At 42.7% G+C, this 58,413-nt stretch overlaps 2 protein-coding genes across 4 annotated transcripts; both read right to left on the minus strand.

Moving 5' to 3' along the window:
• Positions 1 to 8,772: 8,772 nt before the first annotated feature.
• ap3m2 (adaptor related protein complex 3 subunit mu 2) lies at positions 8,773 to 14,451 on the minus strand. Its single transcript, XM_068310554.1, has 9 exons — positions 14,351 to 14,451; positions 12,755 to 13,039; positions 12,498 to 12,669; positions 12,182 to 12,319; positions 11,939 to 12,024; positions 11,603 to 11,736; positions 11,258 to 11,465; positions 10,945 to 11,089; positions 8,773 to 10,154 (listed from the first exon to the last, which is right to left on the minus strand). The coding sequence occupies exons 2-9, from the start codon at positions 13,025 to 13,027 to the stop codon at positions 10,054 to 10,056; spliced, it is 1,257 nt and encodes a 418-aa protein (XP_068166655.1). The 5' UTR covers positions 13,028 to 13,039; positions 14,351 to 14,451; the 3' UTR covers positions 8,773 to 10,053.
• A 1,608-nt stretch (positions 14,452 to 16,059) lies between these two features.
• kat6a (K(lysine) acetyltransferase 6A) lies at positions 16,060 to 46,588 on the minus strand. Of its 3 annotated transcripts, none has more exons than XM_068310186.1 (17): positions 46,462 to 46,588; positions 43,685 to 45,184; positions 30,629 to 30,737; positions 28,846 to 28,961; positions 28,502 to 28,583; positions 28,212 to 28,326; positions 27,725 to 28,041; positions 26,972 to 27,084; positions 25,767 to 25,882; positions 25,254 to 25,395; positions 24,380 to 24,541; positions 23,774 to 23,867; positions 23,379 to 23,610; positions 23,044 to 23,236; positions 22,248 to 22,949; positions 21,761 to 22,022; positions 16,060 to 21,671 (listed from the first exon to the last, which is right to left on the minus strand). In XM_068310186.1, exons 2-17 carry the CDS (start codon positions 44,372 to 44,374, stop codon positions 18,277 to 18,279), a joined length of 6,840 nt encoding a protein of 2,279 aa, XP_068166287.1. In that variant the 5' UTR covers positions 44,375 to 45,184; positions 46,462 to 46,588; the 3' UTR covers positions 16,060 to 18,276. The 3 variants fall into 3 exon arrangements, with proteins under 3 accessions (XP_068166287.1, XP_068166285.1, XP_068166286.1); XM_068310184.1 differs by having other exon boundaries at positions 21,761 to 22,025; XM_068310185.1 differs by having other exon boundaries at positions 21,761 to 22,025; positions 46,549 to 46,570.
• Between the last annotated feature and the right edge of the window lie 11,825 nt (positions 46,589 to 58,413).

The raw sequence follows: 58,413 nt of genomic DNA on the forward strand, positions 1-58,413 counted from the left end.
GTGCGTGTCTGTGTGTGTGTGTGTTTGTGTGTGTGGGTGTGTGTGTGTGTGTGTGTGTGTGTGACTTGGGTATTAGACATACAACCATATGAAGGTGTATTATGAACAATTTGCAGGACGTTACACACCTATCTAATAAGTCAGGTGTTTTCAAACTAAATATTAATTATCCTTTTGGCTAAGTTAACCATTACATTGTGTGGCACACAGTTTCTGCACAGACAACTTGGGTCACACATGAGTGACATGAGGCAAGACTTTAAAGGTTAATTTTTACAGGCAAGATTTGCTGGTCTCTTACTTGCAAAGTCCTTTAACACCGTAGCTGCACACAACAGAAGAAATGCGTGTGATAAATGTTTGGTTAACAATAATATTAATAATAAATCTGTATTACTTCAGCATATTTCACCGTGCTCCTAAATTATTGTGAATATATGTCACCAGGAATGATTGTGGGATCAGACCTTTACTGCATGTTCAACTCTACTGTTAGAGATATTTTCCCTGTTGGGTCACAACAGCAAATAAAACTATTTTATCCTCTCTGTTCACGTTATCATTCGTTTCATGCTCGTGTCAGTATCTTGATTGTTTCCATCCTCTCCTCGCACTGACAATCACACTCAAACATAATTTTTTCAGCTAAAAAATGGCAACAATGTGATAATAAATATACTCTATAATTAATATGAATAAATAAAACATGGTGTAACTATGTGTAAGAGGGTTAACTGTGAGGAGCGCTCCATGCTGACACCAACCAGCTCTCTCTCTCCTCTTTTCCTCTATCCTATCTTTTCATTTTCAACATCAATTCCAGGGAAACTCGAACAAGAAATGAGGTTGTAAAATGAATAATAATTATTTTAAATTTTGAGTTGCTGAAATGAAAACCAACAACTACTGTGTATCATCCAAAGAACAAACCAACATGTCTTTAGGCTCGTATTTGAAATGGAATAAATCGACTCCTCTTCAACGTCAAAATACTTTGTGCTTGTCTGCAAAGTCATCTCCACCCATGAGCTCTTCCTTTAGTGAGGACGCGTGATATGCTTCTATGTTTAGGTTTCTTGGATTTCAAAAGTTGATACAGAATGTGTTGAGAAAAGAGTAAAGGAGTTTAAAAAAGTGTTCTGAATTTGCAAATTGAACACAATAATAAGGCCAGAAGTTAGTGATCCCTACAGTTGCTTGATCAATATTATTTTGATTTGAGAAATCCTTGTTTTGAATCAATGTTCACAGAAAATATGAATGGATTAGAAACACGTATTGAGAATATTTAACACAATTTGCATCATTAACTAGTATTTTAGGGTCTTGTGATGGATCTCAACATCTGCCAGGATAGCAGAGTTATAATGATGAATGAACTATTAGAATTCATATGAGAGACTTTTAGTGATGACTGCAATTCATATGACATTGAAGTTTAATTCCAGAAACATTGGAACCTTTTTAACATCTTTTTTATTTCTTGATACTCCAAAGAATTATTAAATACTCAAAATAAAAGTTAAATTCTCTGTGACAAACCTAACCTTTGGAGAAGCATGCAGTGTCCATTTCTTGGTAACACGTTACCATTTTTTACCCATTTCCTCCTCCTCAATTACTGCTGACCATTAGCTGCATCTTCCTGTCCTCCTGTTTGGCTTTTCATCCCATCCCCCCGTTCACGCTACCGATGAACATAGAAACAAAGAGCCACACATGCACGTGCACTTCCATTAACGTGCAAGTGCACACTTTAAAAAACATCCACTCTTTGTCTTTCTTTGCACACCCACACACACACAAATAGAAAATACCTAAGGTTAACCCCCACCCTTATCCAAGGACCTGGAGGTCAAAGGACAAAGCCCAGGCAACTGCAGGAATTCTCCACTGCTGCTGTTCTGAAGCCCTCACTAATTCAGCCATGCAAACACACATGGTGTCCACTAACAGTCTGTTACCACAGCTTTAAGTCACATGTGAAGCATTTGCACAACAGGAACAAGTATGAAGAAAGTTATCCATCTGAACGGTTATAACATTTTTACAACAATTTAATAAAATCTATTTATTATCTGAATTAACTACACCTCAGGTAGTGTAGAAACAAGTTGGTGTACCTCCCTAATTGTTAAACCGGAATTTCAGGTCTCTAAACACATCATCATGAATTAAACATCCACATACTGGAGCTGAGTGGCCTCAGAACTCTGCTACACAGTGTAGGCAGTGCTGACAGAGTGCTAGTATAAATCTATTGTCTAGGTAACTGGTGGAATTGCCTGGGTATTTGCTTGATTCATCAATTTATTCTTTGATTAGTGAATTATCAGAAAAATGGTCGACGAAATTTCAACGTAGTTGTTAACTAATAGTTTGATAAGAGAATCAAAAGCCTATTAAATGTCCAACAGAGACTCAGCAGAAACCTGTTGCCATTTGTTTTGAGTGTTTAATACCTACAGTAGTCACAATTTACCTTGTGACTGTCATTAGACTGGATAAACCCTCTGTCATGTTTTGGATTTTGTAACAATTTCAAACTATCTTTATTCAGTAAAAGAATTGGTCTTTAATCGTGTTTTAAAAGCTTTACATTACTGTGTAAAGCTTGGTCTCCTTGGATCAAAACTTCCATCACCTTTTACTGTAAGAGGTGATGGACGTACAACTATCGAACTTGAGTTTTGGAATCCACTTCCTGTAAAAGTGTGATAGGCCTGGACAAGTGTCAAACATAAAACCCTGCTTGAGAGAAAAAGGTGGTGTGAATGGTGACACCTGTAGCTGTAAAACTTAATTTGTGAGAGTGGATTCATTAAGCAACTTATTTGTCATGAATGCAGAAAGAAAATTAGTGGAGGGACACTCCGTGTTCTCTTGTAGTTGACACTGTCCCTACACAGCTGCCCATCTGGACAAGAAAGAAGCTTCTGGTGACAAAGCCCAGTCCGAGCAGGTGATTTTCTATAGCTTCAAATCCTAACAGATTATAAAATTGATTTCCGCCTGCAGAGATGATCCTCTCTTCAATTTCAAACAATATCTGAAAATAATGGGATATCATGCATGATAGGATTGCAAGACTAGGTGAGGAAAAATATTCCTGTGCTACAAGAAGCAATGAATGCACCGCCTCATGGAGAAGCATCTTTCCAAGATAGAAGTTAGCAAGAAAACACATTGTGGATAACCAAATGTTTGATATGATGTGGTAAGCTATCTTTTACAGAGACCGGAAAGTGAGATTTTAACTTTTGGTTTACAGTCCTTCAACAGTAATATGCCAGTGGGCACCAACCCGAAACCCTAAAATGTAAACTGCTGCTTGGCAGCACCATTAGTTTATCCAGGAAGTGTCTGTCATAGGTCCTGTTGGGAAGGCTTTCATGTAGGGATTGACACTTAACTTGTAAATATCCAACATGTTTAATCATAATGGAGGCCTGGCATCTCTGAGACGCCATTGGAACCAGTAGGATCGGAGGTGAAACTAGATCATCTGGGTCAATCATCAGGACAGACTCAGATTCAGACCAGTTTTTACCCTGTCCTGTCCTATCTGTCATATTCACTTTATTCAGAGCCAGCTTCATTGTCTTTCAGACAGTAATTACAGGTTTCATTAATATAGTTATAAAATACAATATTTTGGACTCCTTGACCCAAATGTTTGCAGTCTTCTTCTTAAGCTCAGAATCATTTGTGTACTAACACTATAGAAGTATTACTTCAAACAATAAATATAACATTATCAGAAATTAGTGAACTTTTCATACCTCCCACTCGTTCTGCCTCTTCTTCAGCTCTTCACATTTGCGCAGCTTACAAATCTGCTTGCCAATCTTGCGATTCAGACAGCTCGGGCAGGTTCCGCAGTTTTCCTTGCGGAGGCAAGGAGTGCAGGCGCCACATTTCTTCCTCCTTTTTTTCTGGAGCTCAAGAGTGGCATCCAGCGAGGAATCAAAGGGAGATAGAGAGAACAGCCCTGCCTGCTCATGCTCAGTCTCAATATATTTGCTCAGAGGGGATGTCTTCTCCAAAGAGTTCTTATTCAAAAAGTGAGATTGAGCCTTCTCGATGTCTGTAGAGAATTTGCAAATGTCCTCTGATAGCTGGCCAGGCCCTGTCCTCTCCCTGGGCATGTTGACAGTGTGGTTATTTTGTCTCTTAAATAGGAGAATTTAAAAAAAACACAGAAAAACACACTCACGATTAAAAAATAGACCTAAAACTCAACACTTCAATACTGTTGGTTGTTGCCAAACAGTGAAGTCCAGATTGGTCTTCTAACTTGAGTCCTCTAGGGACATGTCAATAATTATACTGTGTTCTTGGTCACCCGGGTGGTCTTGTAGAATCTGGGTGATAACTTTCAGAATGGAGTCCATCTTTGCCAGATGCCCTGCGAGGTGTGCTGTGGTCCACCACAATCCAGATGTCGTAGCTGAATCCGGGTGGTCATTGTGTAGTCTGGCCAGTCTAGGCACAGTCAGGAAGAATGCAATGACTGCACAGAGACAGAAAAAGCAAAACATCCTATATGTCAAAGGATACTTTCTTTTAGTATTTCCTGCATACCAAAGATGAGTTATTGATCCAACTGATAACAAATTTAGACTTTATTTTGTAGCCAAAAATAATGTCAAAATGTTTTTGCAAGCTGGGAGTATGTGCAAATTTCTTGTCTGATGGTTGACATGAAAGCTTTGGTGATTCAAGAATAATATTATCTAAGAGCACTGGTGAACCTTACGTAGTATCACACCATGCAATGCTATACAATCCAAATGAGGACAATGTCAACAGTATTTTCCTTTTCACTTCCATTTTGTCATATCAGAAATGATCCAAAACCAATTATAACCACTTAATGTCATCCCTGCATACCATTAAGTTTCCACCACTTAATCTTCTGAGCACATGAAAATAAATGTGCGCCATTCCTGATGTAGCTGGATGCCAAGATGTTCTTTATCTATGTGGAGAAGTGGAAATCTGTCTATCTAATGACCATATATCAAATTCTGGCAGTGCCCAGCAGTTATGGTTGGAAAGAGGGTTTATACATTATAGATATCAAATTCTTGTGCAAGCCTAAAATTATGCTCTATGGGTGTTTTCTAAAATCGCATATCAAGGAATGACAGATTTCTCAGGTAGAAATTATAGGACGTTCCCTGAATTAACCTAGATTCTCCCAGCATGCAACCTGTGCATGCAATCCATCAGACTGTTATAGGTGTCAGTTGCATAGCGCAAGGGTAATGAGGTTGAATATGCAGCAGAGCTGAAATCATTAGTTCATTGTGTTAAATTTATAAATAATCCATTAACCATTATCATCCTGTTAGACGTCACTCCCCAACTCCTGTATTCATGTCAATATTTGGTATAAAGTCTGGATCACATGTGATATTATTAGATGTTTTTGTCTGACACCCCTAAATCATGATTCCGTTACAAACACAGCTGTAAGTGCCGTGAATCCAGTTGGCTCATTGCCAACCAGTCCTACATGAACAGTTTGAGAAGGTACTGAGGTTTAATGGCAGACTCCACGCTGACTGGGAACTTTTCTCCGTGAAAAACGGGGGTTGAGAAGTTGATGCCGGCAACAGTCTTCTTTGTCTTGTGGTCACACGATCCGGTCACCCGTCAATAAGGTGCATTGTGTTGAGAATGTTCAGTGGTGCTTTACTACAGACTGGTTTCTCGGCTGTGTAGAACATGATTTTTAAATGTTAACTGCAATTTAGTGGAGTTTAAAATCAACTTAAATAATTTAGTGGAAAAAAAAAAATAGACAGCTTTAATTTACATGTACATGTATAAAACCTGTGCTAAGACCTCAGTGAGGCATCAAAAATGGTATAACTTTTCAGTAATGCAGTTCTATACATATATTTACCTAGATTACAGTGCAATAATGTTCATAGACTCCATAATCTTCAAGACATTAGAGATGACCAAGTGTTCATGGAAACATCAAAAAATCTAATTACATTTTCACTTTTGGGGCTCTTACCACATGGGGAGCTCTGGTGTAGCTTGTAGTTTGAAGTATTTGGTAATAAAATATTAGTTATAAGCCAGCCCAATGTGTTAGTTCACTCTGCTAATGTTCTCAATAGAAACAGAAAAGTAAACCATTTGTAATCAAGTACACAAAAAATATGGCACTGATAGAAGTTTTGTATTTCCAAAACCACGTGGTTAACACTTAGGCCATTTCAATGCAACAACACGAAGAAAACTAAGCTTAATATATCTATTTTGTGTCAGATCAGCTGCTTATCAATGTATTTATCTATTGATAAACTCTACCGAGGCAACTTTGGCAATGAGAAGCTGAGTCAGGCACTCCCACCTCCGCTCGCCGTTGAATCAGCATAATTGTGGCGGGACGTGAACCGGGGCTGCAGCCAGAGGAGCGGCCGAGTCACCCCCCTGCTGCTTTTGTTACTGTATGTCCACGTGGTTGCCCACGGGGGGCGGGGGGGCAAACCCCCCCCACACGGATCAAACAGACACTAACAGGCTCCTTAGATCTCCGTTAAGATAACAGTGATCACCTGCAGCAGATCACACCCAACATTACAGCACTGTCAGTGACGGGTAATGGCCCGGCGTGACAAAAGACACACTTTCCCCCCGCCTGAATACACATTTAATTTACAACCACGTGACCGTCCAGAACTAAACTGATAGATGTGACTGCTTACGTCATTTAGCAACAAATGACACAAAATCTGTCAATAAATTATATATATTCCAGAAAAGTGTATCAGACATGATATCATGATGGCATCCTACAGATCTCATCATGATATCATCCGCAAACATAACAATCCATCATGCAAATATCAGATATATTGTCGGCTGTATAATAAGGTTTAAATAAAGAAAATCAAACTTTGAAAATATCCAAGAATGATTTTAGCAAGTTTGCAAAAACTGTTGTAATATTCAGAGTAAAAAAGATGGAACCTACCACCCGCTGCGAAATGGTCTCAAAATGACTCGATGGCTCAGACAGACTTCAGACTTCAGAGGCGTTTTGCAAAATGAAGAGAAAATAAAACAAAACTTCTGGAGTTCACAATTACAGCATCCGAAGGCTGAATATATGAATGTAATAACTTTTCAACTTTAAGAAATACTCTTGTACCACAGAGATGAAAAAAAAAAAAAAAGAGAGAGAGAGAATTAGCGCGATGACATAACTCTGACTTCAAGCTGCTTAGCCCACGATGAAGGTGAAACCGAGCCAGAGGTGGAGAGGGGGGTTGTAGATTTTTTTGGAAGGGTTAAAGTTCTCAGTAAATTATGGAGTGGAGTCCTGCCAGCTGGAGTAAGGCGGGGAGAATGACGTCACACGATCATGATGGCGTTTAAATAGTATATTGTCAAATGTTGAGATGATAGAAAGCAGCCCTTTCGATGGTGTAATGTACTTTCAGTAGGTAACTTGAATTTTAAAGTGGGTTATAATTCACCGCATGTGACGTAATAAGTGTGTTTAAAACCAGATGTTGAGACACCTTGAGATGGGAGGAGGCCAAAGCTCTGGAACTGCGTCCCCTCCTGGCCTGATTTGGTCCATGTGTTCAGATCAAGAGACGCAGTTTTATGACCTGCAGTCATCATGGATTTTATTACAACACCGTCCTCAGGTAGAAACACCTTCAGGTACCACGTGACCAAATAGTACATATGCACTGCTTTGTTTAGAACATCAAAACACTGACTGAGACTTAAAGAAAATATTTTAATTCTAATTTGAATAGCCACTCCCAAAGGAAAATTTTACTGCTCAAGGTTTGCTCTTCTATAGATCTATAGATGTCTAACATGTGTCTCGTATGTTTCTACTAAAATTTGCAAGGAGAAATAGGTGAAACTATTAGAAACTGATAATTAGACCTTGTTGAGATCTCCTCTGAAACTTAAAAGGAGACTAATTTGAGATTTATTGCATCTTTTTGCTCCTGAGAGAAAAAAAACACAGGAGAAATAAGCCTTAGTCTCAGTTTGGCATCCTACAGATCTCATAGTTGTCAAGTAGAAGTAAATGAAACATTTTTGAGCTCTCTTTTCAAATTTTATTTTCCACTGGGCCAATCAGAAACATATTTCTTATAAAACAAATTTCAATAATTACTCTATCTTGTCCTAAATACAAAATATAAGTAGTTAAACTCAGTAGAGTGGTGATCTAAGAAAAGATGGAGCAGAAAACGTAATTTAAAGGAACCATCAGAAGATGTAATAATAACACTATTCTATCGCAATTTAATCTGAGGGTTCAGCAAAGTGTCGTCCCTCATAAATTTTGGTGATGATGCTGCGTACATTAAAAAATATTAAAATCTGAACAAGACACACACTATTAACTTACAGCCCAGTACAGTGAATGCACTACTTCAGTGGTTTCTGATGTCTTCTTCGCAACACAAATCAAAACATGTTTCTAAAATTTTGAACAAATTTTAAATTTCTAGGATGTCAAAGGAGTTACACACGTTGGATGGATGGCATCCTCATGCAAAACTAGGATTACACTGGAAAATGTTTCAAAAGAATTATTTTGAAAATACAAAGAGGTCACATTGTTAGTTCATGGGCAATATGCAGGTGGGATTCAAAGTAAAAATACTGAACATTTTAGTTGATGTGTGCCTAAGAAACAAACCCACCTTCATGTGAGAAAAACAAATATTTAGCTCCACTTTATAAAACACATCAAATAATTATACATCACTCAGCTACAATGCAACAAATCTTTATTTTTACACCATTATAATGCTCCATTGGAGGGTGTTTAACAAACACATATGAAAATCAAACTTTTCTCCAATGTTTCTGAGGTACCTGGTCACTCAGCACAACACACAGCAGAATACACTCCTCTTGTTTGAAGGGCTAGAAAGATTTTAGATGGATGTTAACAGTTTCTCTGACTGGAACAGCTGAGGTGGACTTAAAGTTACAGGATGAAACATTTGTCGTCTTTGCTCAGTGTTAATGTGAAGAAACCAAACAGAACATATTGTATGTCCACAGTGCAGACGTGACGAACCCTGTATCGACACTCCTTTAGCAAATAGATCCTGGTTTGTTTTATAAATCATCTAAGATGAACAAAACATACAAACATTTAACCATTTTAATAAATAGCTCATATAATTCCAGTTAAATCCATCTCAGCAAAAAGACGTTGGTACCAGCTGACATACGTGCACGCCCCTGAAAGGACTCCAGTGTTACTGACACATGTCAGTCGACTGACTCTTGCACCACAGACAAAACCGTTGTGTCATTGAAGAGAAGCAAGAACACAATAACATAAAAAACAAACAGAAAAGAGCTAAAAACAGAGCAAAGGGGATGAGGAATGCTGTCATCTCAAGTGCCGTTAGGATATGGTGTAAATGCCTTCCATTCTATTCAAGAAAAAAAACATCAGACCTCATTCTATAAGATTTAGGAGCAAGTCTAGGATTAGACAGCATATCCACCCGATCCACAGTATTAGTCTGATGTCCGATGCTGCACCAAAACACCACTATTTTCTCTCGTAGAGGCCCCTTGATATGGGAAGCTCTATAACTGTGATTTGTTTTAGATGACTGACAACAGATCCGATTTCCAGCATCACGTTGTTACCTGTGTGTCTGTTGGGAGTTTGACAGCAGAAGAAGAGTTTGAAGAAGCATGAATTGACACAAACTGGACAGTTTCTCCTGGAACAGATTGGGTTTACTTTGGCCATGCCGTTTAAATTATGATTGAGAAATTATGTTAACAGAAACAACAAAATAGTGGAATCAGGTTTGGTCCTGGTCCAGTTTAAACAGAGAAGTTCACAGGACGTTTGCTGTGACAGAGGTTGTTATGTCTGATGGTGTGATGCCACAACGAGTCTCTGATATTTGTAATGTCAGTCCTGAAAAGCATTTACACAGGGAATGTACCAGCTCCCCTCCCCCATCAGATCACCCCTCAGTTTCCTGTTGGTTTGATCAATTTGTCCCAGAGCTTGAGTCTTTATGTCCGGACCTGGAACTTGCCCGCCTTCGTCATGTACTTGATGCCTTTGAAAGGTTTGTACTTCTCACCATACATGTCCAGTCGATTCACCTTCAGTCCTGTTGACACAAATACATCACCAAAACATGATACAGGAATTGTGTGTATCTCCATCACCAAAACTGATCAAGGTGCAACACTGCAACAGTTAGAGAGATGTCAGCATCGGTTCTCACACCCACTGTCCTCAGATCAGGACAACCATTACATTTAAGTCACAACACAAAGCGTCTGATCTTCCCCAGAATATAACTGTTGACGACTCTCATAGGCTTCTGATTGAAAATATAATGTGTCCAGATCACGACAGTGACTTTTTGTCCTCACTTTTTATCTTAGCTAAGCTCAAACACATTGTAGTTTAAAATAAAAACATGAATGACAACATTGCCTTTGTTTAAAAAAAACAACAACAATTTTTTCAACATTTTCTCATTGATAAAATCCTTAATAATATTTGGAGATATTTAGGAAATATGTCAGCTAATATCAATAAAATACTAAGGCTGTTCATTAGAGGACAGTAGTGATTATAAATAAATGCATCATGAGGAGGCAGATTTGTTCCATCTGTCGCCATCTAGTGGTCATTGTTTTAATGCAGTCACAACAGTGGAGAAGTCAGGTGGTTGTCAGCTGAGTAAAGCTCCTCTTGTGTATTAGGGGGAAAGTTACACTCCCATCAAATTGTCAAGTGGAAATGAACTTTAGAAAATTTTAAAAATATGGGGTTACCTAAAAGAGCCAATTTTGTTTTTTTCCATAGATTTCCTTCCTAAAGCCCACAGTCAGAGCTGTGGGACATAAGTGGTGGTGGCTAGTTAAATGTGCCTGCAGGTCTGTGCATACCTGAGATAGCCATCTGTTGGATCTTGAACTGGATGTTGATGCTGGGGTTCTCGTCAGGTTTGGAGGCCCCGGCCTGCAGGCTCATGGTGCCTTTCAGGCTGGGAAGCTTCTGCGGGTTGATCTTACCAACATCCCATGACAACATCTTGGCCAAAACACAAAACATAGTGAGATCAGCTGGGAAAAGTAGTGGCATCTTTTTTCTACAGAATGCAGGTCTAAATGACACCATGTTAGGTCTACAACAATCTACATCGGTTCATTCCCGTGTTCATGTACATGTCAGTTGCGTTACCAACTCATTTTTAAATACCTTTGTGACTGGGTCAAAGGTGTATGTCCCCTGGGAGGGGTTGAGGTTGGCATTGAGGACACCCCGGGGCAGCTGGCTGCTGACTAGGACTGACTCCACTGCTTTACCCATGGTCTGTTTGGGTCCCAGGGTCAAGTCAAAACGCCCCTGCGAGCTCCCCTCCCGGAAGGTGATGTTGTGCTTTACGTACACAGGGATGGCTACCAGGCTGAAGATAAAACGGGCCAGCAACAAGATCAGTCATTATTTGATATACCCAGCTCAAGACAGAATCAAAGACAATGAAGACAGTGGGTTTGGATCAAACACATGGATCTACTGCAGATGACTGTTAACGACACTGACTTCTGTGAGCTGACGTGGTAAGAGAGCAGCCGGAAGTTTCCATCAGGCGGGATGAAGGAGAGGATTCTCTCAGCTTCCCAGCGCTTGAACCGAACACAAGGGTGGAAACTGACATCGTCCAGGAGCCGAGGATTCTGGGAGTTAGAGGACAAAAATGGTTGTGATGGTGATATTTCTATTTTTATGTTTACTTCATGTGCAGTCAATCCCTTTCCAAAGTATTTCAATTACAAAAAGGTAAAAAAAAATTTTTTTTAAATCACATGTTCTAAATGAGTCTGGATCAAATAAAATTATTTCCGCATTGTTGGAAATTCTGCAAACGAAAGAACTCACCATAAATGAAAGCGTGAGGTCGGGCATTCCTGTCAGTTTGACACAGGCGTCTATAACCCCCTGAATTTCTGCTGTAATAGTGGAGCCTGAGCAGGATGTTTGGGGGTGGGGGGGTGGGGGGTTGCCATAAAGCAAACATCAGGTAAATGAAAATGCTTCTGTCCCAAATAAATGAACGACAATAATTTGTAACAGAGTAACGATCAATGTGGTACAGCGAATTTTTTGACATCAGAAGGATACCTGATTTATCGATGATGGCATCTATCTCTTCCACCACATCAAAATACGCTTCATTGTTAGTGTATTTCACTCCGGTGCGTCGCCATGGCACCACTGACAGCTGGCCAGTGGGCAGCTGCTCACCAACGTTGGTGCTACCTGTAATATTAAATAACCAGCACGTGTAAAGGGTTGACGCTCATTCCATCCAGTATTTTTTTTGACATTTATGACCTCACATCATCATTTTATCTGAGTGGGATCTCAGTTCACTCACTAGTTACTCCAGTTCAGTTTGAATTTTACAGACGCTGTTTAACTTGTACACAGATGGTACCTGTGATGGTGTTGACCATTGTCCGGAGGATGGTGGGAGGCTTAATCAGCTCTTTCAAGATGTTTGATTCCGTGGCTAATGGAAATCCATTATCCAGCATCTCCTCCAGTAGTTCGTAGACCACCACCACGTTGTCCTTGATAGCAGCTTCGGTACACACTCCAAAATAATCCTGAGAAGAAAGACCACGGGCTGTGCATGGGTAGAAACACACACATACGTAATTTAAATTAGGCAGATCGTGCACAGGAACCCACCTGAAATGTGTCGACTACCCTGTGAAGGAACTCGATGACAAAAAGCGGTGGCACCTCACTTTGGATGACTGCAACAAAGTAGATGCGATGCCTGAGAACACTGATCAGGTAGTGATGCGGCGTGGGGATCACTGGTGGGACGTTCTCTGGCTCGGTAGCTCGTTCCTGTGCTTCAAAGAAGTAGTCACACACAGAGCGGCTGACCACACTCTTCCAGTGCTTCTCCAGGAAGATGTCCCCTGAGGCGTTCACTAAGAACAGGCTGTGGATCATTTTGGCTGGAGGCTAACAATAGAGAGAGAAAAGCAATTCATGTGACTTAATGTGACGAAAACGTTAAAAGTAATAGCCCAGCTCAGTTTTCATGTGATCAAGTACGGGTCAAAAATATACCAAATAAATTCTAAAACACTCTCCTTGTGATGCATTCTTCATGGACTAAAACAGTAAGGATGATGATGACAGTGCCAGATATATAAGGCATTGCCATAACAGGGGACAGGTCTGTTAGCTAAACACGTATCAAGTCATCATGTGGACAGTTCGGTCACCGGTGTGTATTTGTTTTTCATAAACATCAACAGATGTTTATAAAATTTAATGGTAAGAAATCATTAAATTTTAAGTGAAAATTCTTTTCCACATTCTTGGTAAATTATGCATGAACTACTTTGGAGGATACCGTGTCACAGAGGAACGATGGGGTAAGTTATGCATTAAAAACTTCAGGTTTTTAATGAAACTTCTCATCTTCTGTAGATCATTGAAGTTTGGTTTGAGGTTGAATTTAATCGATCTGCTTCAACATGTCTCTCCCTCTTGGAGTTACTTCCATTTAGCTCTGAAACAGAGGGAATGTTTTGTCCAACACTGGACTGTCTGTGAAAATACAGAAGAAACATCTGACAGATTTTTATAAAACTCTGGAAAAAAAGGTTTAAAAATGTAATTATTGAAGAATCCATTCAACTCCATCTGGAGTGGATCCAGATAAGTGAGGGTGGAGTCAGGAGTGTTTCTCATCTGCTTTAACATTGAAGGGTAGTGCATGTTCGAAAATTATATTAGTTTTTATATATATATATATATATTTTTTATTTATACAAGTTTCAGCATTATGAAGTCACACTTTCGGGGTTTTCCATTTCACGACATTTTACGTTCAGCCAACGCATTAAAATTACATCTAAAGGGTCACTTTAAAATTTTAATTATCTCATTGGAATTCTGGCAAACACGTCTGGACTGAATAGGAGGATCCGCTTACCGTCAACTTGTGTTCGCTGTGAAATACGACACCAGATCATTCGTTAATTATGCGTAAAAGCACAAGAACTTGAACAAACTGCGCGTTTCTCTGAATTATTACTACAATGGTACATTTAACAGAGGAACTGTCCGCTAACCAGATGAAGGCCCCGATCGACACCCGGGATGCTGAACATCCCTCCTCCTGCCTCCGAGTCCCATGACAGACGAAAGGCCTCGTCAGCCGGTACGAGGGGATGGAAGTACATCCTCATAAAAACACTGCACTTAGCGTTCTAAAAACAGTTGTCAGTTGAGACATTTTTTTTTAAATCACAAATGACTTACCAAAGACAAGTTGGTTTCGTTTTCGTCTCGCCTTCTGCCGTTCCTAGCATTGAGAGATCAAGCCGCCGTCTTACTTCCCGTTAGGTGGAGAGGAGACCGATGTGAGGAAGTATCCTCAGCCAACCAATCAGAATCCAGAGATCGCGTAAAATCCCGCCCATTCAATTTTGTCATAGGTCCACAACACGGTAGCTAGCAGCCATTAACCCGATTACGATTGGACAATGGAGCGAGCTGTTGGGTAAACACTAGTAATAATGTCTGCTGATTGGCCTGAAATTGCAGCAGGTCTGACATTTTGTTTCCAGTATCAGATTTCATCTTACGACTTGTGCTCCATTCACACTGAGATGCAGGAACATGGATCAAACCTTCACGGAGTGTTTGCGCTTTTCGTGCGCCGATGCATGCAGCTCATTAAATTGGATTTTTGTGCGCAATAACTAAAAAAATGAAACGTCAGGATATAAAACAACACTTTAGGATCATAAGCTATTACATGTCCAGTACTTAGTAGAGAGCTTTTAGTTGCTATTACCAGCTATAAACATTATGCATCGCCAGACACCAACATCTTCTACTGTTCTTGTGCTATTTCATTTTTGTAAGTACTGGAAAAAATATAATGACCCCATAAACTTATATGACATGTTGTTGAATCATTTAGTAACACTTGTGAAAGTGCATGTTGTTTGAACACACAGAAAACAAAGATCTTGTGATCTGTTCTGTTTCTAGACCTTGCCCTTGGGTAATTCTAACAAAACTTTCAAGTAAGTGTTTTGTGCCTCTGCAAAATTTATTCATTATATATAAAACACACTGCAAATAACGACAGGACAAAATAACACAAACAGACCTTTCAACGGTCTGTCCATATTGTATGACGTTTTGTTGGCAGCTGCTACTATTCTATATTCTGTCCCATGATTAAGAGCATCAAGAGCGTGAATCAGGAGAGTTACATTTGATTTTGAGACTTTACAAATTTGAATCAAAAATTTGTTCACAATGAATGGGAATTCACGTCAGAGGTCATTTTATTCAACTGCAACTCACGCCCTTAAGATAAAGGATCAACACTCATGAAAACACCCATGGTAAACAGATTAACCTTATTATTACTGTAAGCCTTACAGGTAATTTTAGTGATAGGTCTGTCATGGCTGCTTGTTGCTTTTCTGCCAATATAAATACTTGTGAAGGGAGGAGGAGGAATCAAGCATTTTATCCCCCCCCCTCACTCAAGCAGGCACAATTAAATATTTGTTCTTTTATAATCGTGGCCAGACTCCAGGGAATTTGATCAGATGGGCGTTTAACGCAGCAGAAATGACAAATCTGAACACGACCTGCTCACTTACAGCGACACCCAGTGGCCACAAATAGTCATAGCGGTTCCATACGTGACAAACCTGATGAAGTCCATTCCTCATCTTCACTGGGAGGTACTCCCATCAAAAGTGATGCAAAAAGTCTCCATTAAAATTTTATGTGGTCTGGAGAAGTTAGTTGTATAACCATGCGGGGAATTTTTTTCCCAACTATTAAAGCACAATATGCTGATCCACTACGGCGGATAAAGTGGTTTGTAAGATGAATGAATTTTTAATTCTTGGGGTTGTCTATTTTGGAGTATGTACATATTGATTACTATTTTGGAGCAAATCAAGAGATGAAGGTCAGACCTTAACTGAGACAAAACCATGAATGGCTCAACATAATTTATTTTCATTTTATGTTAAAATGTACAGAGTTCTTTGAAAGTACTTGCTAAGAAAGAAAGGAAAAAGAATAAATGGAAATACATACAGGGACAGAGCAGAGAGTTGAGGCCACTGAGAGCAAATCAATCTTTACTGTGCACAGCAGTCCCTCTCTTTATTTTGCGCTCTCTCTTAGCATACAACGCAACATGTACAATTACAAAGGATACAAAAAGGGAAGCGATATAAACAGACAAATATACTGAGCTCCTTTTTACATGCCTCTCAAATGTAAGGAAGTCATCCTATACACACACAAGTAAAAAAGAAAAAAAAAAGAAAAGAATGCCAAGTGACCTTTAGATATTTGTAGTCCTTTTGTTTAAAATAGCATTAATATACTACACAAAGATAGAAAAACTCTAGAGATGAGATGGAATGGAGAGGTTAAAGGCATCTTGAAGTCACTAAAAGTGAGTAGTAATTTTTTTAAATTTTGAATTTCTTAGTAATAAGAGGCGAGCTAAAAAATATGTATTGTTTTTTTCCTGAAACAAAAGTGGAAAAAAAATGACAGTACCAATATCAATGTCAGTTTCCTTTTATATTATAGAAAAAAACATTTTCTCTACAATAGGTTTTCTAAAGTCAAAAAGAGTCAGCTTGTGTCATAAAAGAAAGCTGCCCAGTCTGATAAAATTCAGAAAGAAATACAACAAAGCATAAGTACAGAACAGAACAATACACACAAATAAAGTATGCAATGTCAGGTCTATAAGAAAATGAGAACTCCTTTTTGACTGTCAATACTGGTACATGGAGCAACAAGGTCAACCGCTTCACCCCGCCAGTCGAACGCCACTACCAACAGGACCCCAAGACTTACTCACCTCTGAACCCTCGTGCGAGGGCCGAACCATGCACTAGATCAGGCATTTGAGCAAAACCTTTTACAAAGGATAACTGTCTACTGCCATGTTTCTAGTCAATGGGAGTGCAGGATTTTGCAAGAAGAAAATAAAAATTTACAATAAAAAATACAGGAAAAAAATACCATCACAAGCAGATCCCTCGACCTATTTGGGTCACTAACACTTAAAAAGGGACATCAGCTATAGTTAACTGAGTTCCTTAAAGCAGTTAAATGTAAATCCCCCTATTTGTTCTGCTTTCCCTAAACTGAGTAAAAAAAAAAGGCTGACATAGTACACCGTCTCTCAGTGGAGTGTAGACAAGAACACCTCAATCTTGATTTTCCTGAGCTAGCCACCAACTGGCGACAGCTCACGAGGGTAACGTTACTTTTGTGTGTAATGTAAGGGGACATATCGGGAAGTACCAGAATATTTACATCTGAACATCTCAGAGTGGCAGGAAATGGGAAAAATAATGCTACTTATTTCACTTCTGATCATAAAAAGACAGTAACCAGCTCCTCTCGTCTGTTTTTGTGGTTTATTCGTACACCAGATACTGCAGAGAGAACACAGACGTCTGTCTGTCTGTGCGGCCACCAACATGTCCGGGGTGTTTTGAGAGAGCAACAAGGTGTATCATGATTTCAGAGTGCCACACATATAAAGACCAAAGCATTATAAGAGGTCGGACTGCACACGATTATTTCAAAAAACGATCAACAAAAATAACAACAACAAAAATAGGATTCAACATTATGTTAAACAAAAACAAGAGTTCGCCTACAATATTTCATTGTCTCTTTTTTTTTTCACGTAAGGCTTCCCATATAATTAAAAGATTGTTTGCATGGTTGAATATATTCAGTTAACCATTGTTTTTTTCTTTGCAGTCAGTCAGGCAAGGTTCTCCTGTATTGTCTCTATGCGACCCCTCCCTGTCATTTCCTGCTCTCCCTCTATTCCCCTCCGTCATATCACGTGGAGGAGGGCACTCCATGATCTGTGAAGCAGCATGGTAAGGCCGAGGTCAATGTACACCCCCCCACCCCACCCCCACCAAGTCTGGAATCCGTTCATCTATCGGCCATCGGGGGGAGGGAACACGAGCCCAAACAAAACGGGACCAAATGAGAACTCAGAAAAGCAGGAAACCCCAAAGAACCTCTCTGTCTCCAGTCGCCCCCCCTGCTCCCTTGTGCCTGCCAGGGCGATGGGGGGAGGGCGAAGAGGAGCAGTAGGCATTTAGAGAACAGCGAGTATCAGCCCTGGTCCCACACGTCTCCTTGTCTCAGTTCCCGGCTGCTCATCTGCTCATGTACGGCGACTGTTTCGGAACGCCGGCGTAGCTGTGATGGGAGGGGCCAGTGTACATCATGTTTCCATGGTGATTGGGCTGCATAGGCTGCTGTGGATAACCCTGCCCTCCCATCATACCCATTTGCATCTGCATGGGGTACTGGGCTGGTTGATTCATGTAAGGGGGGTTGCCGTGGTAACCGCTGTTCATCATGGGCTGGGGCATTCGGTAGCCGGCCGACATGGCGTTGAGGGGGGTCATGTTCATGGAGTTGTACGGCGCCGGCGTGGGCATGAGGTTTGGCATCATACTGCGCTGGACTGCCAGGGTGCGCGGCGTGCCCTGCATGGCCACGGCCCCCGAGCTGCGGCCGTAGAGCTGCTGCTGGTGAGGGGCGGGGGCCAGCTGCTGAGTGGCTTTGGACCGGATAGAAATGTGACCTTTCACGGTGGCCATCTGGCCCTGTAGCCGCTGCGTGTGCGGCGGGGGCCCCAGGCCGATGTTGGTGGTGGGCATATTGCATTGTAGTGGAAGATTCAGATTCATGGAGTTGGAGCCGAGATTTGGGGGCGGGGTCATCGTGGGCTGGCCCTGTGGGAGGGGAGTGTGGGGCGAAGGGGCCAGGCCGGGGTTGGAGAGAGAAACGCTGGTGGCGTAGGAGGTGACGGAGGCCGAGTGGGGGTAGGACATGGCGTGGGGGTCCATGATCGTGTTGGTGAGCTGCTGCAGTTTGGCCAGGCTGAACGTCGCGGAGGGCTGAGGGTACCCCCCAGTGCCGAAGTCCTGACCCATGCGTTCGTACAAGGTGCGACCCCCTCCTCCGCCTCCGCTCTCCGGGATCTCCATGATCATGGGCGTGGAGGCAAAGCCGTTACCCATGCTGCACTGGGAAAGGGCCTGCTGCTGCTGCTGTTGTTGTTGTTGTTGTTGTTGTTGTTGTTGCTGCGGTGGGGGCGGGGCTGAAGGTGAAGGCTGAGGGTTGGGGGCTTGTTGTTGTTGCTGCTGTGGAACCTTTTTCTGTGACTGCTGTTGTTGCTGCTGGTTGGTGCTGGGGGGCCTCTCGATCACAACGCAGCTCTGAGGAGACTTGATACCACAGCTGGGGGTGTTGGACGGCGGCGGGGGCGGCGGGGGCTGAGGGACAGCACTTCCTACGTTAGCGCCACCACCGTTGGGCCCCGGTCCCGTTTGCTGAATCAGACAGCTGCCCATCGCTAGCTGCGATCCTCCGCTTCCTGTGGAAGACGTGAGGCTGGGGGGGGCCGGAACGAAGGAGCAGCTGTTGGACTGGGAGGAGGACGACGGCGTGGCCGAGCTCGAGGAGGTAGACGCCGACGACGCCGACGAAGCTGTGGAAGCTCCCGCGGCTATGGCGGCCGACATCCCGCCTCCGTTCCCACCGTTCCCCGTCCCGTTGTTGCCCCCCCCGCCGCCGCCCATGGTGGAGTCGTAGCTGCTGGGGTTGTCGTAGTTCTCCGTCGTGCTCTCGATGCTGCCCAGGTCGCTGAAGCCACTGTCCACCACCTGCTGGGAGTGGTCCGACACGGACGGCACGTCCATCATCGGCGACGTCTCCATGTTCTGCTGGGAGGGCGCCGACAGAGAACTGGGATGCTCGGGGGTGATCTGGGTGTACCCCCCTCCGGCGCCGCCTCCGCCGCTTCCCCCCGCGCCGTTCGGGCCGGGCGTCCCTCCCCTCTGCCCCGACGGCGCCGACTCCATGATGCCGGATGTCAAACCAGGGCTGTTCACCGAACGCACGGACTGACCGGGTAAGGGCGGGACTGGGGCGTTGGGGAGGGGACTGCTATGCTGGGGGGCGCCGCAATCCTCAACCAACGCCAGCGCCTCCTCCTCGGTTTCCCCCACGTGGCTGTAGCTCTGCAGGTTCCGGCAGGCGGCCAGGGTCTCCTCGCAGTCCTGGTAGGCCCCGTGGTGCGGTTGGGGCTCCGCCTCTTCGTCCTGGGCCTCCCCCTGCGTCAGCGACTGGACGGCCTGCATGGTCTCCAGGTCCAGCTCGTTGGAGTGGTGGTGGTGGGGGTGGTGCGGGTGATGGTGGCCGAGTTCCTCTTTGTAGTCGGAGTGCTGGTGAGGGTGGGAGTGGGGGTTCGAGTGCTGGGGTTCCATCAACAGTGTGACCTCCTTGTCGTCGGGGTGCAGAGGCTGCAGCTCCATGGGCTCAGAGGGGACGCTCATGGACGTGACCGTTTCCACGGCCGCCGCCGCCGCAGCGGACTCCTCTTGCTCTCGGCGCCGCCGCTCCTCCTGCTGCGGGTCGGACGAAGCGGAACGGGACTTGGCCTCCTGCGCTGCTGCCACCTCCTCTTCAGCCTCCTCCTCCTCCTCCTCGCCTTCCTCCTCCTGCTTGCTGACGTAGTCGCAGGCCACACTGTTCTCCATGTCTAAAAAAGCCTCTCCGCCTTGGGGTTCTTCTTTGACCGGGGGCGAGCCCGCGCGAGAGGCGGGCTCCTCCTCCTCCTCCTCCTCGTCTTCTTCGTCTTCGTCTTCAGAATCCTGACCTTTTCTGTTCTTGCCGCCGTTGCTGCCGTTACTCTTGTTCTCCAAGCATCCGTCGCCTTCGTCATCGGCGTCGTGGTCTTCGCTGCGCCTGCTTCCGGGACCAGGTGCGATCACCGCTCGTCTGTTGATGATGCTGCCCCCGCTGCCCAGGCTGCCGTTTTCCTCTTCCTCCCCATCATCTTCCTCCCTGTCAATCATATCTGCGTCCTGAGGCCGGGACTGAGGGGCCCGGGGCCCTGAGATGGACGAACTGGAAGAAGGAGAGAGTAGCGGGCGCGAAGGTGGACGGCTGCGTTTGTCCTCCTCCCACGCTCTTTCGGTGTCCTCGTCTTCGTCCTCTTCCTCTTCTGGCTCGGAGGTGGGGGGCGGTTTGGGAGCGGGCTGCGGCGGCTGACAGAGAACGCGGTTCTTGGGCGGTCTCCCTCTCCTCTTTGGCAGCTTCTGTTCGACGGGCTTGGGGAGATAGTCGTCTTCTTCGTCGGAGTCTCTCCGTTTGTCGGCGTTGGTTCTGCAGAGGCGCTTGCGGTCGTCCGTCTGCAGCTGCTGAGGATCTTTGTTCAGCCTCCGTCTTTCCTGTTCCTGCCTCTCCGCCTCCTCCTGGGCCCGCTGCAGATACCAGCTCCGGGGCTTGCGGCCAGGCTTCATCTTGATTTTGGGGGGTGGCGGATCCCCGCTTTGGTCCTGGCTGTCGGCGATCGCTTGATGGTTGGAGCCACCGTTAGGCGGTTTTCCGGGTCCCCGTTTCTTCCAGTGTAAGGGTTTCCGGCTTTTCCCCTTCGGCCAGCCTTTTTTCTTCTTGACTGGGACTTCGGGGTTGGACGCTAACATCTCGGATGGTGCTGTTGGCAGAGAAGCCACAGGCTTCAGCAGAGGTGTCAACTCTGTGAAACAACAAGACAGAGAGTCAGTTTTAGTAAAGCTGCACATAAAAACTGTACATTCACACCAGGAATACTACGATCCTGCTCACCGTCTTCCTCTGAATCCGTCAGGTTGGACTGCCGGCCCCTTTTGGGTGCTGGGTCTGACAGCCTCAAAGCGGAGCGGGCTGGTGGATAGCGGTGCAGTGGGTGTCCCCCCAGGGGTGTCTCTTCCTCCAGCCTGGGCATCGGTCTCTCCGAGTCAGAATCTACGAAGGGCTCGTCTAACACCTCTGTGGTTTCTGAAATGGTCTCCGTCACCACGCTGCTGTGAGGGTGGCTTCGCTGGCGAAAGTGTCGTTTCCTCAGCGGCTTCTAGGCAGAAACGGGTTACAGAGTTAAGTGTGTCTTTGAAATGTGTTGTAAATTAAAATGAACACACTGACACACTTCATGCATAAATACTAACTGAATGCAATACAATTCTAATTTATTGATTGTTTTTTTGAGCTCCAGTAAAAAAAATTTCCGTCAACAATGACTCATACTCAAATTTGGAATCATAACATTATTTAAGTGCGGGAAAGTCTTTCTTACCTTGCATTTGAGCCCCATGGCAGGTTTGGTGAGAATAGGTGGGGAGCACGCCCTCCTCTCCTCATCATCTTCGTCATCCTCATCGTCGTCGTCTTCCTCCTCTTCGCTGCTTTCGCTGAAGCAGCTCTTCCTGATGGGCGGAGACGCGTTTAACCTGGACGCCACGGGAAACTGTGCCAGCCCCTCTCCGGGCCCTTCGATCAGTCTGGGCTTAGGACCCCTCTTTTTCCTCGGGGGCCGCCCTCGCCGTGTGGGGGTTATGGAGGGGTGCCTCGCCATTCCCAGGGAGTGAAAGACGGCAGACTCCCCTTGTCTATCAAGGGAAAAAAGGGAAGGCAGGCCGGTGGCAGCGGTGGTTTTTCCTCCCTCTATCCTCTCATCATCGTCATCATCCTCGTCCGCCACTGGGCGGATCTTAGGGGGCCGCCCCACCCGCGCGCTGTCTTTCACCTTGCCCCAAGGCCAGTTTTTGGGTGGCCGTCCTCGTGGCCTGCGTTCTCCATTAGTCGGGGGAGGAGGTCGCGTTGGCTCTTGGACAGTGGGTGGACAACGGATGGGAGTTGAAGTTGGAGAACTTTGACCGATGGGAAACCCCAGAAAGCCCTTCTCCTCGTCTTCTTCTTCCTCCTCTTCCTCTTCAACCATCTTCTTTCCCTGGCGCATGTGCCACGACATGGGTGGGCCCTTGTGACTTGGTTTGATCTATGAAGAGATGAAGTGATAAGTTAAAAAAAGTATTATGAAACAATGTATGGAAACTCTAAATTAATCTTAAATCTAAATTACGAAGATTTACCTCCTTGCGGGTGTCTTCCTCTTGTTCCTCATCCTCCTCATCGTCATCTCCGTCGGCGTCAGAGACCACGGTGTTGGTTACGATGACAGGAGTCCAGCGGAGACACTCAGGGTCAACCTCCAGCTGCCGCGGCCGGGCCTTGAGACGAGTCATGTGACTAACTACCAGCTTCTCCCTTCGCACCAGGACCAGCCTGATAAAACCAGAAGGAAACGTGAGCGATACAACTTTATCAGCCAACTTCAATATATGTGAGGTGTAAAGCAACTTAGACAAAAGTGCTTAAAAATCTCAGATCTGCATGTGGGAAGAGAACCTTGTCTCACGTCTCTAACCTGTCTCCTCTCTGCTCCAACATGTTGAGGCTGTGCAGGGTGGTGGTGATGTCCTGTGGGCAGATCCCTGTCAGTTTGCTGAGTTGTCGTATGTTGATCTGTCGGTCCTGGACCTCGTGGAGACACTCCAGCACCACGCTGCGCCAGTAAGCCATGTAGGATAGCCGACCTAGGTCCGACAGAGGTTTCTCCGGAGACCCCGGCTGGCCCTCACGCTTGGACAATAAGTAGCCTGGAGGAAGGGAAGAACAAAGCAAGGACAAAGAGAACATTAGTCGTAGAAGATGTTGGCCATACTGTTGCTTCTACTTCATTAATTGATCAGTTTCATTGTTCAATAAGAACATTATTGGTATTATAACAGAATGTGAGAAGCTCGTGGCTGGAGCCCTTACTGAAGTCGATGAGAAAGCGTCCGTAGCCCTTGCGCTGGTACTGTGGAAGAATCATGATGCACGATACATTGTACTTCTGTTGACAGTGCTTCTCCTGGAAAAGAAGGAAAAAAGACACGGGGATGTATAAACATCAAGAACCTCAACTCACCATCAGAAGGCAGACCACAGCAGGGTGCTGATGCCGCTGCATCCACTCACTATCTGCTATGTTTTGACAGCAATTCTGAATATTAATGGGAGCAACTGCAAACTCCACAGAGGGGAACCAGTGCTCACAACACTGTTTATCTGTGATGCAGCAATGTGGAGTAATGCCAGTCATCTATAACTTATTTTTCTCAGCGCACCCTCAATGAATGACATATTGTAAAACTTTTTCATACATAAGGCGCACTGGATTATAAGGAACACTGTCGGTTTTTGAAGAAATTAAAGGCTTTTAGGTTCGCCTTATATTGCGGGAAATACTGTACTTGGGCTTATGCAGTTGTTCAAAGCTTTTGACAGGGTAGTTACAGTGGAATGTGATCCCTGGAAATGAAGCACGCGTGAGATGGTAGTTGACACAGATACTAAAACACAGCCGAAAGACAAAAAACCTACCTTTGAGAAGTAGCCGACAAGATGGCAACCTTTACCATCATTCTGGGTAAGGACGTAGAAAAGGAAGGGCTCCACATCGTAGTATAGGGTCTTGTGATCCAGAAACAGCTTGGCCAGCAGACACAAGTTTTGACAGTAGATTGTGCTTACATTCCCATCAACCTGCAGAAGGATTACAACTTATCAATAAAACACAGTGACACATAGTTTTCTAAAAAGACGTCTGCTCAGAGGTCCATCTTCAGGCTGCTTTTGGAAGAGCTGTGGGACACATGAAGGTGAATTAAGTAGAAGTTAGTGTCAGACAATGATGTGAGCTATGTCTCAGGAGACCCTGACAGATAGAGAGGGTGGAGGAGAGAAACAAAGAGCTGTTAAGAGAAAGAAAGAGGAGAGACTTTGGCAGCCTGCCAGTTATCCCTGCTCTCCTCTGAGTAAGAATAAACTGCAGAGCAGGGAAACAGGAGCTGCAGTGGCCGTGGCCTGCAGACATCAATCCACTGAAATAATGTGACGCTTGGCTGCGAGACCCAGAAGAACAGCGCCAATGCAAACTGGTAATTACTAGTGACATTTCCCAGATGACAAGAAAAAAAAAATTGTCAATTAGTCACCGTTAGGAATTGAACTGTTTAACATATTGTTCAATAATTGAACTGCGACTATGCATGTGATTCATTTACCTAAAACAGAAGTATTTTTATGGAAAAAATAAAAAACATATTTCTGATAGGTGTGTGCACATGTGGGTAATTCTGATTTGATTTCTTTGGTCCTTTCTTATATTTTTTCATACATTTTTACCTTTCTTCTGGGCAACAACTTCAACAACATATCACTATTATTCACTCCAGATATCTGAACTGCTTCTCACCTCAAACACCGAAACATCGTCCTTCCTGTAGATCTCATTCGCAGGGGGGTGGAACCAGTTGCATTTTTTCATGTGCTGGTAGAGGATGCTGCGACTCTTCATGTAGCGCAGGCAAAACTCACACAAGTAGAGCTTTGGTAGTCTGAAGAGGGAAAAGTAAAAGAAGCACAATGAAAGACGGAAAAGTGTATAATAGTTACAAAAACCTTGAGCAGATAGAGATAGTTGTATGTTTTAAAGAAACAGGGATACAGACCTTTCATTAAATGATCTAACAGTTATTAAAAATACAAAAGCAGATATGGTATGTTAAGCAGCAGGCCATGTTTTTTACTTGTTTCAAATACACACACACAGCAAACCTCAAACTTCCTTCACTCTGGTTTGTAAAGTGTGCTATAAGCAACCTTAGAATTGAGCTCCATTACACTGATGTTGATTTCTATGCCTACAAACAGGCCTGGGGATTAACAATATTGTATTGTTGTCCTTCAGTGTATTGTGATAGCTTACCTGCTGTACTCCTGGGGATAGGGAGATGAATACCACGTCTGGATTTCAAACTTGCCAAACTCAATGACTGATGGACAACGCATCTGTGGGTCTGGTGGACCAGTCACACCAACTTTCTGTAGGGATGAGGGACAAAGGTGAGAGAAAAAAGTGGCAAAAATGAATTACATTCCAGGTTTAGAAAGGAAAGATCGTGTGGCTACTTGTATGAGATCTAGCTCGACAAAACAACGCAGTAATAAAAACAAATAAAATATCATTAAAACAATTCACTGAAAGACGTACTTTCATATCACTTACATGTATATAAGTATGAGAAGGACTGAGCTACCTGTTGCTTGACAACGGAGAAGTGAAAATGCAATGCCTCTGAATTCTAAACGACCAGTTTGCACATTCCTGCCTGTTGGTTATGATGATCATGGACTCTAATCCACGGCACACATCGACCCTCTTCACACCTCATTAATTCCTACTACTCCGTCAGCATCCAACACTAAACACTAGTGGGAAAATTGCAGCCAGTATACGGGATAATGATTTATATAACAAGCATGATGCAGGCCAAATGAACCACTCGATCCTCACAAAATCTATGGCTGTGCTGCATAAACAGGAGCAGTAATGGGACTACTTTGTTTCCTCTTGACTGGTACCTATACTGGCTTGGTTAACCTGTCAGTGTAGGGACACCATCATTAGTCTCTCTGTTCACTTTTGACTTCACCAACATGGGATGACCTTTACGCCCCATCTTGTGCCTCTCAATACAATTACACTGAGCAGCCTGACCTTTCTAACACAGACTAATGTTAACTATCAATCACAAGAAGAATGTCAAAAATCTATCTAAAATCAAAGCAGCTTTTCAATGACATCTATTACAGTGAAGCTCAAGTCTTCTATTTTTGCACTGACTAGTCACTTAAACCCATGTCCTTCACCCTCACTTCTCACTTTGATTGACCTGCACTGGATCTATAGGAACAGATATACATGCTATTTCTGGGATTTAACATTTAACTGCTCTCACTGAGGAAATACAATCGTTCACAACTCCTTACATTTCCCACCCCATGTGTGCATCAAACTGACCTGAGTTCCTTCCCCCCTTCCCCTGCTGATGGAGTTACTCTCCACAATTTGGCTGCTCTTTAACTCCTCCTTCCAAACTGTCACAAACATGTAATATTACACATACGTACCTGTAGTGCCAGCTCCTGGATGTGCCTGAACAGCTCGATGTCTTTTTCTGTCAGGTTCTCGTGGCCGGGCAGTTTGTCGTCTTCATCGCGCCAGTCGCTGCCGTCCTGATTGTCTGGGGGGTAAAAAGAGTCTCTATTAATGAAATCTAGACAGAAGCTTGCTGCACAAGGTGCCAAGATGTCTGCTGATCCACCTTTACAATAATGCTTCAGCATATTTACACATTTCTGAAGGGTAATTATATCAATGTTTACTTTCTCAAGTAGGAGGAATTTTCCACAGGAGATTAAAGTGAGACACAACGTGGGGACTGACAGTGTTTATTTATATTGCATGTACGCTTGTTAATAAATAAGAGTAGTCCATCAGTGACAGTTATATTTATGCCATTACCAGCCTTACCCTTAGTGTTAATAAAAGGAAATACTCCCCCAACCTGCTGTCACAGTTCAGCTCAGCTCAGAAAAGTCAGTAGAAACTACTTCTGGTGGTCACCTCAATAAAACTAAACTATTTTCCAAAACAATAAAGGGGAAAATTATTTGTATAACAATTTTACTCTCTACAAGCTCCAAAAAGTTCAAATCAGGGTCTAACATTTTACAAAACAGGACAAAGTCTAGGCGTCACTACAACGGCCAGTGGTTCAGTGTCTTGCATTAATAATTTATTTTACAAATGTATTTATGTTCCATCTAAAGGTACTCTTGCAATAGTTGTGATGTGATGATTATAGAAGAACTCATCCTTACCCCCCCTGTCATCTCCTTCTCCTTTGCGGTGGGCTTTCTTTCTAATGCGACACTGTTCGGAATAGTCCACGACTTCGTGCCGCGCCTTCCGGCCCTCAGGAGACGGTGTGAAGAACTTGGTGAGAGCGTCGATTAGACCCTTGGTCTTGTTGTTGAAGCGCAGGCTGCTCTGCGACAGGTCATCGTCGTCGTGCAGTGAAAATAGAAGCCGATCGTCACCGGGATAACCCTCACATGATGAGCTGGAGGAGGAGTTGGCCGAGGCAGATCGCTTCCGCCGACCGCGTCCACCCAGCTTTTTGAAGGGCCGACCCGGTCTGCAGAGAAATTACAGGAACTATTAGGAGGTAATACAACCCAGTGTGTCCAGAGCCCTGCTTATAGGACCAGATGCGACACGGTACTAATGGACCACAACTGAAACCGCCTCTGGTAACATCTGAGAGTGACTTTCACTGATAAAGACAGCTTGAAGATTTTACTTTACCTGTTCTTGGGCCGTCCCAGGGGGGCGTTGTAGCGCCGTTTGATTTGTGCTGCCTTTTCATGTAAAAGCTTCTTTCCCTTTTTCCTGGGTTGGCAGATTTGACAGATCCACATGCCTGGGAGGGGAAGAGGAAGGGGAAACACAGGCTCACATACACTGAGTGGGATCAGAAATAGTAACCATTACAGCTCTGACACACTGAAAACCGAACCGCTCCATTAAGAGTTTCAAGTGGTAACAGGTACAAGCTGAATAGGTTAGCGGGGTTTACGTGATGGCTGCTCATGTACCTTTTGGCATCCGCGTGAGAGGAGGATCACAACACTCCATGTGGAAGCCCCGGTCACAGGAGTCACAGAACAACATGTTGTCCTACGGTCACACATGCACACACACACTTACAATGAACATTTTGCCTCAACTGTTAACCTTCCTACAAACATATGAATAACACTGAATTGTGGTTTGACAAAGTATTAGAGAAAAATAGAACCAGGATGCGGCTGACTAAAATAGCTCAATCCCAGGACCACAGACATGTCTATCAACGTCTCTATCTGGAACTTAAGTAGAGAACAGAGCATTTACAGACACTGCTAAGCTGCCAGTCCGCCATATTAACTCATCCACTCACCGCATTCTTTCCTTGATCTTGACAGCTGCTGCAAGTCTTGCATTCGATGCACTGCCACCAAAGAGCCTTGACTCGCACCGTGAGCTCTGGGGAGAACTTGAGACAGGACGGGTGGCCTGCAGGTATATAACAATGCACACACAAACAAATGCATCATTGATACTGACTTCTTTCGCTGCTGTTGAGTGACAGCCGTGACCCACTTGCATCAAGATCGGAGGCAAAAAAAACTCCTTTTGGAATTCAAACCCCCTCACTGAATCCAACCTGGTTGTAGAGTGTTCAAATATAAATGACAATCTGTCAGAGAAATGTGTTTGCTGTGTCTGAAGAACAGCAAACATGCTGGCCTTGTCTGGGACAGACACTCAACTAGGGAAGAGCAGCAAGCAAATCTCTGCTCTACTTTCGCAAAGCAATGGCAGACCTCTGTGATGATAGAACTGTGTAAGTAGAGAATCAACCATCCAATGAGACCAAATCCTGGTAAATACTGGCACTGACAGCCTAAATGCCACAGAGAGTAACAAGTTTAATAGGTTTGTATCTTACCTACATGTTTAAAGTGTGACAAATACAAGGTGAGATAGAGAGTTAAGAGTGAGTCTGTTCGGTATTTGAACTTGAAACCTCGTCTGAAGTTCCAAGTCTTGAGAGGAATTCGAATTGTTTGAGTGATAAATTCAGTTCAAGTGTAATTTCTGAAACCAATAGTCTTCCAGTTAAACAATTACAGATGATATAAGTGAAACAGTCATTAATGTGTGAACTCTGCGAGGTTGTGACACATCAAGAGATTAAATAAAGTCAAGTTTCATTACTGTACAGCATGAAGCCTCTTAAAATCTCTGCCAGAGCTCAGTAAAAATCTTATCACACCAGAAGGTAAATATTTATACCAAAAACAGTGGTGTAATTAAAAACCATAAGGACAGAACATGTTTGCAATGTTTCACATCCAGTGTGGTGTGTGTCTGTGTTATTTTGATACACACACCCCCCTTCAGACCCTCATGGTTCAATAAAGCCATGACGAAGAGTCCATCGCTGTTTTGTTTAGTGTAAACAAACAAGAGCATCATAGAGATGGATCATCATCATCGAACTGTTGAGTCGTCTGTTAAAAAAAACAACTTGTGATGACAACTTCTGCTACTATTTCATTGACACTGGAAGTCTTCGACAGGAGAAAGAATCCATCAGAGTTGAATGGCTCATTCTTTTTCACTTTCACTACCCGGTAAGTGTTAATTATAGCGTGATCTTTTTATGGAGCAAATACCTCAGCAGGTATGAACTGAGAAAACAGTACGCCCTCGTTCTTTGCGGTTAATGCGTTCCAGGAACCACACGCAATTAACAAATTACGTGATCGAGCGACGAACTATTTACCTTATTATTTACGGTAATTTAAATGTCCATTATCCACCCCATACTGATATTAAACCACATTTTATCTGTATTACCTTTTCCTAAACCCTTATCGACTTTTTAGAGCACTTTTGTGTCTCATGTAAGAGCCAATAGAATGTGCGTCCGGTATTACGTGACTGCCTACCAAAAATCCACAATGAGGTGAAGTCGTGAGCGTTGATGCATGAATCCACGAGGGCACACTGTATACACTGAACTAATTTGGATGCAAATTTTGCTCTGGCTTCTTCTTTAAATAGACATTAATCCTAATATTTAACTATCATCTTGCAATGAACATACTTGACACAAAGAGGAAGTTAACATATTGGTCTGGTAATAACTGTTCTGGCCATGCAGCACCACTCACCACTGTTGCCACAGTCAGCACAGGAGATGAGCTCCTCCGGCCTCTTGTCACGGTTCTGTTCTTTGGTCCCCAAACAGAAGCTGCAGATAGGGATGGGTTCTGCTACCGGCTGGAGGTGGGACAGAGAGAGGAGACTGTCGGTCAGTTTAACAGCTTTGTTGTGTAAATAAAAGCAACTAAACATCTTTATGTGTCCTGCCACAGTAGATAGTTGTGGCTGTGTGGAAGTTACAATGACAACATCAAGCAGAGAGTTTAGGACAATGAAGAACATGAGAGCTACAGTGAGCTTGCATTATTTATGCAGCATGTCACGTTAGAAGCTGCAATCGTGTCAGTGTCTCTGCTGACTCCTAAGTTGTTTGATCAAAAGCTTGAGTTCATTTCCTGGTTCAGGACTTTAACTCCAGAGCAACGTGTCCCATTTTGACACTTACTCTGAAACACTAATAAATCTTTTAGTGTGTCCCAAAAACACAAACCAAATCAACCTGTGTGCACCCCGCTCCCACAAAAAATCCTCCACAAAACAAATACCTTATCTGATTTGGACACAAGTTAAACCAGGTTTGTGTTTAGAAAAGATGAAAGGTAGGATGACACTTGACATGGTGTTAGACATCAAAAAGGACTTGTGTGTTTAATAATGTTGAAAAATCACCTCCCTGAAGCACTGCAGGTGCACTACACGCAGACACAAACACAAGACGAGCGGGGGAGTGGGGACACTGATTCAAAGAGGCTGGGGCCTGAACACCCTGAGGGAAAGTGGTGTCTTACCTCCACTTCAGAGTCAACTGCTTTCTCAGCAGTCATTCAAGTCAAACATGTATCGCATTAACAATTTAAACACAATGTTCTTCGTGTTTTTAGGTTTGATGTTTACAACTCATAAAATGTACATTAAAATGCAATGTGGAAGGCATGAAATACCAGAACATTCTGTTGTGACAGGTCTTGCATTAGGTGCCAGTTAAACTCGTTGTGACCTTTCAGATCTTCTTCTGCAGTTGCAGGGAGTGTTTATTGAGAATTTCTCACACTGATCAAAACACACCTCACTGATGGAAGCACAACCTTACAAGAACAATTGGTCCACAGCACATGTCTGCGTACACTATCACCATCAGACGGGTCTTTAGACACACACACTATGTTGAATGAAGGTCTTTTGCCTGTGATTTTAGGTTAAATAAACGTAAATCTGGAGAGTTGTAAGTATTATAAAAAGCTGAATGTGTACAACTTGTTTACAAGACAAGAACCTAACTGACAACTACAGTAAGAAAATAGTGATACACCCTAAAAACTACAGCTTTAAAAAGGACAAAGTCTTTGAATGGACTCCACATACCTGGAGCAGTGCCAAAAATCTCAATAGTGTGATTACAATGTTATGAGCGAGTAACAAAAACAAAGCTGATTCAGATTCATTTATGAGATTCCAATCATTGCTGCATGAAACTAGCTTTCTTCTCTGTTAAAATTTGGCTGGCAGCATTTGTGTTCTTCGAAGAAAGTTTATGGGCTTAGGCAATCCAACGTTGGCTTCATTTCCGAAGTATTCCTTTAGTGTGTGCAAAACCTTATTTGTCGTTTTAATACAGAAAATTATTTACACTGAAGCAGCCTTCATTTTTAGAGTAGTAGGGCAGCACAGGATGGGTACCAACTGATTTGCTGACAATAAGGACTCACTGTTCTATCTAAAAATTGCCTTCAGCACCTATGATAGCTTCCATCAGGTCCTTCAATGAATTATCACAACTTCTGATATGGTTTTGATTCTTTGTACTACTGCTCAATGAGAACTGAGAAACACAAAAAGTACTGTAAACACAACTAATAGACATTTATAGTCATATTGATGAGTATTATTATATTCTTAACATGTAAATATTTATAAACAACACATGTAAATAAATGTCTATTTTGTATAAATGTCCTCATAAACTCCTTAAATTCGACTACATTTTTCCTCGTCACCCACCACTTCACATCATTTGTTATAACTGTTGAAACTTTGCTATGAAAATACTAAAATATCACAATGACATGTTTGACTAAAGCTTGCTAAAGGTATAGTCAAATACTTTTCAACCTTTTGTAGTTAAAATGTCTTTTAAAGACATTTAACAGATACTTAAAAAAATAGTGCAATCTTGTACCATCTCAGGAACAACATCTTCTGGTTATTTGGAGAGAGAGAAAAAAAGGTTACAGTAATTAGGCATTCTGATATCACACTTTTAATTAATGTTGAAAAGATATTAAACCTATCCATAGATAGTTATTTAGATTAGCATTATGACTTCAAAAGTTAATTCTAATATCCCAAGGTAGCAGAGCCCTAATCTACAATTTATGACATTTCAGGATGTAAAATACTTTCATTATTATGTGGCTAAACACTCAAGCTTATCTTTAGGAGAGTCACAAATCAAATATACCCTCACATTTACAATGAATTTCCACTGTAGCTGACAAAAACAAACAAACAAGAAACTCAGTTAAAGGATGAGTGTCTCTGCAGTCTGAATTTAGGACCAATGGTGCAAAAACAATAAATATGCTTAATAGCATGTTTTTGATCACCAGAAATCTTAAGAAATGGAACACTTTGTAGGAGTCACGCATATGGTTGAAACATGCACTTAACCCACGGGGGACAATCCCATCATTTTTAAAAATGGGGAAAAACAACAACATGACATTCACTGAGGATGGTGTTACAAGGTTCTCTGCAAGAAAGCACTGCAAATGCACATAACTGCAGCAGGCTGGGCAGGCAGCAGGTCCTGGCAGGGAGGAGACAGGGACAAGAGCTTGATTTATTGGGTTCATTTCCTTCTGAGTCAAGCTGCTTCCAACACCCCCACTACCTCTGTACCCACCCAGCTAAGAGAACAGGGACAACAAGAAAAATAAGGTGTGGGGTGCAGGAGGAAGAACAAGGTAAATGGAGAGAAAAGTGAAGAGAATAAGCAAAGATATGCAGGGTCTAAATATGATAGAGTCTTACTGGAGGATGAACGCCATAGTTCCATATCTGGAGCCATTTTATATTCTCACAGACAGGAGTGTGTGATTGGGGTTGTCTACGATCACATCAGAATGGCTGTTTAAAACAGTGTGAGCTGACATTATCGAATATGTCCCTCACACTGAGAAAAACCCAAAACACACTTTGATTCCATGCATTGAGAATGCATGCAGTGTCTTGGTGATGCATTCAAGATGACTTTTGAAAATTGTGTGTTGACATGATCAGCTCAGAAAATATGGATGTCTGGATGATTGGTCATTGGACAGGCATGTTCATTAAATCGGATCTAGGTTTGTCAAATCAATTACTGCCATTGTTGAAAACAGAAACACAGATTCAGTGATGAAACGTAAACTCATCGATCGATGTTTCACTATTTTCTGTTTTCCTTGGTGGGAAAAACAAATTGGACAATGAGTTAAAATCTATTTATCCAAGACAAAGCTGGTATTTTCCTACTTTCTGATGTGTCTTGAATGTAGCACGTGTGGGTGTTGTACACAATCACCGCACCACAATGTAAAGTTAGTGTGAAAAAACAACACTAGCTGTGTTTCCTAACACTGACAAAGTTAGGAAACACAACTGAGACACCACCAGCTTCTACACCCACCTAATGAGTCTCAAAGACGTGGCTCATCACAGCTAGCATCACGGTGGTGGTGACAAACTTGGATAACCGTTCTTCCCACAACAGCACTAAACCAGCCCAATGCTGGACTTGTGTACTTGAACTTTATGTATGAAACTGCATAATCGGTTTGATAAAAACATAAAAATGACAGCAAGACTGCTAGCAGTATGCTAACACCTACAACAAATATCACAGTAAACACTGACCTAGTGGGGAATAACTAATTATTTCCATAATTCTGCTGTCGTGATGGCTTCGAGGACTTTCTTAGTGCAGATCAATCACAATGCATGCTGGGATTTATAGTTCCTCAAGCATCCTGGGTGTTACAGTTCATAAACTACATTCTCAAGTTAATACACATCTTGTAGTTCTTACAAACATCCAATTATCAGTTTAACTGCGCAGTTAAGTACAATTGATGAGGATTTTATCTCCACAGGAAGCCACACCAGATGAAAAACTATGTTTCAAAAATAAAATGTTAGAATCAAGCACTTAACTTCAAAGAACGTTTTAAATTTCCAGTGAATATGAAACTTAAGTCCTAATATGAAAAACAAATTTTTTCAGGTTGCTACATATACATAGTGGTCCTCCCTAACCCGACCAAATCCTAGAATCTGGAAAACAAACACTTCCTGCATCGATAGATATTTGGAATCTTTTGGATTCATGGCTGGATAGAATCAAACTATCGGATTCATAAAGCACTGAACCTTACGTCATCTCCAGGGTGATTGATAGAGTAAATTGACCTATCCTGAGTCATACTTGATTGTCCAACCGGTAATGGGCGTGATCATTCCGAGGGGGAGTTCGGTCAGGCTACGGTAGCAGTGTACAGTTATGTCCTACCTCAGAGCTACAAATTGAAAGTTCCTCACAAACTGTTGAAGTCAGCAAGTATTTGGCTAACTAGTTAGCCCCGCTCCAGTCAGGTGTATGTGTGTGTGGCCGGGGGGGGGGGGGTTGTGCCACAGTAGCAGTGTGTGGCAATGACCTGGTTCAGAGCTACACACTGAAAGTTCCCCACAAACTGTTCGAATCAGCTAGTATTTGGCTAAGTAGTTAGCTCCACTTCAGTCGTGTGTGTGTGTGTGCGCGCGCGCGCGCTCACGTGAGTTGTTTATGATCAGGCTACGGTACCAGTGTGTGATAATGACCCGGCTCAGAGCTACACAGTGAAAATTCCTCGCAAGCTGTTGTAGTCGGGTATCATTTGGCTAACTAGTTAGCCCTGCTTCGGTCAGGTGTGTGTGCGAGTGTGTGGGTGAGCGAGGCTATCCCCTGCATCACAGAAACACATAACCAGCTACACATTAATTACTAATTCAGAACAAGTGTTTGTTTTTTGGTGAATGAAAGTGCCTTTAGCTCTTCTAAGTGATGGGACAGCTGTGTGTATCCACACACACACACACACACACACACACACACACACACACACACACACACACACACACACACAAGAGAGAAACTTGGTCTTACCGGTAAAATCCCATGTTTCATTAGTTTGCATTAGCTTAGCTTCCACCTTATCCACGATCTGTCATTGTCAATGGCGATTGTCGGAAAACACAGCTTTAATTATCTCACCGGAAGGTTTCATCATGTTTACACGAGCGACGAGTCTTTGTAAAGTGGACTGAAAAAGCAGCTCCACACTTGGCGGCAAAAAAAAATCAACCGTTATATATCATGAAAAACAAAAGTGCAAAACACAAGAAGAATTAGAGCGAAATATGTAGCAGTGAAGTTACTGAAAGTTAATAAAGTTCCAGGCTATGGCGATCGATTGATCTGTAATGTGGGCGCGTTCAGGTGGCGCACGTAAACAAAACGCACGTGAATGCGAGGGGGACGGAGAAGTTGATAGAGGCAGCTCAGAGGAGGGAGGGATGTGATGACAGAGGGCGCGCATTAACACAGAGTTTCGGAAAGGGATTTTAACCATATTAAATCAAAGATATTGAGGACCACGGATCACTTTGGGGCAAGACATTTCCAATACATTGTAGTTGGACATCTGGCAGCTGAATGACATGTATTAAAAAAAATGCATAAAATGGGACCTTTAATATCATTTTAACAAAGGTAAGCTGGCACAACCAAAGCTTTTCAATATCATTGAAAATTTACTATTTATTTACTATTAATGGGTTCTCAAATTTAACATTTTTAAACTATGACATACCAGTGTTAACGAATGGAAATCAAATCCTAGGAAACACAGCATGATTCCATAGAAAATCATTACTATCCATGTGGTCTGGACTTATGATAAAAGAAAAGTAGCTAAAAAACAAACAGAATTAGTGAAGAGAAATGAAATTCAGCAACAACAACAAGAAAGAATAAGAGGCGAGTCGTGGGAAAAACCAGGGTTCAGACAAAAAAAATCCAGATGAGAGCAAAGCAAACTGAAAGTGTTAAGGGGAAAATCTGTTGCGGCCGTCTTCTTGGCAGTATGCGTGCGACCATCATCTCAATCATTTTTAACGTTTAACCCTTTTCCTGCTAGAGGAGGTCAATGGCTTCCATTCGCCAGTGAGCGCTCAACTAAACATGACCCGAGGGAAAGCATTGCCTTTCACACACAGACACGCATTACTGTGAGACTTCAGTTACTATCTGCCACTGTAAATTAATCCTCAACAGACACTAATAAATGAAAAGCTAATCCTTCCTCCATGACAGGCAGTATGAAACTGAAATGCAATCCTTAAATTCATCCTGGGAACTGTATTTCCTCCGTATGCCAGTCTTTTCTACCTCAGCCAGAACTGCTGCCAAGACTGTTACTACTCCAAATCAGCACCCTAGAAATTTCTCAGATTGACCATTTGAGCATGGCGGACACATGACTTGGGATGTGTATTGTATATGTGAAACTGTGCAGCTCTACTTCAAATCTGTGCGTTCATGCTTTGATGTGTGCTTTCTTTTCACCAACATTACGAGGATTCAGAACATTGTTTTGAAGCAGAAAGACACGCCTTATGGTAACTATTAGCAATCAGCTGCAGCAAATGTGTGGACTCAATGTGTCATACAAACAATCCAAACATGTCTTACAAGTAAAACACATGTCTATGTGCAAATCGATGGTTGACGATCCCAGAATCTGACCGGCCCACCTTATATCATGTGTTAGCTTAGCTCTAAATTTTACTGTTAAAAGCTTGTTATGAATTCCAGAAGCAATGTACAGCACTGTCTAAGGCTATGTCCACACATAGCTGGATCTTTTCGAAAATGCAACTTTTTTCACCCCACATAGAAAAAAATTCACATCCACACGACATCGTTTTCCGAGAAAATCTCCGTCCACACGTTACTGCATAAGTGCGTTAATCAACATGTTTATAAGCAGAACATCTCTGTAACGACAGGAGAGACAACCGGGACCTGTGGAAATTCGCGCCGGTCCTCCTGGAGGACAACCTCCATCAGAGTTCTCCCACTAGCAGGTAGCATGTCCCAGCCAGACCCAGAACTGGCGTCGGCCTTTTTGGCGAGAACGTGAATGAACGAATGAATGAATATATAAACTTCATGACTCATAAATAAATAAACAGATGAACAAATATTGACCTGTCAAGCATATTTATTAGCACGTCTTCGACGTGGAATTGTTACGTGTTAGAAAATTGCCGGTTTTCACTCCGTCCATTCTGTTTGAAAATGTAGACACGGGTCACACACTGACACAGCAGTTTTCGTAGCAGGGACACGACCCCTGAACAGAAACAGTTGCGGATACAGCATCCACATGACAACGCAGAACCAACGTTTTCAAAAAAATTCACTTTGGCCAGCCTTTCAAAAAGTTGTGTTTTCGACCCAGATATCTGCGTTGTGTGGACGAAAGGCGTAACCGCAACAAAAACCTGCGTTTTCGAAAAGAACCACCACTGTGTGGACGGGGCCTAAAATGGATGGACTGGAAGATAATAGCTTAAAGAAAAGAAGTGGTGGCCTGGTTTCCCTTTACAAACTGCCTTAGAACTACTATCCAAAGGCAAAGGACATGAGAACGAAACAGGAAGGTGGAAACAATGGAGGAAGGGTGACATAAGGAGGAGGAGGGGGAGGATAAAAGCCAATGGGAGAAAAGAGAATGAGAGAAAAGCAATGCTGTTGTCCTTGTCTCGTCTCAAGTCAAGGATCTCATTAACATGGAAGCCCAATCTCAGCACCCCCCACCACACTTCCCTGATGGCTGCCCCCACCTACAAAACAAACTCATTGATCACTGTTACAGGACATACTGCACCAGCAGAGACAACACACAAACACATATGCACTTGTTATAAAAGTCAAAGATGCACTCCACACGGGACGTCAGGCGGCATAGTCGCTACTGTTAAATTTTTACATAACAGTCTAGGAAACGCAAATGTAAATTTAACAAGTGACATCAGTCAACAGATAGAAGGGTAAATTTTGAATTTCAAATATGAAATACTTAAGCTCCACCAGCCTGGAAATTAACTGGTATACTTTCCTTGTGCCATCTACAAACAGCCTGAGGAAGATGCAGTTTTGTGCCAACATGCTTTACTTTCAGCCAAGTATCACCTCCTTAGAAACTGAGGTTAGCCAAGGAGCACAAAGCCAAAATTCACTGTATGAAATGGAGTGGGCCTGGCAGGGATCCAGCCGCTACTTCCACATCTGATCTACACACCGGCTCTATTTTTGGGGTGGGGAGGTTAGTCATAAACAAGGCCCCACTCAGTTATACTTCACGTGCAAAATGTTATTCACTTCACAAAATCACCAGTGAGCTTAAGGTAATTGCTGCCTTCAGGGGTCTTGTCACCAATTATTCTTCCAAAGCCAATTGGGAAAAACTGGAAAACATGGCTGTATTGAAAATTAATGGCCAAGAATACATAAAGGAAGCCTTTGGTGATCATACATGCTGGCCAGCATCTTTTGGCACGCATCAGATTGAACACAGAACTCACACTGGACAGTTTTCAAAAATCGTAATTATTTATAAGACAGTCAAATAGAAAACTCTTGAAACTGAAGTGTGTGGAAAATGAGTGTCGTGATTTAAAAGGAGTTGCCAAATGCCATTTTTCACTGCTTTAGAATTTCCTGACCTCATTTTTTTAACATGGCAAAACTAAAAGAAAAACATTTCTGGCCTAGGCCACAACTAAAAAATCAAATTTGTACTGTTGATGTGGATTGACAAAAACTTCTATCAATGGTGACTTACATAAAACAGGACTAAAAAAGATATTAAAAAAGGAAAAGTTTCTGTACAAAGTTGAAGTGCCGACCCTTAGATGGTGACTGACTGATTAAATTAATGAACAAGTATACTTTCAAGCAAGAGTCAGTATCAAAAATATTTTAAAAATCTCTCAAAATCTCTGGGAAATGTGGAAATAGAACAACAGCACTGACTGACTGGAGAAAAAAAAAGCACTTTCCATTGGTACAAAAAAACTTTATAAGAATTGCAGATTCTTGAATTTGCCTTCACAAAGTAACTGAATCATGAGATACACATTTTCAGGGTCTCTACAATGCATGAATGAAACTGAATGGTCTGTTATTCGAGCTGCACGACCGATCATTACTAAATCCCCATCGCGACTAACACATACACGAGACCTCATTACTGAAGAACCAAGATTCTTCTACATTTCATTCAATAAGCTACATCACAAACAAGTGCTTCGACTTTCACCTTAAGAATACAAATGGGCCTGAACTCAGCACTAACATTGCCCTCTCCCTCAGCAAGTGAAAATGCTGCTTTGTACCATGTGATTCAGTAGAAACATTTCAAATATGATCCAACAGCAAGTTAACGTTATTATTTCACCCATTTCAATATGTGGAAACAAAGGATCACTGAGAATAGTGATCTCAATTCTAAGTGAAGAACGTGCGGCACAATTAGGAATAGGACAGAGAAAAAAATCTATGCAAGGAATAAAAGCAACACCTAACACCAATGTCCTCAGAGCAATAAATTTGAGGAAGAAAATGCATTCAAACTGTTTTGTGTGAACTGACCCGCTTTCATAAATGAATGCTTGACAGTCTTTCAATTTCCTCTACTGGTGTGTTAGCGCTAAATGTCAAACAAGAACTGGGTCTGTGGCAGCAATGCAGCATGGAGTTGAAGCTGGTTCCATCACAGAGTGAAACAAGCCTTTTCAACTTAAGGCAATAATAATGGGTCAACTGAGGCCTTGGCTCTAGCAATGTAGAAACTGTCAGAAATTGAGATTATGTGACTTCCTCTCCTAAAAAAAAAGGTCATGAGCACAAAATGTGAAAATGAGGAAAAACTGAGGACAGAAAGACAGAGCATTTCATGGCACCCAACTTAGTAATTTTCCCTGAATTTCTGTGGTGTAGAGCTAAAAATGCTTCCATCCAGCTATCTAACACAGAAACTTAGGTCCTGTGACAACAAGATATTTTGCGGAAGTAATGAAAAGAAAAAGGCAGAAACGCAGGTTATAACACTTTGCCCATTTCTGGAGATTCTTAATTCTCAAATTCAGATCAATGGTGATCTGATTGATAACCACGAGTAAATACAAGAGACTTTATTTTTGGGATATCAGAGTTGGATGGCGGCTGTAACAAAATACAGTAAAGAAGATTTTTTAATATATACATATATAATGCCACATTTTGTAATAGCAGACACTTGTTGTTATTATTATTATTATTATTAAATAGAGCGTTCTAATGCAGCAGCTCCTCACTACCAGCAGCAACTGCAGCTGATCAGGTGAGGTGGACATTTGGGAGGGAAATCACCACAAGTACAATATTGTATATGAGAAGGAGGGGTGTGGGTGTGTGTTTTGTTGGCTTTTTTCACACGTCCTCGCCGTGACACTGCACGTCGCCATCGAGAACTCTTGTTCACCCCACTCCAGCTGCTGGAGAAAGGGCAACCATAGGGCAAGGAAATTGCTCTTGCCTATTTTGACGGGATGAAATCACACATACACACAAACACTAGTTATACCCACACATGGATATACACACATACACACAAAAGCTCAGCATCAAGCCCATCCCACCTAATGGCCATCGCCTCATACGCTAACGGGCACTCGAGGAGGCAATGAGGTTTGCCATCTATATATCCATGACCCCTAGTTGACTTCACTCCGCCATTCACCTCCCCCCTCATGACCTGGCAATGGTACCCTATTAGGGTGAGAAGGGTGAGACAAAAATAGGGATTGGGATCCCGTTTGAATGGAGCACTCTCACACATACACCACCATGTTGAATACACAAATCTCCCCGCAAATGAGGTCAAAGTCAGTTCTTAGCTATTTGTTTTGATTTCTCCCCACTCTGCTTTACTCACGCTCATAACTGCCAGCAATCATGCAGGGCAATATGGCAATGATGCATCAGTGGTAGAGCGTGAGATGGGAAGAGAGCGATCATACAAAACCCAACTGTCTTTCGTGTGCGATTACTTTGTCCTTGCTCAGACTAACATGCCCATCAACAACACAAGAGACACATGACACAAATAATGGAGCTGCAGTTATCTTTCAAAGTTATGCATTAGAGGAAAAAATATGTAACTTCTAAATATCTGAAAACCTTCACATCTTATGTTCACAATTTCACTTCATAACAGTGGTGTAACAGGGTATCTTCTAACGTAAAAAATGCTTGTGATAAAATAAATCCATCTGTGTTGATTTTGAAATTTGGAACTGACTCAGAAAAATTGAGTCATATTCCACCTATGTAGAAACATTGTTTTACACACTGAGGTATGCATTACATTTGGGTTTTGATTTAGTTTTGGGAGACCAACTGGAAGGCCAATGACAAGCTGAGTCAGAGAAAAGAAGTGGTTGATCTCTGAGTCTTAAGAAGAGGACCGTTTGCAGCCAAGCAGGTCACTGTGTTAGTCAGACCCCATGTGACTCTGGCCTGCTCTCTAGGTTAATCCCATTTTATAGTATGTGTACGGCAATCCTTACCATAAGTATGAATGGTTGCACGCACGCACGCACGCAAACGCACACACACACACACACACACACACATACACATACATAATGGAGAGAGATAATGCTGTGAACCAGACAAAAAGGTTTATGGGACAATCTACTGTCTTGGAAAACTATAGGCATGGACTGGACGGAAAACAACTAGCAGTAGTGTGCAGCTCAAGTGGATTCATTTACCAACTGATTGTCAAGACGGTTTGTCTTTCGGCATCTGACGTAGACGATTTATGATTTGTGAGCTCTGCATGTGCTCCCATATCAGTCTTCTCTTTAAGTTTATGTAAGTGTATGCCATGTTTCTTTCTTACAATCGTGTGGTTTCACATTTGTTTGTCTGTGTGTGTGTGTACACATGCTCACAGTCCTAAGAAGCACAGGGTAACAGCCAACTGCTCTGTCTGATCAGGTTACAAAAGTGGGTGTGTTCCCGCTCTCCTCTGTCGCCTACATGTCTGCCTCTCCCTCTCTGCTTTCTGAGGCCTGCAGCTTGCATCATCCAGGCCTTTTCCTCTAGCACCGCTCCAAACCACCTCTCCCTCACTCTTCTGTGCTCCTATCCTCCCTTCTGCTTCTTCTTCCTCCCATCTCCTGTCAGGGAGCAGCCCTGCAGCTGGTCCATACTCTCTGCAGTTGGCTGGGGGTCATGTGACTTTTTCCTCTGACCTTTTCCTCCAACACCTCAGCTCACATCACTCTAGTATTGCTTGCCTGAAACGACGCATGTGAACACTTCAATTCTGAAACTCTGTCATCAAAGTAACACTGACCTGACTTGGTATACAAAAATCCACATGGGACACATCTTCAAACACAAAGATGAACAGAATAACTTCCATTTCCCTTGAAAAAGATATTTCTGAGCTCCAGTAACTAAAACCTTGCAGATGAGGAATAATTTAAAGAAAACAGATGAAATTTCATGCTGACATCCGTCTGAACCAGTGGAGAAATAATGTGGAGAAATACTTATGAAAGTGATACGGTAGTTTTAAGAATTGAAAATGACCCAGAAAAAGCATTTCTTGCCACATTCCCAAATTGTTGCTTATGTTGTTCCAAGAAGTGTTATCTGAGGAGCACATCTGATTTCTGGTTAACAAATTAACCACCAATGTTGTTCTAACAGGCTTCTGCTGACTCAATGAACAAATGATGTCTACAGTGTCTTATATCCATGTATTATCTGACATGATGAAAACAAATTCTTTCAAAACAGTCAGAAATATCCAAATGATAACTTTTACATTTTTTATCATTCATCGCCGACAAATATGATCACATGTTTAAGGTATGTGCACAGTACTACATTATTGCTGTATTACAGGTATATGCGGACACATTACCTTGTCTTTCTCATGGGGCAACAACCGGACAGGTGGCAATGATTCCAAAGACACTGTCCCAGTCCCGTCATCCAGGGAGCTGCAGCGGCTGATGAGGTGGAACATTGGACCCTGCTTTGCCACACGTCCATGGGCCACGGCCCTCTTCAGGGCCACCCTTAGTTGCTGGTGGAAGAGGCTAGGCCCCATGGAGCCACTGCCTGACAAGTAGGCAGCCACATCAGCCTGGCATTTGAGAAACCGTTCAATGTTTTTTAAGCTGGAGCCACCAGCCTCATGAAGCCCCTCCAGTGCTCGTTTGATTAACTTGTTCCAGTCGAGCCCCGGTTTCTTCCCTGAATGGGAGTGAGAGCTACCAGAAACACTGCTGTTGCCGCCTCCTCCTCCTCCTCCTCCTCCTCCTCCTCCACCTACGGCAGAGCTGCCACCACCTTTGGGCTTAGGCAGGGCAAAGCGCCCTGGGTTGTCAGGGTCCTTGTAGGAGTTGAGACCTTTGTTGGTGACCTTAAGGATGGTACCGTCCTTAACACTGAGCTCCAACTGCTCCAGAATTGTTTTACGGTCCAGACCATGGGACATGGAGACAGCATTACAAATGCGCTCTTCTGAAGGTCTCTGCTTCTGCTTCTTCACCTTCTTGATGGCCTCTAAGATCCATTGTGTGTACATTGGGTTGGCCAGTTTCACCATGGTTGCAGTCTTAAAAGCAGTGGCTTTTAGGCCTTACTACTATGACCACATACAAAGAGAGACCTTGAGCCAAGGAAATACCTGGCCTGCGCCGTAGCGCCGCCTGTTCCTGTTCTTCTTTAACCACTACCTGCTTACTATCCCTTGTCCTGGGGTCGCACAGATAGTCCCTCAGAAGCTGAGAATGAGCAGCACGGTAATGAGCAGCTGACCATAGCACAAACCCCCTGAGCCTACGCTCCACTCACTAAAATGTAGTTTACCCACCACCCACTTCTAGCCAGGAGGGTCCCTGGCGAGAAGCGGGGGGGTGGAAGAAGGAGCAGGTGTATTCGCAACTTAACACTCCTAAACAGCAGTGTAAAATAGATGCTGACAATAAAGCAGCTTTGAAAAAAATGTGCGTCTTACTTAGTCTGTCACGAAATACCTGTGCACAAACAAAAAAACTTGTTTGTTCAATCACAGTATTCCTCAAAAAGCTGACTGCTATCTAGGGTATTAACATTTACTGTCAGAGGTAAACTGGCCAATTATTACTGTAAAATGCACAAGTTGTTCATAGTCTCCAAGATATGGAATAGCGTTTCGATGACAACGATGAAGGTGACACAGAATGCGTGATTTACTCCCTGTGGAGTACAAAATTCCAGAAGGTTTTCCCGCATTAATGCTTCCTTGCTTGTTCCTGTTGTTTGGTACTGTCTTTCACTTTTCCAGTTGTCTGAGCCTCTCAGCTCTGGGACGGAAGAGGCATCTCATCCCAGAGAACGGTTACGATCATCTTCATGCTAACTGCACCGAGGAACCCTGCACATAAAAGGAAAGAACACAATTAGCCAAGCAGAAAAAAACCCCACAGATGTTTAAGAAGGAAAAGTATGCTTAGTTATGTCTTTAAATGCTGACTGGTTTGATGACAACATGAACATATATTTTAAGGGGTATAACGTTTAAAACGTTACTAGTTAAACTCGGTTGCTTTACAGCCATATAAAGTAGGACATGCACACTTTTTAAGCAACACAAAGTTCTTATAGCACATAGCTATGACTTCTAGAACCAAAACAGTCTGTCACACGAATTGTCAGCTAATGGGCAGGCTCCCCAACTGACACAGGTTATACAATAGTGGAAACAATTCGGTTTAACGATGTTAAATATTTTTTCCAACACTGCACTAACGAGTTGCTCATTGGGCTAGTGGGGTTGCTAACGTAAACATGATGCAGTCAAAACACAGACTGTTAGCAAACATTAGCTGAGAGGCTAGCTAAAGGCTAACCACGTCTATTATCACATTGTCCCAACAGTTTCATGCAGTTCATTTTTACTTGTAATGAAAAATAAAGCAGCTTCTAATCCAACAAAGTCTTCCCGCTAACATCTGTTGTTTAGCGAGCTAGCGTCAGGAGCTAACCGAAGAGCTAACATTACGATTTTGTCACTAACGTGAAACGTAAACAGCTTGAAAGAGGAGGGTAACCACAGCTCTCACTCAGAAAGACAACGTTTGTTCATAAGGTCGATATTTCACATAATACCAGCAACAACATCGCAGCAAACACGCAAATAATCTTATTTTTAATTATATACAGATATTAAAGAGAGAGCGCGGCCTTGCAAAAGGCACAATGCAACTTGCAGACGGCCATCGCTACTAGCGGGCAAGTGTAAAAATGAAGATACCATGGCCGCAGATTTTTGCAGCGTTACATTCTGCGGCCTCCTTCCCAGCATTCGTGACGGACAGACTGGCCGCACAGACTCGTCCCTAGCAGCGGTCCCCACCTTCCTGACTTCCTCCCTCCACCAACCGCCCTCCCACGTAACGCTACAGCCTGCGATACGGTGAAGACAAGGCCGCTGGAGCGGAGTAGCTAGGCCTTGGCTCTCCCCCCCTCCTCCCCCGCACCCCCCACCCACCTCCGCGATCATCATCCCTCCGTACCCGCTCTCCTTCTACCTCTCGCGGTTCCCCAGAAACCCCGAGCTGGTCCGGTTCTGGTTTCGGAGAAAATCTCGGGTAAAGCAAACCACGTAAAAAAAAAATCTACCTCTCCCATCCGGTTTCCGCTTCTACTCACCGGAATTTCGTGTCGAGCCGCCGAGAAGAAGGTGCCAAAATCGTGCGAAACGGAGACAACAACAAGCCTAAAAATGCAGCCACAGACCTGAAGCTCTGGAGCCGACGCCATCTTTGAGTGAAACAGGAGCACTGCGGGTGGGGGAGGGGGGAACGGCAGGCAGGGAGGGCTAAGGGACCGTCTGCATGGTGCGAGGCGAAGATCCAGCAGAAAAAAATTCACTGCAAGGCAAGGGGAGGCGGTGGCGCTGTGCTGTTGCTATGAGAGGGGTGTGTGAGTGCATGAGCACATGAAATGGAAGAAAGGGACAGATGGTGGTGGTGTTGGAGGAAGAAAAAAAAAAAACGAGGGAAGAGGTGTTCTCGCATTCGCTATACTACAGACTCATAGGGGGGAGATTCAAGGGAGCGTCTGCCTCTTGCCCAGCAGTTGTAGAAACTCAAGCCAATGAGCGTGCCTTATCGTTAGAGGGTATTTAAAGATCAAAGTGAGACACCCCTCCACACTGCGGTCTATTGAAGCAGCTGTGTGTTTTTAGAGCCGAAGATGGGAAGTGAGCCACACAGATTTAGTCCCCAGAGGTGTTCAGATGTTTCTGTGTAGCTATCTGGAGTATTACACCACTTGATAAAGCATGTTATTATCTGTCTATGCAGAGCAGTTCACTGATGCATTGCTCATCAGACTGTGAAAAAGAGTATAAGCGCCCTACAAAAGAAAATTATTATGTAAACTGTCTACAGAAGACCCCCTTTGCTATATTTCATTCAATGAAAGATGACTATAATAACTTTTCCTTATAGTTTATTTATTGTAAAGTTCAATATAAATTACAACACCTGGTGAATGATAGAAGCAACAATGTCAAGTTAGAACTCTGAGTGCATTTGGATCTGAGTGATGTTCAATTTAGAAGCAATTTGCACTGAATTTGGCCGAGTTATGGATGCTTTTAGATTTAATGTGTATTGCAATAGAACGGAAAAACTACATTAATGAAGACGAAATTGTTAATCATGGACCAGAACAAAAAAGAGAGAGTGAATAACATAAGTGCAACCTTTTTTATTCAGCAGAAATCAATTACAAGAAAAAGCCCGAAACGTGCTGCTTCAATTTCATGATCATAGTGATAGAGAGGCATTTGTGTTAGAAATCTGGCACCAATCTTCGTTTTTTATTATAGGCTAATGGTGAAAGCTCCCTTGGTGGAAATTAAATTATCCACAGCTTCGTGTAAAACGATATGTATAGCAGTCCTCAGAGATGGGTATTAAAATGCATTATAAGGTGCAATTAGACCCCAGGTTTTCCCATGTTTGGGGTTTCTTGTGATGGGATGACCTGCTGTCAACCCAGTGGTGATCAAATAAAATCACTAAGGTCACACTTTAGGTGCTGTTTGTCTTGCACTTCTTCAGGGACAGATAAATCACACTCCAACAACATGGCACTAATTATAATTAACTGCAGTATTATTACACAGATAAACATGGTGACACATTAACACATGAACAGCTATTAGTGCACCTCCTGAGGACCCACGTATTACATTAGTGTGTACAGTAGGCCAGCTAACAGATGGACAATACTCAGGAGAAGCTTGCACTACATCTATAGTTGCTTCTCATGAATAAATAATGTTGTGTGCCATAATCTATCACCAATACACAACAGCAGAAACAGAATAACCTATACTGGGTGAGGAGGTAAAGGAGTAAAGAGTCATTTTACTGTAATTATGATCAGATCATATTGATTTTCATAAAGCTAAATGAATGCAAAAGCATCTCTGGAAGACTTCATTCCAAATGAGTGCTGTCAGCATCCACATTACGCTCATTCTTTTATGAAATATTAGACATTACTATGAGTTAATTATTACAGCATGCCAGATTGTACACAATATGAAAGTTATATATGCAAAACGAAAATTTGAAATAACAGGTCCATTTATTATTTAGTGGTCAAATTTAATGTCAAACATTTTGAGTAAATGCAGATGGTGGTGGTGGTGGTGGTGGTGATGATGGTGACGTCGACATCACCCTCACATACAGTATATGGTAACTTTGAAAAATGGACAATGGGGGAAACTTCCTCCCTGGGTTGCTCCAAAGCAATCAAAGTCTACCAGCCATCACCTGCAAAGATCACCAGTCATTATATTGTACATGTTAAATTAATGCAGGAGCAGAGCCTATATGAAGTGTTATTAGACACTCAAATGAATTAAGGATCGGATCAAGAGGAGTTCATTTCATGACCCCAACTCATTATGACATGACAGAAATGTCCATCCATCCAGTGTCTGGCAGATGAGACCATCACAATCGTTTCATCTACAGCCAGGTCTCGAGTCTGCTGGAGAATACCTCGGCTAGTTTTAGATGAGACGTGGGGTACACCGCAGGCACATCGCCAGCACATCACGGGGCCACGCAAAGACAGTTAACTTCTCACGTACCTACTCACACCTACGGACAATTTGAGTGATCAGTTTACCTAAAGTATATATTTTCTGAGGTGGGAGGAAGCCGGAGAACCCGGAGAGAACCCACAAAGAAACGGGGAGAACACACAAACTATGTATAGAAAGGAATCGAACATAGAACCTTCTTGCTGTGAGGCAGCAGCGCTACCTACTGCACCACCATGCAGACGGAAATGTGAGCAATTTAAATGTTACTGTAAGTGGAGTTTGTTGCCTTTAGACAAATGTACTCTGACTCCAGTCTTCACACTCTGTTGACACAGCTCACAACTGTGACCGCTTTATTGCTTTAAGTCAATGTACTGAGCAACAATAATTTATTACTTTAAAGTTTAGACTGCAGCCTATTGGAATTAATCTCTTATTCACATTTCTGTCTAAAATGTTGAATTTTTGGCTAAAACTACCGAATCTGGTTAATTATTACCGTTACACTGTGTAAAATATTTCTACCTCTTCATTACTATTTTAAAGTACCATATACAATTTATATATACATACGTGTACAAATATTTGAAGTGGGAAAATAAATTCCGTACAGGGATTATTAAACGACTTCTTTAATTATTTTATTTATTTATTTTTATATGTTTGTTTGTCTGTGTGTTTGTTTGTTTATTGATTTATTCATTTATAGACACTGATTTAAACTGGTAAAAACGTTTTATGTAGGGTAATACATTTTCCCACTTTCCACAAATGGATGTTTGGTGTGAGATTCTGGGCTTGTTTGTATCTTTGCTGGTGAAAAGGAGACAAGTAATCCTTAGCTTCCTTTCATCTCTTAATCCTCTTTTTTTTTTTTGTTGTTTTTTTTTACATTTTCTGATCTCTAGCATCCACCTGCTAGGGGCCCAGGGCCCCCACCAAGTCACACCAGTGTCCACCTGCTTCTGCACCACTGTTGTCTATGATGCGTATATACACACGCACACACACACACACATACACACACAAACACATATCCTGTCCACCTGATGCACAGCGGCACCCCCTGCTCTCCGGGCCTGCTGTGGGGCCTGCTGGCTCCTTCTCTGCTCCACTCGGTCCTGCCTCCTGAACCGTTGCCAAGCCAAATAAACGTACGGCTTCCCTTTTCAGTCTAAAAAAAACATTTCATGCTACACTTACCGTGCTTGATTTTGTTGCTAATGGTGGTTTTTGTTGCAATGTAGAGATCAAATTGTGAGTTGGCCAGCGTCCATGGAACCTATAAATAGGTTTTGCCGTCCTTTTTAGTCTAGATCCTTGTGCGGTTATATGTCAGCTTTCCTATTGTGAAATGGACTTAAAATAGGATCCAATTGATTGCCTGTTTGGTTCAGTAAATGAGGATGTTTACATGACGAGTGCAGCGGAGGGGACATTTTTTAGCTAAACAAGGTCACAATCAACGTAATGCACACAGAATTCTTTGTAGAATTCTTAATAGGCATCTGCATGAAAGATCGTTCTGCATAAAATGGTAAACCTTTTTTTTGTGTGACTTTTGTAGATAAAGAATGTGTCAAGGGCCTAAATAAAACAGTCTTTTAAAACCAGGTAAAGCAGTGAATATTCTGCAGTACCACCAGTATCAAAAGGTAATTCTCACAAAACCCGTAATGACACGGTCTGACTATATGCATGACTGTTACAGCTTCAGCCTAGTTGATATGTATGGACTAGACAACAGCCAAAATGATGGTGGGAGTTTGGTTGAGTTTACTGGTGCTTCTCCGGAGTCCTCCTGAGTAAAGACTGCACCTCATTGCCCATCGTGAAAAAATGACCTGTTGCCAAGTGTGCGTTCTGCAACATCTCGTTAATTGTTCATTCATCATGTTATATATGAAAGTATACGTACAGTGGTTTAGACATTGACCAATGCCAGTGGGTGGTGTTGTGGGTACAATTCCTAACCACCACCCTTTGCTGCATGTCTACCATCTCACTACTACTTCTTATCATGTATCTTTGGTTGCACTATGTATTAAAGTTATGAGTTAAAAAAAAAAGAAAGCATTTGTACTTTAATGTTAATCTGTGGAGTGGATTGTGAAAAGCTACAGCACTAAGTACTGGATTGGTGTGTAAATGACAGCATTTCAGTCCTCTCCAAAGCACTGTATAAATCGAATCCATTATTATTATCATTATTATTATTATTATTATTATTATTATTATTATTATTATTATACGGTATCCACATGCATGACGATCATCCTGACAACTTTGGATAAACAATAAATATTTTTTAAACACTCAGCACAACATTTTTACATTAACACGCCTTTGGTTTCAATATAATGGACAAATCAACTGTAAAAAAAAGTCAACTGAAGAACTCAAATGGAAATCTGGAAGCGACTCTGCTCAAAGAACAACAATAAATGCATCGTCTTAGACTTATTTGGTCAAATTTTGTAATATAAAATGAGAGAATATGACTGCAGACTTCAGCTGTGAGAGTAGCAGTCAGTATGGGCCACCACCTGTGCAGACCTCATTTCTGAGTTCCTGTTTTTGGGTTGATGACTGGAGTGCTGCGCTCAGATATCCAAGCAGTGTCCAGGATTGCTTTTTTTTGACCATGTGAAACTAGCAAGCTTCCTGCTGTGGCTGGCTGGCTGCCAAGTCCCAAAACCCCAACAAAACCACTCCCACCAACCCAAACTCCAACTCCATACTCCTCCCATCCTGAAAAGCTGAAACATACAACGGAAATTTCCAGGGCCTGTTTGCCTAAGAGTGTGCTCCCACCCATCCAGTGACCCCCACTACAATCCAGAACTCCTCCGACCCCCCCCCCCCACCCTCCCAGTGGCCCCTGCTCCTTCCACTAGTTTCAATCCAAAGGGACAGACAGCAGCAGGGAGGTGAAGTGCAGCTTGTTGGCACTGAGCTGAAAGTCAATCCAGACACCCCTCACACTCCCTTCACCTCCTCACGTCTGAGATCTCGCTTGTTTCACTTGAACCCAGAAGTGCTTCAGAGTGCCACCAAGTACACTTGAGATAGGGAGGGAAACGTAGAGACTCTTCTGGCTGAGAAATTCATTTTTTTGCTGTTGTTAACAGTCCTGTTAAGTGTAACTAGTGTATATTTCAAGGTAAATACCTTGAAATATGTACCGTACCTCTGACAAGGCCATTTACATGTTCAAATGGGTAAACTGACACGTCCGCCAAGTACTATAATTTTTAGTTTTATTAATTTTAAAGTTAGTATTCAAGGTGATGGTGTCTTCATTTGGTCAGATGGTTTGACTGAAATAAAGAATTAGGGGATATGAAACTTTCATGGTTATCAGGATCGTTAGCCAGACAACCAGCAGCCAAGCAAAGTAGAATAAAAACAATTACAAGAAATCCGATAACACATTTTTCAAACACACCTTGAGGGAATTTGTGTTTTCTTTTATTTAAACGGTGGAGGCTTGCTTGTATTAGCTTTGCAGAAATTACTTTGTGCCAATGTATTATCTAACACCTCCAAAAACATGCACTTCAGGTTAATTGGCCTTTCCAAATTGCCCGTAGGAGAGAGAGAGAGAGAGAGAGAGAGAGAGAGAGAGAGAGAGAGAGAGAGAGAGAGAGAGAGAGAGAGAGAGAGAGAGAGAGTGTGTGTGTGTGTGTGTGTGTGTGTGTGTGTGTGTGTGTGTGTGTGTGTGTGTGTGTGTGTGTGTGTTTGTTTGTCTCTGTGTGGCCTCGTGGTGCACTGGCGGTGCGCCTGGAGTTTGCCCCGCCTCGCGCCCTATGACAGCTGGAATAGGCTCCAGCTCCCCGTGACCCACACAACCGGATGAAGCGGTCAGGAAAATGAATGAATGAATGAATGAATGAATGAATGAATGAATGAATGTACTGTTCTTTGATTATATTAATAAATTAAGAGATTTAAATGACAGAGGTGCTGTAAGGCAGTGTATAAACGTTAAGGCTAGAACCTTATAAAAGAAAAAAATGACTATGAATGAATTAGTCCCGTGATGAGCTGGCATCTCATCTGGGGTGTACCCTGTCTCTCACCCATAGCCAGGAGAATCTGTGACAGAACTTCTTAGCCAGGAAAATCCAGCTTCCATGAATCTACCGTCTTGGATTTGTGGCAGTAGCTCAGTCCACAGGACATGGAGAGTGGCTGGTTCAAGTCCAACGTGGACCGCAGGGAGGAGTGTGGACTGGCGGCTAGAGAGATGTCAGCTCACCTCCTGGCACTGCCGAGGTGCCCTTGAGCAACGTACCAAACTTCCTAAAAATTGCCTCCAAAGCACAGCCATTTGGCTCCACCATTTCTCTCTCTTCACAGTCGAATGTCTATACTTCTATTGCTTGTGTGTGTGTGTGTGTGTGTGTGTGTGTGTGTGTGTGTGTGTGTGTGTGTGTGTGTGTGTGTGTGTGTGTGTGTGTGTGTGTGTGTGTGTGTGTGTGTGTGTGTGTGTGTGTGTGTTTTCTGGTCTATAAATGTATAATATACAGTATACTAGAGTGTAAAAAAATATCTCCACTGTGGATTCATACAGTATGATAAATCTATAACACATTTTCATTATTGTTATTTACTGATAGATTAATGAGACTATTAAGTTATTTGATTCCTAACAGAGATGTTTAATTTTGTGAGCCATAGAGCTTCCAGAAGGTTGAGTAAGCTGTTACCACTATTACTAGTCTTAATGCTTTATTTACCCATGCTGTTTACGGCAGCCTGGAAGCTCAGTTTTCTGGTTAGATTCCAGGCATGATTGGCATCAGGCAAGTAACACAAAAGAAAAAAACACACACAAATTTAAACAATGGAAAAGAGAGCATGGCGTGTCTGAAGCCCCTCAAAAGCCTTGTTTGATATTGTGAACGTGGAAACAATAAGAAAAAGATGGATGCGGTTCCTTTTTTCTGAACCCTGTGTTTATTTCACTTAAACAGCATCAGAGTTCCTCTGTGACACAACAGCTGCTCCACAGTGGTTTCATTTACTTTCGCACAACTATACCGTATCACATGATGCCTTGTTTCGCTGTTTGGTCTCCAGACCTCACAGGCACATACCCAAGTCCAAGAGCCTTAGAGTATGGCAGCTCTGCAGTGTGTGCAGAGCAGGATGCACCACAGACAACAATGCTGCCTGCAGGACTTTCTCACACACACATTCCTGTGGGCCTGGTGGTAGTGGTGGAGGGGGGATTTAACCTCTGGAGCTAAGCAGGCTTTGTCTACTTCTCCCCCACCTCCAGCCCTCTCAACTAGTGGCACCCCCCCCCCCCACCTTTTTTTTTTGTTCAGTCCAACAGCAAGCTTTTCTCACACCAGAAAGAGGACATGAAGACTCCCTTAATCAATTCCATTTAGTGTCAGGAGTGAGATTGATGTAAAAAAAAGGGCATATGTTGGTTAATGCAACCAAATGACGTGACTCCTTAATATCATTAATATGTTCCATGAAATATGTATTAAATGTCATTCAGTTCACAGTCATTTAAATTAATGGTACCACTTTGAGATTACTGCTGGGTAATGGGGGCAAAAAAAAGTGTCCATTCCCGTGAATGATGAGCCCGCCATTGACGTCTTAAATCACATTACGGATGCCGTAATGAACTGTGTTGTTATTATGTAAACTGAGGTGAATCACTTATTCCTTCAATATGGTCTCTAATTGAATGATTATACTCGTCTGTGTGAAGACACGTAGGTTTGTCTCCCCCCTGTGCTAGCAAGAGGCAACAGATGGGGGGGATGTTATGCAATCATATTGTTGCAAATTAAAATCACATATGATCCCAAGAGATGTGGAGCTCGGAGATATGCACACGCACCACAATGAGTGTGATAAATCCCTTCGGTCCTATAAGATAGTGGTATCTTGCCTGGGCGACAATGATAGAGAGCTCGCTGCGTTGTTCATGTGGAGAAAGACAACAGAAACTGCTGCTGAGAGCGATGATGATATCATGCCTCATCCATCCAGGCTTTCCAAACACACGTTTTCCCGCCTGGATACAGACACCTACAGGGATGGAGCGGAAGGTAAACTCATGTCTGCTTGGTTCTCAGCTTTATTTTATGCAGGATAAATCCAACAATTTTAATGGCTGGCATAAATCTTTAAAAGGGAACACTTTTATTCATGTTCACTTTTATTTTCTTTATACCCGTGAGATAGTGTGCATTTGTATATATAATAAAACTTAGTAACACACCTATATACTGGGCTGACAAACTAAGGGCCATCTTGGACAATGAGTTCCACCCACTGTAGAGGACTAAGATGGGACCAAGGAGTAACGTTCAGTACTGAACATGATAGGAAATATCTTCTGTCTGTGGCCATCAGGCTGTACAATGCCTCACTTTAACACACAGTTAAGGTGAAAGGAAGCAGCAGTTAATGTTACATATCTGTATATATGTTTAGATTTAATTTTGTCTATTTTTTCTGTTATTTATCTGCTCTTTCAATTCTAATTTATCTACTTTTGTCTCGCTTTTTTTTTTTTTAAACTTTGTTCTACTGCGTGACTGTGACGAAAAGCAATTTCCCCTTTGGAAAATTAATTAAGATTTCTGATTCTGATGTTACACTTTTTTTTTTAGCTTGCCTGTGTCATAATCCACCTTTCCATAAATTTCCATGTAAATTGTTTCACTATGTTTTGAATAATTAGGGGAAGTGAAGTAAAAATACTTCATCTTTCAATGTCAAAGAAATTGGAAACATTCCCTGATCCACCCCATCATCCCAATCCAAAATTTAATGAGTTCTAACCTGGCCCGTGCCCCATTCATCCACCTTGTTTCACGGAAATCAATCCATTATTTTGCACAGGATCCTGCTAATGATTAAATCAAGCAACAAACAGTAAGACGTGAGTAAAAACAGAACTATGAAGTTAGGATGCAGAGTCCAATCCTGCAGTCGTGTACAGATGTGCCGTGTGCACTGAAGTGTTTATAAAGTCATGCGATCACTCACTTTGACTACAAAAATCCGAGCATAAAATCAGTTCAACGGTACGAATCAGTAAAATGACTCAGATCAGCAAAGTATAGCATGTAGGGGCTGCAGTGGCTCAGTGGTAGAGCAGGTCGTCCAGTGATTCAAGATCGACAGTTCGATTCCCACTCCCGCTGAGTCATTTGTCGTTGTGCCCTTGGGCAAGACACTTTACACTCCTTGCCTCCAGCAAGGCACTCGCTGGTGTGTGAATGTGTGTGATTGTTCCAGTGACGGTTCTTAGGGGCCGTAGGCACAGATTGGCAGCAACACCTCCGTCAGTTTGCCCCAGGGCGGCTGTGGCTACTGATGTAGTTTACTACCACCAAGTATGAATGAGGAGTGAATGAATAATTGATCCAATGTAAAAGCGACTGTGTCCAGAAAAGCGCTATATAAATCAAATCCACTTTTATTATTATTATTATTTATCAGATATGGTGTGTACAGATCGATGAAGCTGATAGTGTTGCTGTGGACCCTCAGCCAAAAAATACTTAACATGCATTTCTCTTATTCTACTTATTCTTATTGCACACTTGCAAAGCCCCACTCCGTGGCACTGTTTCAGTGACATGAGCATGAAGAATGCTAAACCTCCTCTTTAACCATTTCTGTGTTTAATCATGTCGCTTTGACTTCAGTGATGCTTCACAATGGTCGCCACACAGCGCCAGTACCAGTGAACTTCCCTCTCTGAGGTCATCTGACCATTCAACCCACCATAACCTCGCCATGACACACGCAGCCGTCTGGCCTCAGGGCTGTGAGTCCCGCCCTGACCGACTGAATCACTACATGCTCTTGTACTGCAGCGGGGGCCTGGAAGTCATCACTGATACTGGCAACACACAGGGAACTCTGAGGTCATCAATAATGACTCCATTTACTTAACACTGACCAAAACACCTGCTCATTTATCATGGCTGACACATGTCAGCCCAGTCCATTTCTCACAAGGAGTCAGCCAGCCACTGCAGATCTTGATCAGGTCACCTCTGGCTCTGTGGGGGCTTTAGTGAGCGTATCAATACACAGAAAACAGACAGCATTAAGGGCCAACAGACAATATTGAATGTGCATGGTTCCGTGCGGGACATGAAGGTCTATTCAGTGGTTTAGTTTTGTAGTTGATAGAACTCAACCCAGTCAAGTCCTCCAACAACACCATCAAAACAATGCAGGTAACAGTTGCTGATAAATTTTGATCAGGACTGAGAAAAAGTTGTCGATTAACTAACAGTTCCATTTTAAGGCTCTGGTGATATGGATAGAATATCATCATATACATTGTCATGCCGTCCAGAATCTTGTAGATGATTTCTCAATTGTGATTTGCTGCAGGTCAACTTTAAAAAATAAATGACATGAAAACAGTAAGATCATTTCAAGTGAGTATTGATTGATTTTCACCACCAGGTGGCGACCAGAATGTACAAGCCACAAGGCTACACTGCCCCTCTGACCTTTACACGATATCAATCCTTTGATCACAAACCTCAGTGGTGATTCAACTCACTACTTCAGACCGCAGCCACAGAAGATGGCATTTAACTTGTTTGTGCAAACATTGACATTGATTTTTGAACAATGAGCTGACCTACCATTAAATGATAATCACTGCTTGACATTCATTCACAATTTTATTAACATGACAAACAATAAAATATAAATGATTTCCATTACATTTCCACCATCAGGGTAGCTCTGACATCCAAGTCAGTAAATCATGATAACGAAAACCTTATTGGACATTACGTGTGTTATAGACTCAATTATAACATGTCTGTTAAATCGAGATAACATTTTTCTTTGCTCTTAATTTCAAGTTAAATATACAAACATTCTCTTTTACATTGCGTGGTTATAACATTCTGTTCTGTTCCATGGAGGAGTGTACAGCACCTCTTAACCTCTGAGGTTCCTGCCGTTCATGCAGTAGCTGCCTTCAGTGCCCTTCAGCTCCATGTTCACACAGTTGAACTCAGACTTGGAGATGCAGTTTCCCTTTGGGGATTTCTTCAAGATGCAGGCATAGCTCTTGTCTTCCAGTTGCCATGGCAGGCTGCCGCCTCTCACCGAAGACAGTCGATGATGTTTGCTCAGTCGCCTATGTGTTAGGTGGATATCAGATGGATTTGGATATCATAGCGTTTATTATGAGGCTTGCGTTCTATCAGTCTGTATTCTTATGCTTCCCAAACCATTTGCGCTGCTATAAAACACTTGAAATGCAGAGAGGATGGAAACACACTGGACAGGTCACCAGTCCGCCAAAGAGTTAAACAACACTCAGATCAACAGGCGCAGTTCACATCCACGCCCAGAGGGAAGGCGTGTTTCTGGAATGTGGAGGAAGACAAATGTGAACATGGAGAAACGAGCAAATTCAAACTCAGCAGGATGTCCAAAATGTTATGCAGGAGTTCCAACGTGCCATGAATTGGTAATAACAGTTGATTATATTGCTGATACCAAAATAC

Source organism: Antennarius striatus, chromosome 3, assembly GCF_040054535.1.
Source record: "Antennarius striatus isolate MH-2024 chromosome 3, ASM4005453v1, whole genome shotgun sequence".
NCBI classification, from domain to species: Eukaryota; Metazoa; Chordata; class Actinopteri; order Lophiiformes; family Antennariidae; genus Antennarius; species Antennarius striatus.

Coding starts and splice junctions, on each gene's coding strand:
- ap3m2 (XM_068310554.1), bottom strand. CDS start 13,027: ATGATCCACAGCCTGTTCTTAGTGAACGCCTCAGGGGACATCTTCCTG. Junction 12,320..12,497: donor AATGGTCAACACCATCACAG/GTACCATCTGTG, acceptor TTAATATTACAG/GTAGCACCAACGTTGGTGAG. Junction 11,090..11,257: donor CCTTTGACCCAGTCACAAAG/GTATTTAAAAAT, acceptor GTTTTGGCCAAG/ATGTTGTCATGGGATGTTGG.
- kat6a (XM_068310184.1), bottom strand. CDS start 44,374: ATGGTGAAACTGGCCAACCCAATGTACACACAATGGATCTTAGAGGCC. Junction 28,962..30,628: donor TGCTGACTGTGGCAACAGTG/GTGAGTGGTGCT, acceptor ATATACCTGCAG/GCCACCCGTCCTGTCTCAAG. Junction 28,327..28,501: donor TCTCACGCGGATGCCAAAAG/GTACATGAGCAG, acceptor TTCCCCTCCCAG/GCATGTGGATCTGTCAAATC.